General features: G+C 37.3%; 1 pseudogene; it reads right to left on the reverse strand.

Annotated features, from left to right (window-relative positions):
* Window positions 1–22,247: 22,247 nt before the first annotated feature.
* Window positions 22,248–22,477, reverse strand: LOC150007361 (short transmembrane mitochondrial protein 1 pseudogene; annotated as a pseudogene).
* Between the last annotated feature and the right edge of the window lie 31,183 nt (window positions 22,478–53,660).

Genomic DNA, 53,660 nt, shown 5'->3' on the forward strand with positions numbered 1-53,660 from the left:
CAGATCGAGAGCTAAAAATGCTTACCCATTTTCAACTTCTCAAGCAACATGTGAACAAAAACCATATTTACTTTAAATATCAAGCTGTGTATTCTAGTTGACAAAAAATATTAAGAGTAAATCATATAGACCAAATGCCTACTTTTCATTTGGTTAAAAATTTTATTTAAATACATTCTTATTTCCTAGAGGTGTAGACACTTTGATTAGAAATCCTATCCTCTGTTAAACTCTAAAATTAAGCTATTAGATTTAAACAGTTCACCAACCACTTACACAATATAAACACCACCTTCATGTGACATTGATGTAGAATAAAAGAACCTCAAACTGGAAGATATTGAATTTAAATCCTACCCCTTTATGCTTTGAAGAGCTTATAAGACAGCTTTCATTTAATGGTTAATGTAAATGTTAATTATATTTTAAAAAACATGACTTTAACTTCAATCCGTTTGCCCTAACTATAATCTCTGGATTCATTATAAATATGTCTAAAACAATTCCAACTGGCAATCCTCCTGATTTTTTAAAGAATACTATGATATTCTTTCTACATTCAGCTTTATTGTATGATTTTGATTTATAGTGTTATTTTTTGGAAAAAAACCATATCCTCCCAGTCTCATGCTATGTGATAATGATATTTGTGTGCAAAAAAAAAAAAACAAAAAAAAAACCAAGTCTCAAGTTTGTTTGGTGATGTTTGAAAATAGATGTATAGCTACCATCAAATGATAATATAAAAAATAATTTGTATGATAACTGATTCCTGTAACCACTAATCTCTTTATTTGTGAAAAGTAATATTGAATTTAGAAGGAAAGAAAAGACAGAAGTAGCAGCCCCAAATTTCAAAGTGAAGTATTTTAGAAAATTTTTCTTCTTAAAAATTTCAGAGAAAAAAATAAATTAAGTTGGAAAGAGGACTGTATAATTGGCTGTGAAAGTGGTCATCTGTTAAAAATAAGACAGACCTTCTTTGTCAGAGGAAAGAAATGATTGCATTTGGGCCAATAGTTTTGTAGGGAAATTCACAAGTATTTCAAGGACAGGACTGTGAAAGTGTTTGTATGCTGTCTCAGTTTAGAAAGTAACTGGGCTAAGTGAGGACTGAAGGATTCTAAGCTATCAGAGAATGTGATCTTTCTAATGATTCGGAAATGGAGTTTTGTACCAGAATTTAAAATCCTCTGTAAATTACCGATATTGAAGGAAGGGAGAAGCCTTGGTGCTGGGCACTGTTAGCAGCAGCATGTCATGGGGGAAATACAACAGGGTGAAACAGTAGAGCTTCCAAAGGCATAAAAGGAGAAACAGGAAGGTCAAGCCTTCCTGTGACCTTACTGTAGAGTGGTCTAGTCAGGGAAAGTTAGAGCTGAAAGTAACCCTGAGAATCTCTGCTCATATGACGTCATTTTCAGATATCAAAATTGAGATTTAAACTGAGAAATCTTGTTCCCAACCTTGGGGAAAAAATTTTATTATTTCACATCACCTAAATATGCCTCATTAGCTGTTATTCTTTCTAAAGGCACCTCATGTGACAGTTCCTGCTTTGTCACTGTGTTTTCTAACCTGTGGACTTCAGATGCCTGAGAAGCCATTGAATTACTCCAAGAACATGTGAATCAGTATCTATGTCAAGTATGTTAGTAATCTGAATAAAAATTTAATTAATAGTTATTGTGCTACATATGTATTACACTGTGCCAAACATATTGTATACACCATGTCATTTAATCCTCACAGAAATGCTGTGAGGTAGGTATAGTGATCACCCCCATTTTACAGGTGAGGACACAGCCTCAGAGAGGTGAAGTTGTTCAAGATCATGAAACTAGCACATGAAGAAACTAGTATTCAAATCCAATTCATTTAATCTCGGAGTCTATAGTCTTAACCATGACATAAGTATGCCTCCCACATATGTGTAATCAATTTTTTAAAATCAATGTTTATATGTGTTTTGATTAAAAAGTTATACATAGATTTAAAAGTATTATATAACTTACAGTAGATTTTTGTTAATTTGCCTTTTCATTATTTGTCTACACTGAAAGTACCTCAGCTGTTATATGCTTGGTACATGGTACATTGTTTTTTTAAAGAGCTTTTTCAAGAATCTTGCTCAAATCTTTTTAAAAAATATAATGGAGAAAAATGACTGGTCACTTGACGGACCATTACTCTTGTATCTGCTCTTTTAGCACTGTTCTGCGGTACCTCAAGCAGGGACCCGCCACTGACTCTGAGCTTGACTCAAAGAGCACTGAGACGCCTCTCAATGAAGACCTGGAGTTACATTAAAGCAAACCTGACACAAGTTGAAATAAGCAAAATAATGTGAAATTATTTTAATTGGCTGGCTATTCCATTCATTTGTTTATTCACCCATCTAACAAATTTTTATTGATTGCTAGGAGGTATTGAGTGAGGAACTAGAGATACAGCGTTCAAGCCAAAGAAAAAAAAAAAAAAAGGTCCTGGCCAGTTGCAGTTAATGTGACACCTGACTAGTTACTTTGTCTGTTAAAACTTACTTTCTTTGTTCTCTGTATTTATATTTTATATACCCTCACTCAAAAGAAATTTACTTAGCAAATGTGAAACTTAAGAAATATGGAAAAGTTAGAATTTAATTCTAAGGAATCATCAGGTCCTACCTTGCCTGCTCCCCAGGCTTCTGAAATTTCACTGGCCATAGGCCACTCTGCAGGGAGGTTAGGTACTGTAGCTGCTAGCTGCATTTTTTAATCCAGTTTGGCACCCTACTGTTTTAGTGTTCTGCTCAAGTGCAAAGGGGGATTGGATTATAGGGAAGGTTCTCAAAGAACCTTTACTTATGCTTTTGATTCTAAAGAAAAATTCTAACACATAGATATTTAGGAAATTCTATTTCAAATTTTTAGGTTAGAATCAGGAGCTAGGTTAGAAGGGAGGAATTTTAAAAGCTTTTGTCTATCTGGAAATAAGCCTTAAGATGACTTTGCTTCTATCTCCAGCTATATGGCCCACATCTAAAAAATTGGAATTGCCACTGACCCTAGGCATGAAGCCCATTGTGGGTAAACTGCCAAGTACAGCATGCTTGTAAAATCAGAGCTCTTTTTTGCTTTGTAGGATGTTTCTTTCCCAGGGTCTGCATTTCTATCCCTAACACTTTGGCAGTGCAGAAGCCCTGATACCTGCTTGCAGACTGGTGATGTCTGCTCAAGTCACCTGTCCTGGATTCTGTAATCAGGCTCTGTTTACCTGTTAGGATTCCTGGTTATGTGCTATTGATTCTTGGCTCATCTTATCTTTGCTCTATCCATTGATAACAATTTTTAATTCATTCAACAAATATTTATGTAGTGCCAGGCATTATTCTGACACCTGGAACTACAATAGTGAACAACAACAACAACAAAAAAAAAAAAACAGAACAAAAACCAACCCTGCCTTCAAGGAGCTATGCATTCTAATAGAAACCAAAACTGGTGAACTGGGCCTCCCACCCCATTCAACATGGCTGGATACTTTGTCCTACACCTGAAAATCCTATTTTCTGGTCCTAATTCTGCACAGTCTACTTTCCCATTGCAGTGAAGGGAACCCTCCTCTTACAAGATAAAGTGTATTATATGAAAAAAGACACATTACTGAGAGCAAGTACATAGGAATAGCATATGCCTAGAGATCAAAATGAGCTGAGGTTTGCCAAAATGTGGGGAACACTAAACACAACTTTTAAAGTTTGATTAAAAAAGAAGAACAAAGAGACAGCAGTCTCAAGGATGGAGTCAAGTCTGCAGTAAATTATTGTTGAAAGAGTACTTAGAAAAAAACATGTTTTGAGCTCGGTTTTACTTTTATCTTATTAAGGAAAGTAAGAACTGGGGAGGGGGAGAGGAGAGACACATCAGCAAGAGAAAGAGAAGCCCAAAGTAGAGAACCTTATTACTTTAAACAGTTTCCCAATTCTAATAAATGGCATCCTAATATACTGTGAAATATGTGCAAATTACATTGCTGATCTAATCTGTAATGAAGTAGTACTGATGGTCGCATAGACAGACATGGCTCACCTCTTTGCATAACCACACCAAAATTACAACTAAAATTTAGAACAACCATCACTCAGAATCATCAGAAATCGAGTTGAATGGAAGTCTGACAACTATGGAATTAAAGAAATCACATCCATCCAGACCAGTTGGAGGGGTGGAGATGCAGAATAGCTGGGCCCACATCCACGCATGTGTGGTGAATAAAAATTTTGGAGGGATATTTTGGGAGGGAGGAGTCCTAGCTCCATACCAGGCCCCACCATCCCAGGGTTCTAGTGCCAGGAAGATACATCTCCATAACTTCTGGCTGCAAAAACAAGTGGGGGTTGAGTCAGTGGAAGAAACTGCTAAAGCCCCAAGCAGCTTCTCTTGAAGAACCCACACACAGACTCACCTACAGACTCACTCCCTCTGAGCTCTAGCACCAGGGTGGTAGCTTGGAAGGCACCAGTGGTGTGCTTGGAGAGACAGTCTGGCATCAAGGCAAACAGAGGCCATTGTCCCTTTTCTGGGTCCTCTCCCACAGAGCCACAGAGCTGGCAAGCTGGTGTCATATATGAGACTCCATCAACTTGCCAAACACTGTTTGACCTTCTCTGGAGATCCCCAGAGACTCCACCCCACCCAACTTATGGGCCCACCCAAGCTGCTTTTCCATATGAATGGCTGGTCTTGGCTCATGCTTCACAACTTCCTAAATCCTCTCAAACAGACAACAGCTGGCCGCAGTGAACTCCAAGCCCAGCACAAGCAGCAGTCATCTCAGATTGCTTTATAGCTCAGTCAGGGTGCCCCCAGCAAAACACAGGTCAGGGCTGACCTTGGCCTGCACCACCCAGGAAACCCCAGGGCCAGCACACCCCATGGACAGCATCAGACCACACTGGAGCACCACCATCCTGCCTCTGCACAGATGATTCTCAACAGAGGGCGGTGATTGGTGGTAAGTGGTCACAGCTAATCCTTGAAGCTGACAGGCCTGGGTAAATCTCTTCCATTGATCTGCCAACAGCAACCAAGGCTCAACGGTAAGAAGAGGGTGTACTTGGCCAACACAAAGGGCATACCTCGAGTACTGAGTATGTGTGATAGGGGAGGCTGTGCCACTGGACCCTATAGGACACCTACTACATTAGACCATACTACCAAAACACGGAGTCAAAGCAGCTCTACCTAATACATAGAAACAAACACAGGGAAGCTGCCAAAATGAGGAGACAAAGAAACAGGGCCCAGATGAAAGAACATATCAAAACTCCCAAAAAAGAGCTAAACGAAATGAAGATAAGTAATCTCTCAGAAGCAGAGTTCAAAACACTAGTTATAAGGATGCTCAAGGAACTTAGTGAGGACCTCAGCAGCATAAAAAAGATCTAGTCAGAAATGGATACATTAATTGAAACAAAGAACAATTTGTAGGGAAACAACAGTAGAGAGGAAGCTGAAGCTGAGAATCAAATCAATGATTTGGAACATAAGGAAGAAAAAACAACCAATCAGAAATATAAGAAAAAAGAATCCAAAAAAATGAGAATAGTATAAGCAGCCTCTGAGACTTCAAGAGATCCAACATTTGCATCATAGTGGTGCCAGAAAGAGAAGAGAAAGAGCAAGAAATTGGAAATTTATTTGAAAAAATAATGAAAAAAACTTCTCTAATTTGGTGGAGCAAATAGATAGGCAAGTCCAGGGAGCACAGGAAGTCCCAAATAAGATGGATGAAAAGAGGCCCACTGCAAGACATCATAATTAAAACATCAAAAGTTAAAATAAAGAGAGAATCTTAAAAGCAGCAAGAGGAAAACAGTTAGTGACTTAACAGGGGAGTACCCATAAGACTGTCAGTGATTTCTCAAAAGAAAATTTTGCAGGCTAGAAGGGATTGGCAAGGCATATTCAATGTCATGAAAAGCAGGGACCTACAGCCAAGATGCTCTACCCAGCAAAGCTATAATTTAGAATCAAAGTGCAGATTAAGAGCTTCGCAGACAAGAAAAAGCTAAAGGAGTTCGTCATCAGCAAACCATTATTTTATGAAACATTAAAGGGACTTATTTAAGAAAACGGTTACCAGATGGGAGAGTAGTGAGGAAATGAGTGAAGAGGTACAAGGATTAAGAAGTACAAATTGGTAGTTACAGAATAGCCATGGGGATGTAAATACAGTACAGAAGATGGAGTAGCCAAAGATCTTAGATGCATGACCCATGGACATGAACAATGGTGTGGGTACTGACTGCAGGAGTCAGGGGTGCTGGGCAGAGGGGGGAAAAAGGGGGAAAAACTAGGACAACGGTAGTAGCATAATCAATAAAATATGATTTTAAAAAAGAGGAGAGGTTAGTGCCTGAACTTGGACGATGATGTTATGGGTTGAAAGGAGGAGCAGATTAGAGAAAAATAGGATGTGAAACAAGCATAACTTAGTTGATTTAATAATACAAGAGTATGACCGCGGGGAGGGAACGCAAAATAAAATAAATAAATAAATAAATAATGCAAGAGTATGACAAATTAAGAATAACTCATAGATTTTTGGTATGGTACCTAGATAAATGATGTTATCAGTAGCTGATAGGGGATAAATCAGAAGAAGAATCAGGTTTGGGCATGGGAAAGATGTTCAATTAAGTTCTGAATTGATAATCAATTACTGTTGTAACTGTGCTGCAGTTCAAATTCTTTCTCAATCCCAATTCCTAACTTTCACTTTCTTAAAGATGTTTTTCCTAAGAGCATGCCCTAAAAAAATCATGGCGTGCATATATCTACTTCAGAATCTATCCTGGGAACCTGACCTAAAACAAAAGCAAGCTGCAATTTGTTTGTGTTTAGTTAACATTTTTGTATCTGCATTTTTAAGTGAAATGGGTCCAGAATTCTTAAATATCAGGTTTTGGAATTAAAATTAATCTGGATTCATAGAATGAATTAGAAGATTTTTTCCCCTTTTTCCCCCATGGCCTGGCAATATATAAACAACATTGGAATCATCTGTTGCTTAAAGATTAAACCCATCTGGTCTTTGTGCCTTATTTCTTGATAGATTATTGATCACAACTCTGACATCTTCTATAGTGATTGGCAGTTTAAATAATTTGTGGTAAAATTGATTTAATTATACATAATTTTGATTAAAGTTGCAGTTTCCAAGAACCTATTGAAAAGGTTAAGTGAGGACTTTACTGTAATTATTTGGAGCTGAGTAGCTGCTACCTCCCTCAGAGCAGGACTGTAGTCTCTAGCCACCCGTTCACTCATTTGCATTTTCAGAAAAGCTCCCATAGATGCTTGAGTTGGCTATCCCTACTATAGACCAATGGATCATGTTCTAGGAAAGGGACAAGAAGGTGATAGAATGTAGAATCATACCATATACGGAGTGCTTTTAAATATCTGTGATAGCAGGAAAAACTCAGGAGGGTTTGTCACATTCTCGGAGCATTGTCATGTAGAAGAGGAACTGCACTTGGTTAGGCCCAAGATGAAGAACTAGGACTACAGGGCAGAGACTACTGAGAGACAGGTCTGAACTCCATATCCCAATTTTATATTAAGCAAAACTGTCTAAAGAGAAAGTTACACCTTTAGAGATGGTAACTGCTCAGTCACGGAGATGTGTTGGGCTACATTTCTGACATCTCTGTAGGGGATAATGGAGGCTTTGGATGGGTATAGGGGTGGGAATTGCAGCTGGGCTTGGAGGTGAGTGTCAAACCTGAATTTATTTGGCCAGGCGCCTTGGTGTCTGGAACCAAGAGGCATTTACTGAAAACTACTTCTTAATGAAATGTTGAACCACAACTAAAGGGTCAGTTTGAGTTCAAATTGCCAATCCAAAGGGAGTTAGGTAGGGTTAAATGGATTAGGGTTAGGGAGAGCAGCTGGAGCACATAGTGGTAGGAGAGTGATCTGGATCAGTTCCTGAGTATGAGGAAAGGAGAAAGAAAGAGAGGGAGTTGTATTAGTAAGATGAACTCTGGTCTTTCCATCCTGGTCACAGTCAGGCCTGGATAGCTAAAGGGCCAGTCAGCCCTGAGGTGGAATATGGGGGATACCCTAGTGTTACATGGGATGTGTCTTTTAATGTGCATTCATAGATTCTGATTTCAGTTTTGAAAATCACAACTGACAGCCAGAAATAATTTGCATAAATCCTTCTTATCCTGATTATGAATTTGTGTTTTGGAACAAAGATCATTTTATTATCTTCAGACATTTGTAATCTTTTTTAGTTGTATGAAGAATAAAGTTAGGAATGAATTTGGCATCTGCTAATAAACTCATTTCAAAATTATTGACCTCATGTGACATAGGGAATTTCTTTAAAATATTTTAAAAATATTCCCAGATTGTGAAATACATGTTCTTTGTTTTAAAAAAATAAAATACAAAAGATCACAAAGAAGAAAATTAAAACCACCTACAATTATATCACCTAGAGATACATACTACATAAATTGAATTTATTTTCTACCCTTTTCTTATGTGTTTGTGTTTTTAATAAGCATGGGATAATATTAAATGAACTGTTTCATAATATTTTTGCTTACAATATCTCTAATTTTTCTACATAATTAAATATGGGGTGCGTAGAATGGTGGATAAGGATATGTGTTGCTTTGAAGTTAGACTGCTTGAGTCTTGAGTCCACTATGTAACCTTTCTGTTTCAGTTTTTCCATCTCTAAAATGAAGAAAATAATAGGTTTATGCCATAAGGTACAATTTTTAAGATTAAGTGACATAATTCACTTAAAGTTCTTAGAAGAGTATTTGGAACAATTTTAATGACTGTAAATATATTTGTGTAGATATAATATATTGAAGCAATGTTATTCATCCTACAGCATTTATGTTGCTCCCAATTCTAGCTGTTATTGCAAGCTTGATTTTAACATACTAACAAAAATTGCCTCAAAGTCATATCAATAAATAATTACTAAGTCTATGTTGATAAGTACATAAAATTAAGAAATAGTAACATTCTACCAGGTTAGAGAGCCCGGTAATTCTGAACTCTGTATGGGAATATATTATTAAGAAACTAAGAATAATGCTTGGCCAGCATGAGAAGTTGCAAAACAAGTAATTTATCCAAAGACAATTGTTAGAAAAAAATTATTTTTCTAAAAGAGATGACACAAAGATCTTAAGCAGTTTCTATAACTGGTTTCAGTTATGTAACCTAATAGTAAATGGACAATTATGTAGAGAAATTAATAGACCAGTGCACCCAACAAAAGCAGAACATATATTCTTTTCAAGTTGCACACAGAACATTTACCAAGGTAGATCATATTCTGGGCAATAAAAATGTTTCAATAAATTTAGAAGTATTCAAGTCACACAAAGTATATTCTCTGACCACAATGGAATTGAATTAGAAATCAGAAATAGATGTGTGTAAAATCTACAGATATTGCCTGGCATCAATAATTTATAGGTTGAAGAAATTAAAAGAGATATGAGAAAGTTTTTGGAACTGATTGAAAACAATAACACATCAAAAGTTGTGGGATTTAAAGTAATACTTAAGGGGAAAATTTATAGAACTAAACATATATGTTAGGGAAATAAATATTTCAAATAAACATAAAGGATCTAGAATTGCCAAAATAAATTTTAAATAAAACAATGGTAGAAGCCTAATACTACCAAATTACACTCTAAAGCTATAGTAATCAAAGCTGTGGTATGACACCAAAATTTGATCCATAAAATTAAAAATTAATAAGTTAGACTTCATCAAAATTAAAAACTTCCGGTCTTCAAAAGACACCATTAAGAAAATAAAAATATAATCCAGCAGCTGGGAGAAAATATTTGTAAATCATATTCCTGATAAAGGACTTGTGACCAGAATATATATATGGAACTATCAAAACTCAGTAGTAAAGGGAAAAACCCAATAAAAAAAAAAAATAGATGAAAGATTTGAACAGGCATTTCACCAAAGAAGATAGGTGATGGCTAATAAGCACATGAAATAAACTTACACTTACCACACATAAAAGACAGACATGAACATGAATATTCTAGCAGCTTCATTTATAATGTCCAAAATATTCATCAACAGGTGATTGGATAAACAAATCATGGTCTGCACATACAATGAACTACTACTATTCAGCAATAAAAAGGAATGAACTTTTGATCCACCCATCAACATTGATAATCTCCAAATATGAGGGGGACCCCTCAAAATGGAATTTTCTTCTGGAGGGTGGACCCTTTGTAGTACAGACTTCCCTTGCTAAGTGAGTGGTCTAGGAATTCATCTGTATCAGTGTACCCGCTGGCATTGTGAGAGGCTGCATTCAGCTTCAGTGAATTTTTTTGAAGACTCTTTGAACGTGTTTGCCCATTTTATGATAGCTGATTTACAAGTGCACCTGCCCACACCGCACCAAGTGTTCAGCAGTTTTTGACCAGAAGGGCATGGCCCCCATTTCCTACCCTTCTTATTCACCTAATCTTGCCCCGAGTGACTTATTTTGTTTCCCTGGATGAAAAAAAAAAAAAGTCATCAGAGAGAAACATTTTGCCCATGTGGAAGAGGTGAAACAAAAAAATGGCAGAAGCAATAAAAGGTGTCAAAAAATACAAGCTCAAAATTGTTTTGAGCAGTGGAAAAAAAATGTTTCAATAAGAGTATTACATCAAAGGGAGAGTACTTTGAAGGTAACTGAAATTTAAACATATACAAATAAATACACATTTTTTAATAAATAAATTCCAGTTTTGGGGTCCCCTCCCCTTCATAATTATGTTGATTGAAAAACTCAGGGAAAAAGGAATACATACTGTATCATTCCCTTGACATGAAATTCTGAAAAATGCAAACTAATCTATAGTGGTAGAGAACAGACAAGTGGTTGCTTCAGAATGGAGAGAGGTGTAGAGGGAAGAATTAAGATTACAAAGGTGTGAGAGAGACCTTTTTTTATCCCCCCTTTACCCTCTTCTATGTACCCCCATCCTCCTTTCCCTCTGGTAATCAACATACTATTGTTTGTGTCCTGTGTCTATAGTTTTATTTTGCTTAATCCCTTAACCTTTTTCACCCAGCCCCCAACACTGCTCTTCTCTGACAGTTGTCAGTCTATTCTCTGTATCTATGAGTCTGTTTCTATTTTGTTTGTTAGTTTCTTTTGTTCATAAGATTTCATATATAAGTGAAATCATATATTTATCTTTCTCTGCGTGACTTATTTCACTTAGCATAATACTATCCAGATCCATCCATATTGTACCAAAAGGTAAGATTTTCTTCTTTTTTACAGCTGATTAGTATTCCATTGTGTAAATACACCACAACTTCTTTATCCACTGATGGGCATTTGAGCTGCTTCCAAATCTTGGCTATTGTAAATAATGCTGCAGTGAACATAGGGGTGCATATATTCTTTCAGATTAGTGTTTTGGATTTCTTCAGATATATTCCCAGAACTGGAATTGCTATGACCCAGTTCCATTTTTAATTTTTTGAGGTAACTCCATAATGTTTTTCACAGTGGCTACACCAGATTGCATTCCCCACAACAGTGTGTGAGTGTTCCCTTTTCTCTGCATCCACACCAGCACTTGTTGTTTGTTGATTTATTGAGACAGCCATTCTGAAGGCTGTGAGGTGATATCTCATTGTGGTTTTGACTTACATCTCTGATTAATCATCAGACATTGAGCATCTTTTCATATGTCTTTTGGCCATCTGTATGCCATCTTTGGAGAAGTGTCTACTCAGGTCCTTTGCACATTTTTATTTGAATGGTTTATTTTAATATCTTTTTGATGTTAAGTTTTATAAGTTTTTTACAAATTTTGGGTTTTAACCCCTTATCAGATGTATCTTCAGCAAATATGTTCTTCCAGTCTTTTCATTTTGTTGATGGTTCCTTTTGCTGTGCAAAACCTTTTTAGTTTAATGTGGTCTCATTCATTTATTTTTTCTTTTGTTTCCTTTTCCCATGGAGATACATCAGAAAAAATATTGCTATGAGAAATGTCCCATATTTTACTGCTTATGTTTTCTTCTAGGATTTCTATGGTTTTTTAAAATTTTATTTATTTAATTTTCAGAGATAGGGGAAAGGAGGGAGAAAAAGAGGGAGAGAAACATCAGTGTGTGGGTTGCCTCTCATGTGCCCGCAACTGGGGACCTGGCCTACAACCCAGGCTTGTGCCCTGTCTGGGAATCAAACCAGCGACCCATTGGTTGACAGGCCAGCACTCAATCCACTGAGCTACACCAGTCAGGGCTAGGATTTTTATGGTCTTCAATGTAACATTTAGTCTTTAATCCACTTTGAGTTTATTTTTGTGTATGGTGTAAGAAGGTAGTCTAGTTTCTTTCTTTCTTTCTTCTCCTCCTCCTCCTCCTCCTCCTCCTCCTCCTCCTCCTCCTCCTCCTCCTCCTCCTCCTTCTTCTTCTTCTTCTTCTCATGTATCTCTCCAATTTTTCCAACAGTTAATTGAGGACACCGTCTTTACCGTATTGTATGTTCATGCCTCCTTTGTCAAATATTGATTGACCATAAAGGTGTGGGTTTATACCTGGGTTCGGTATTCTGTTCCATTAATCTATATGTCTGCTTTTATTCCATTACATGCTGTTTTGATTACTATGGCATTGTAATATAGTTTGATATCAGGTAGCATCATTCCTCCAACTTTGCTCTTCTTTCTCAATATCACTGTGGCTATTCAAAGTATTCTGTGGTTCCATATAAATTTTTGGAATTTTGGTTCTAGTTCTGTGAAATATGCCATTGATGGCTTGATAGAAATTGCATTGAATCTATAGATTGCTTTGGGTACTATGGTTACTATGGGTACTTTGGGTATTATGGGCATATATGCTTTCACTTATTTGTATCTTCAATTTTTTTCTTCAGTGTTTTATAATTTTCTAAGTATGGGTCTTTTACATTATTGGTTAAATATATTTCTAGGTTTTTATTTTATTTTATTTTTTGGTGCAGTTGTAAATGGGACTTTTTTTGTTTCCCTTTCTGATAGTTCATGATTGGTGTATAGAGATGCAACTGATTACTGGGTATTTATTTTGTATCCTGCTGTTATACTGCATTCATTTATCAGTTCTCTCTATATATTATCATGTCATCTACAAATAATGATAGTTTTACTTCTTCCTTTCCAATTTAGATGCCGTTTATTTCTTCTTCTTGTCTGATTGCTGTGGCTAAGACTTCCAGTACTACGCTGAATAAGAGTGCAGAAAGGGGATATCTTTGTTTTGTTCATTGAGTATAGTTTCTGCTTATTGATTATAATGTTGATTGTGGGTTTGTCATAATGGCCTTTATTATGTTGAGGTATATTCCCTCTATTCCCACTTTGCTGAGAGTTTTTATCATAAATGGGTGCTGGATTTTATCAAATACTTTTTCTGCATCTATTAATATGATCATGTGGTTTTATTCTTCATTTTGTTGATGCAGTGTATCACATTTATGATTTGAAGATATTGTACCAACCTTGCATTGACAAAATAAATCCCACTTGATCATGGTGTATGATCTTTTAAATGTATTGCTAAATTCAGTTGCTAATTTTGTTGAGAATTTTACCATCTATGTTCATCAGGGAAATTGGAGTGCCATTTTCTTCCTTTGTAGTTTGTCTGGTTTCAGAATTCGGTTAATGCTGGCCTCATAAAATAAGCTTGGGAGTCTTCCCTTCTATTGAATTTTCTGAAATAGTTTGAGAAGGAGTGGTATTCCTCTTTGAATGCTTGGTAAAATTCACCTATGAAGCCATTCTGTCCAGAACTTTTTTTGGGGGGGGGGGGTTGTTTTTGTTTTTTTAATTTCTGCTTCAATTTCATTAGTTGTAATCTGTTCAGCTTTTCTTGATTCAATTTTGGAAGAGTGTATGTTTCTCCTAAGTTATCCATTTTGTCCCAATTGTGCAACTTGTTGGCATACAGTTTTTATAGTATTTTCTTATAACCCTTTGTATTTCTTCGGTGTCAGTTGTTACTTCTCTTTCATTTCTGATTTTATTTATTTAGGTCCTCTCTTTTTCTTTTCTTTATGAATCTGGTTAAAGGTTTGTCAATCTTGTTCATATTTTCAAAGAACCAGCTCTTGGTTCCATTGTACTTTTTTTAAGACTCTATTTTGCTTATTTCTGCTCTGATCTTTATTATTTTCTTTCTCTACTGACTTTTGACTTCATTATTGTTCCTTTTCTAGTTCCTTTAAATGTAAAGTTAGATTATTTGAAATGTCTCTTGTTTCCTGAGGTAGGCCTATAATGCTATGAATTTTTCTCTTTGGATTGCTTTCCCAGTGTCCCACAGATTTTGAGTTGTGGTCTCATTTTCATTTGTTTCAAGGTATCTTTTGATTGCTTCCTTGATCTAATTGTTAACCCATTCATTATTTAGTAACATGTTATTTAGCTTCCCATGTCTTTATGTGTTTTTCATGAAGGAAACTTTTGAAGGTAATGCATATATTCGTTATTCTGAATGTGTTGCTGATTTCACAGAAACATCAACCACAAATTGTACACTTCAAATACTTGCAGTTGATTGTGTGTTAATTATGCCTCAATAAAGTTGTTTTAAAAAGAACACACTCATGTATGCCTCCTTTTGAGCTCTGTGCTCAGGTTTCACACACATTTTGGACTGTCTGGGTTTGTTAAGTTAACTGTTTATTGTATATAAAATATCAAGATCCTTGAGCTTCCCTCATAGAAACATCTTCAGTGGCTACAGACAGCCTCCCAGCCACACCTGCTCTCTCATTGAGGACTGAGTCTGTTTGGCCAAGGCTTCTCCATTCTTTCTCCAGGTAATGTCAGAAAGTACAGAATATCACTGGACTGTGAGCCCCTTGGGCTGAAACCACTTGTCATTCAACTGTTTGATGATGAAAGCACATTACTTAGGGTCTGGTAAGTGTCAGGTGTGTATTTGCACACTTTAATGAATGCAGTGGAATCACAGTATCTTAGCTATGGCTATTGCACCTACTCAGATTTACTTTGGCTGGACATTTTATAAAGAGCCCCTTAACTCATTTAACTTTTGCTTTAGGATCCAAGGTGCATAGTCCCAGGCAGATAAATAATCTGCTCAAGTTCCTGACTGTTTTGCAAGCCCCTGACAAATGATATGGTCACATCTGCCAAATGAGCATGACTATTGAGAATCTTGGCCTGTTAGCCTGAGTCTCCACTTTCTATTACTGCGAACTCCTCATTCTCTAAGTTACAAACCTACAGTGAGGTTTGTTGTCTGGGTCTTTTGTGTCCATTCTTGTAACCCTGGCTTTTGCTTCCAGATGCCCACCATAATGTTTCTTGACTGCATCTATCAGCAACTCCCCTGAAAACAAACAAAACTGACTAAAGACAGCACAGGCTAAAATTACCTTCTCATGGTGCTCAACCCTGGGTGCACACTAGGATCTCCCTGGGAGATTTTTAAAGCGTGATGGGCACACCTCAAACCAATTAAATTATAATCCCTAAGGGTGAACCCTGGACATGAGTTTTTCTTTTTTCAAAGCTCCACAGAGAATTCTAATGTGCAGTTAGTTGAGAAGCAGTGCTAGGGTGATGGTATCATCTTTTTCTACAGAAAATATTTTCTTAACATCTGAAAAAAAACCTGACTGCCTTTGTTTTAGCCTCTGTATTTTCTTGAAAGGCCAAGTTCTCTCATTGGTTATGTACAGGTCATGATAGTTGGGGGAAGATTTAGCCTGTAATTAAGAATAAAATGAAACTTAATTTCTGTAGGAAATTACACTGTACAGTATAGTAAATTACACTTTTCATTGGGAAATTATGAAGTAAGAATTTGTCATTGAGTAGAATAATATAATGTTTAATTTTTTAAATTACATCATTAAAAGACAATTAGCTGAATAGGTAATAATTTGGCTAATTGCAGTGATTAAATGATTGCTTCCATAATGTAAATTACTTTCCGCTATAGTCAGTGATCTAAAATATTTTCTAAACATCTAGTGCTATTTTAAACAGTGGATGATTTTATGAGTAAATTGCCTATATTTGGTTGATGGACTCTCTGTGACCAATTTGTCAGCTGCACCAAGGAAGAGACCAGGAGACCAGTCATCCAGTGTTGCAAGGATCTGTCAAAATCTCCGGGTCTTAGCCAAGCAGGTTGGCATTCCAAGCATAATTCCAATGGGTGTGGGGAAAGGAGACCCTGCAGCTGCCCTGAGGCTCATTGTTGGTGTGCTAGATATTGTCTTTGTGTCTAAAAAAACTCTGAGTCTCAGTTTTTTCATCTGTGAGTAGGGGTAGAGGACAATAAAACCTGCCTTGCAAGATTGTTGCTACTATATGTATAGTGATAAGGCTCTTAGCGTAAGGCTCTGGCATATAATTAATGGTCAAGAAATGAGAGTATCACTTTTTAAATTATTTTCTTTGCACCAGAGCTTTCTTATACTACTCCTGGCCCTCTGTTCAGCTGGCTGTGTAGAGAGGCCTTATGGAGACATAGGGGCACCGCAGAGTTGGTTATACTGCTCATCTGGATGACAGTTCTTGATGCTGCAAGATGGAATGGTTGGTGGGGGTGAGGCTAGGTTTATTGGTCAGGATCTCTCCTCCATTGAGAAGGGCTTAGGATCTGGATCAAGCCTAAGTCTGTAGGAAGAGGTCGTCTTCACTTTCAACATTGAGGGAAAGCTTCACAGATACAAATCCAGAAAGTGATGCCTACAGATCTAACAGTGGGATTCAAACCAATTTAACGAAAATTCCTACAGAGATTTGCAGTCTACTTCCTGCTGACTGTTAGGAAAAAAAGTGTTATTCTTTTTCATATTATGCAACATTTTTTACTTTCTGACCTTGCATTTCTCTGACATTTCACACACTAATTGAAAATGAGCCAGATGCTGTGCATCCAAGAGGAGAAGAATGAAGTAACTTATCATCAAATTGCAGAATTTCGATCTGGAAAGGTTCACCTAGATTAGTGGTGCTTCTTAAAATGAGTTCTCAGTATCCTGAGTGAAGTGACTCAGGGGTTAACACAGCAGAAGTGCAGCGGGAGAGCCTGGAATCAAATGGATAGGGCTCCACATACAACCTCCTGTTTCCCCACTTCAGGTTAAGGGAGTCCACTTTGATCTGCTTTATATGTTGGGGTTTTTGAATACAATTCCACTTGCAAATAAGGATTCCAGTACTAAAAATAGTTGGAAAACTAGAGAAATAGTAACTTTTTCATTTTATAAATGGAGCCTAGAACTAGCATTGGTAATTAGTTCTGATCTTCAGTCCAGGAACATGGTCCCCTGTGTGTTGCCTCTTAAGAGGTAAGGGAAGGCATTTGCTCAAGACATACTTTCTAGGCCATGGTTGTGAACACATTGCAAGAGAAATGTTCTAGCAAAGTGAAAGGAAAGCAGAAAAATTTCAGCACCTTAATGGTGGAGTTTTCACCCTGAATATCAAAAGGACACAGAAAGGGCGTATTTTCTCTTCCATCCTCTCTTCCATTGGAAGCTTTCTATTGTATTATCAATTCAGTAACATAACTTGGAAACTGTACAAAGGTTCATATGTATATCATAATTAGAATGGTGAAAGGGCCCTTTAACACATTAGTTTCACAGACAATCCTCAGCATAATGTTATAGAGGGACTCAAAAGGTTGATTTTCTCATTACTGAGGCTTAGGACTCCTTATTTATGGCATTGCCACCGTGTGGTACTCAGCTGCACCATTAATGGGCAATCAATATCTGCCAAAAGGATACACCTTACTCAGGTGTAGTTAGTGGAATCCTGTGGTTCCCATCAACCATATTTCATGCCCTTGTTTTTCCTTTCTCTGTCTCGAACCTGGACTTTATAGTTATATTCTACCCTGCAGGGTAGTCTCACTTCAGAGTGTAACATGTCTCTAGGAATCTTGATTTTTGGCTCATCTATTTAGTCCAGCTAAGGTCTCTCTAATTTCAACCCCCCCCCCCCGCCATAAACTCAATCACTCCCACAAACCCACTTTCAATTAACATACAACTAAATGAGACAGTGTCTGCTTCTCTCCATTCCCAGTTCCAAGCAGATAGCTGTCCACAAGTTTCTCTTTAGTACAAATTCCTGTGCTGCTGAGAAGAAACCCTCTATATTTGTAGGATAAGTGAAAGGAATGAGTTTTGAATGAAAAGAACATAGGCAAAACATCTTACAAGTAGAAAAATGAAGTAGTCAATTTGGGCAATAAGTAAAACTCATTCATTGGTGAGTTTTGAGTGATCAGGACTGATAAAATGATCTCACTTCCTGTGCAGATACAGTCACAAAATCATTCCTAGGATGGAACTGCAGGTGGAAGCCAGAACACATAGTGATTATTCTCTTTAGTGCCAAATTACATTTGAGAAGCTTGCAGATCACTAATGTTTAACCACCATCTAGATTCTTCTCCCTTAATTCAATGCCACTTAACATGATTGCCTTCCGTCTTTATTTTATTTCTTTAAAAAAAAAAACACCTCACATTGCCAATTAGAATAATGTCAGCAAGAAGTATTCAATATAATATGCTTGGGTTGTTTTAACATTACAGCTTAACTAAATTGACCTTGGTCATCAGACCGGTCGAATAGAGACATATTACAGTACTCTGATTTAACAAAGGAGTGAACTAAAACATAAAAGTTAGGCATGTACCATCTAACTATCTCTCTGTAGTTAAATGTAATTGCAGTTTTTCAGCAAAGGATTTGTGGAGAAGTAAAATAAAAAAAAAGTCTTGGGACCTGGCTGCTGTGGCTCAGTGGATTGAGTGTCGGCCTGTGAGCCAAATGTCACTGGTTCGATTCCCAGTCAGGGCACATGACTAGGTTGCACGTCAGGTCCCCGGTTGGGGGCGCAAGTGAGAGGCAACCACACAGTGATGTTTCTATCCCTCTCTCGTTTCCTCCCTCTCTAATAAATAAATAAATAAATAAATATTTTAAAAAAAAAAAAAGTCTTGGGAAAGTAGCACTAAATGGATGGAAAATATGAAGTCAATTAAGTATCTCAATGTTAAAAAAAATCTGTTTCTTATAAAGAATTGGAAATAAGTGGAACTTCAAAATTATTTACATTTCTTCAGCAGTTTTCTCACTGCCAGTAGAAGAATATGTATGAAGAAGTATCTTTTGTCACATGAGCCATGTATCAATAATATAGAACTATAAGAGGGTCTAAAGAGGTCATTCAGACAAGTCTTCTGTTTCCAATTGGATGACTACCCCAAATGCTTAATGTCAGTGATTCCTGTCTACTTTTGCTAGCTCTTTATGTAAAAACATGTAAACACCAAACAAAAATAACAAAATTTGGTTTCCTTCTGGATTCTTAAAATTTCTAAACTTTAGTCCAATTATTACATATTTCAGACAGTTTTAGGTCTCTTGTTTTATTTCATGTGATATCAAACTAAGTAAAAGATCTGGCTATCAACAATTTACTAAAATTTTCCCCAAAATATTAATTTAGCTTTACATATATGAAAAATGGATTAATTTGAAGGGAGATCAGTTAGAATTGAAAGCACTGAAAAAGGAAAATTATAGGGGAAAAATCTTAGTGGGGCTCATTCAGCTGCCATCCAGAGGAAAAGGGATAATAATCGCCAGTACTCAGGTCACATGGCTCATCTCATGTCTATTTTGAGGTCTGTGTATAAGGCTGACTTAGCTTGCAGACTTTAAACTTGAAATTCAATTGACCTCTGATTCAATGAGTATCAAGAAAATTTCTGTTATCATTTGGATTTCCACAAAGCTCTGCCTACAAAGGGAAAATAAACTACTCTGGACAGATCATAAAACACTTGGTCAGAGTCCTTTCTAGAAACTTATTCTGGGAGAGAGCAGCCTCTAAAGTTTCTTTTTGTTTGAGGTTGCTGTGGCTTGCATATGGGAAACTGGTGAAACCAATTCTGCTGCCTAACTACAACTGGTGATCTTAAGGATCCACACCTGGGCCAGAACCAGGGAGCCAAATACTAAACTGCACCCCAGACATTCAGTGTCTTTCAGAGAGTGTGGCTCTAAGATGCCCGTAGGGTGGGTAAGCTTCCAGAATTGTTGGTGAATCCTATAAATGAGCCATACTCAGTTCCAGCAATTTTTGAAGCCAGATGTGCTTTTCAGTCTTAGAAGTGCTGAGTTTTCCCAGTGATTGAGATTCTCCATCAATAAAGCCACCAGATGGAATCTGCAAAGGTAAGTGTACAGATTAATTTCTGATACATGTTGTATGTCTGCAAGAGAATTAGATTTGGTACATTGTTTTTCATACTTACAATTTTATACTTTTTAAAAAATCTCCCTTATTATGGGCAGTGGAGGGAGTGTTTGCTAAGGGAATATTTACCATTAATAAAGGTGAATTGGTTGGGAATTTCTAAATGGAAACCTATAGTTTGACTGAAATACATGTTTTCTGTTTGGACATATGGCCACAGTTGGATGATTTTTCCCATTTCCCTAGCTTTTACTTATTTTTGTTTATATCCTTGTGGAGTTAACTATCTTCAGGGAATATTTGTGTGTTCAATGGAGAACAAGATAGATTAAATTAAAGTAAAAATTACCCAACACAGTTCTGTGTGAAATAGAACCTGATAGTGCAGGATGCTTGTTTCTGAAACAAATCTGGAACAAATAAACTGGCTATTTAGAGCCAGTATATTATAGTTTTTTTTTCCTTTCGTCTTACTCTACTGGGGGTTGACGTGGATGAAGAGGAAGGGAGGAAGCTACTAAAGAAAAAAAAGACAACATGCACATATTAATCAGAGTATGATATATTCACATATCTTCAATATTGATGTGTCAGAAATGACTGATGAATTCACATATGTATCAAATGCCTTTTGGCATCTAATAATTATGTGATCTTAATTTGTTAAGTTTGTTGATGCAAGGGATATGATGATAGATGTCTTGCTATCAAACCACATTTATAATGAGGAATATATCCTACTTATTTGTATTGTATTCTTTGAAACTCTTGTCACTTGAGTCTTGTGGATGCTGTGGTGTGCTGTTCAGATGCCACCACCACCAGCAGGAGCCACTTGTCTCCTCAGCTGTTTGGAATGTTGGGAATGCTGATGGCTCCAAGCTGCGTTCCTCTCAGTGCACAGTCTGCCTCCCAAGACAGGTTCAGAATTCTCTGTTTTAGGCTGAACCCACTGTTGGAACAGCATTGCAGTTCAACTTCTTTCTCTACCCCAATCTCGGCCTCTCCCTTCCTTAAAAGTGTTGTTCCTGAGAGCACTCTCTTGAAAACTTTTGACGTGCATATTTCTATTCAGAGTTTATCTTGGGGACCTGAACTAAGGAAGACAGAAGCAAGATGTCTTTTATTTGCTGATATTTTAGTTAAAATACTTGTATCTGAATTTTTATGTGAGATGGGTCTGGCATTTTTTTTTTTTTAAATCAAGCTTTGGAATTAAAATTAATCTGGCTTCATAAAATGAATTGGGAGGGTTTTTTCTCTCTTTTTCTCATGGCCTGGAAATGTTTAAACAACATTGGAATCATCTGTTACTTAAACATTGAACTTATCTGGTCTTTGTGTCTTTTTTCACTATAGATTCTGAATCATCACTCTGACATCTTCTATAGTGATTGGCAATTTATGTAATTCATGTTTTGTTAGAAAATCATTCACTTCTGTGTTTTCAAATTTGTAACCATAGAAGTGTAAGCAATAATCTTTTATAATTCTTTTAATCACATCGGTATCTGTGGTTTGTCTCCTTTTCATTTTTTTTTTTCACCAGAAACTGGCTTCTAGATTTTAATTTTAATGACCTTAAACAACATAATTTATTATCAAATGTTTAAACACCCATTATAATTGCTAAACTGTGAAATCGGCATTATTTATGTCTGATTAACTATATAAAACTCGTCGATTTTTCTTACGAGAAAGGCAGTAGAAATCCCAAAGAATAAGGGAGAGACCACTAATTAAAGGTCACGTTTACTAATCTAGCACCATAATTCCAGTCTCAGGGCCTCCCAAGTAACTGGAAGCAGGAAGGGAAGAGGTGAGGATGTTGAAAAGTCAGGATAGTTCTTAACTCGTGGCCCCATGTGCGCTCGAAGGCAACGCAGGGTGGAACGAGGCTGAGACAGGAGAGGAAGATGCAAGCTTTTGGTTTAGACGGAACAGGAGGCGGCCCTGGAGGAGAGCAGAGGCAGGATTTCCTGGGGGCAGGGCTGCAGCGCGCCTCACCAACTAGGGGGTTTCTTCCTGACATCCAAGTCCTTTTTAATTTCTTCAAGTTTTTTAGCCAGATTTGGTATGTCATAATTCTGAGCCAGATACATTCCAACCAGGTTGCCAAAAGTAAATTCAAGCAGGAATTGGAGCATGATGTCAGCGAAGAAGGAGCGAAGGGTGGTAGCAGCTAGGTGGGCCGTTCCTGTCCTGCCTCCCCTGGTACCAGGGGCGGAACCCGCCTCCTTTTCATTTTTAATCCTGTACATTTTCCAAGTGCCTTCTCGTGTTAGTGTTTGCCATGTGCTCTCTTTCTTTAATCAAGTTCACAGAGATTATCTGCTTTAAAACTTTTTTTTAACTTTTGAATTTATTTGTCGTTTCTGCTTTTCTTGGCTTGTTTTGTGTTCTAGTTTATTGATTCAGCTGTTAGTTTAAATAATCCTTCTTAGATTTTCGGGTAATGAGTACTAAGTTTTCTTTGTTTCCTCTTTTTTTTCTTTAATACTAAAGACCTTTATGACAAGTTCACCCTGAGTATAGCTTTTGCTGTTCCATGTCATTGCTTTCTCTATAGTGTATAATGTCACTTTTGTATAGTATCGCTTTTTTATTTCTTTAAGTATATTTTATTTATTATGTTGTTAGAGTTGTTCCAATTTTTCCCCTTTGCCCTCTTCCACCCTGTACCCACCTTCCCTCCTGCAATCCCTCCCACCTTAGTTCATGTCCATGGGTCGTTCATTTAAATTCTTTGACTTCACCCTTTCCTGTGCTATTCTTGACATCACCCTGTCTATTTTGTTCCTACCAATTATGCTTCTTAATCCTTGTACCTCTTCCCCCATTCTTCCCTTCCCCCTTCCAGCTGATAGCCCTCCAAATGATCTCCATACCTATGATTCTGTTTCTCTTCTTGTTGTTTGCTTAGCTTGTTTTTGTTTTTTAGATTCAGTTGTTGATAGTTGTGAGTTTGTTGTCATGTTAATGTTCATAGTGTTGATCTTCTTCTCTTTCATATATAAGTTCCTTTAATATGTCCTGTAATAATGGCTTGGTGATGATGAACTCCTTTAACTTTACCTTGTCTGGGAAGCACTTTATCTGCCCTTCCACTCTAAATGATAGCTTTGCTGGTAGAGTAACCTAGGTTGTAGGTCCATGCTTTTCATCACTTTCAAATACTTCTTACCAGCCCCTTCTTGTCTGCAAAGTTACTTTTGAGAAATCAGCTGACAGTCTTATGGGAACTCCTTTGTAGGTAACTCTCTGCTTTTCTCTTGCTGCTTTTTTTTCTCTTTTTGATTTATTTATTGTTTTTTTATTATAGTTGTCCCGCTTTTTCCCCCAGTGCTCCCCCCCACCCAGCCCACCGCTCCCCCAGTCAGTCCCCACCCTGTTGTCCATGTCCATGGGTTATTTATACTAGTTCCTTGACTAGATCCTTCCCCAATCCCCCTTCTCCCTCCCCCCCCAACCCCCCAGTAACTGTTAGTCTTCTCTTTGTTTATATACCTCTGGGTTAATTTTGCTCTTTTTGTTTGTGTTGTTCATTAGTTTCCTGTATTAGGCGATATCATATGTGTTTGTTTTGTGTTGCCTGGCTTATCTCGCTAAGCATAATTCTCTCTAGTTCCATCCATGTTGTGCAAATAGCAGGAGTTCCTTCTTTCTTTCCGCTGCATAGTATTCCATTGTGTAAAGGCACCAAAGTTTCTTGCTTCTTTTAAGATTCTCTCTTTATCTTTAACCTTTGGCATTTTAATTATGATGTGTCTTGGTGTGGTCCTCTTTGGGTCCAACTTGTTTGGGATTCTGTATGCTTCCTGGACTTGTATGTCTATTTACTTCACAAAATTACAGAAGTTTTCTTTCATTATTTTTTCAAATAAATTTTCAGTTTCTTGTTCTTCCTCTTCTCTGGCACCCCTATAATTCAGATGTTGGTACATTTAAAGTTGTCTCAGAAGTTTCTAAGCCTCTCCTTGTTTGCTTGTTTTTTGGCATTCCTGTTTCTTCTTTCTGTCTGGTTAAATGTTTATTTCTTCCTCTTTTTCCAAATCCTTATTTTGAATTCCTGCTTCCTTCCCTTCACTGTTGGTTCTCTGTATATTTTTCTTTATTCAACTTCATGTAAACTTCATTTCTTCCTTTATTTTTTTTGTAGTGCTCTATGAGTTTTCTGAGCATCCTTATCACCCATGTTTTGAACTCCTCATCTGATAAGTTGGCTGTCTCTGTTTTGCATAGTTCTTTTTCTGGAGTTTTCATCTGTTATTTCATTTGGGCCATATTTCTTTGTCTCCTCAATTTGGTAGCCTCACTGTGTTTGTTTCTTTGTATTAGGTAGACCTGTGCAGTATGGCCTGGGGATGGAATTGCTCGCTTACAGGGTATCCCTCCCAGTTTTTATCCACCACACGTGAATGTGGGGCCATCTGTTTTGCTGCTACCACATCTTGTCTGAGCCACACTGCCTTTTTGCCCTGTCTCCATGGCTCCATCCTCCTACCCATCTGGATGAATGTGGCTTCTTTAAATCTTGGTTGTTAGACTTCATACAGCTTGATTTTTCTGATGGTTCTAGTTGTTATTTGTTTTTCAGATCTGGTGGTAATTCTTCCTATGGCTGTGTGAGGAGGCAAAGTGTGTCTACCTATGTCTCTGTCTTGACCGGAAGTATTTTTTTACTTATGTGGATTACCTTTCCAAAAATTAAAACTTTATAATTTATATTTAAGTTTGTTGGGGTATGATCAAGAAAGGTAACTTGAAAAAATATTTTTTTCTTTATTTTTTTAAAATTTCAATTTGTTAAGCTTTTTTTTTTTTCTGAAATAAATTTTATTTATTTTTAGAGAGAGGGGAAGGGAAGGAGAGAGGGAGAAACATCAATGTGAGAGAGAAACATTGATCAGTTGCCTCTCATATGCACCCTGATGGGGACCAAACCTGCAACCCAGGCATGTGCCCTGACCAGGAATTGAACCAGCAAACTTCTGCTTTGTAGGATGATGCCCAACCAACTGAGCCACACCTGTCAGGACAAGTTTTTGTTTTTAGCCAAGTACATAATTAATTTTGTACATGTTTCATGAAGTTATAGGTATTCTTAAGTGCTTTTAACTTTTTAACTTATTTAAGAGGCTTTAAAAATTTTAACACATGAAACACTGTCAGCCTCAGCCCACTTTTACTGGGAATGTTTACAATATAGGGATTCTCAAATATGCTAAACTTTGAAAGGATTGTTTCTGAGAAGAAAACAAAATGTCCTTGCATTTTGTAATTATGGCATTGCTTCTGTGGAAAATAGTTGGTATCCATTTTAAATAAAACCTTCTGACCTTCCATTACCAAGCCAGGAAATAGACAATAGTAAATTAGAAATAAATTAGTGTATCTAAAGAGGAAAGTTCATTTTCAGAGAAAGCAGCCTAATGATCTTAATGAGTGTTTAATGTACATCAGAATCACCTGGAGGCTTCATTGCAACACAAACTTCTGGCTCCTACACTTACAAAAATACTTTTTGTACTTTTACTGAAATCTGTATTTCTAAGATGTTCTGAGGTGATGCTCAGGATTCTGAGAAGCACACTAAATTAGATACAATTTGATTTTGCTTATTTCCTAGAAACTACCAAAGTTTAGAAATAAATGTTCTCAATTTTAATTTGATATGAGTCAAATTAACCTACTGAAGTCATGGTGGTTCAGTATTATTCCTACTTTTATCTAGACTTTTATGAGCCAATAACAAACATTATAAAATATCATTAGTGCATAACTGAGAGTCAAATGATTAATAATATTTTTCTCATTTGATAGAGAGCAGGATATGTTTCCAAGAAAACTTGATAAAATTGATAAAATACAAAATTATTTTTAAATCACAAAGATCTGCCTTTGAATATGGCCCTGCCACTTAGTAAATGTTTACTGTCAAGTGAGTTGCTTTACTTGTGCTAACTTTGCTTTTCTAACTTGCAAAATACCTACCCTTCGACCTGATCATGAGGTTCTAATTTGATAATATCGAGAGTAATAAGTAATAGATACAACTTTAATAGTAACCTCCTTCCCTCCAACCCTCACCAGGATACAGGACCATTCACTCTGTAGTAAAGTAGTATAATTTATTACTTGAACAAGTTTTCTCTGCAGAGCTCCCATTTAATGGATGATACACTGTTTGCCATGTCAGTAGTTTTGGGTGAAATCCAGGTAATATATTTATCCAAATGAATATTGTCTTGGTGCCAACTATGGACCGAGTATATAAGTCTTTTTAATTCTAAGTTTTCTGTTTTACTCTCTGCCTTAGTGGTCCCAAATCCAGTGTTACCAGGTTGAGCAGGGGATGTATATGAGGCAAGCTTGGAGAAATCTAAATGCATAGACTATGAGCAGCAGAGGAGGCTAGTGCCACTCAGCTCCTGTGGATTTGAGATGAAGCTCTTGTAAATTTTCAAGAAAATTACAAGTCTAAATTTTTATGTGGAATCTCCTGTTTTTTTAAATGTTAGTTCATTAAAAAAAAGAAAAGAAAAGAAAACTGTTCAAGTTGAATAAGACATGTCTGTGGCCACCAGCTTGCCAATTCAGCTCCCTATGCTACTTACTTGGACAGAGATTCTCTCTTTGCTGCAGCAGATGCCTCTTGAGAAATCCAGGGACTATAGGTGTGCTTAAGATCAGCATATTCACTTATTCATGTAGATCTGTGTGCTCAGGACCCGTGCTCACTCAACTCAGACACTAAGATTTTAACTTAGTGTGGTTATCATAAACTAAATACAAGGAAGATACTTCAATACTACAAGGTTCTACAGGGTACCTGGAGCTAATTTAGTGGGATTTTCCCGACTCATTCTGGGGAAGAAGATGATATAATATATATTTCTGTTTATTTTGTGTGAAGCCAAATACTCAAATGCTGAGTGAATTAAAAAGAAGTCAAAATCAGCAATTCAATTATTTTTCTTATTAGAATATCCAGGAGTGAGCTTGTTAAGATGGATCTGCTTTGTTGTAGCTTGCTCTGCTGGCAATGTCTAAATGAATTAAATGAGTTAGAGTCAAAAAAATCTCGCAGACAGCTTTAATACCCTGTCAGAAAGAATAGCTAACTGAGCCGAACATCAGTAATTTTTTTTTCTTGGCTTATCTGTGTTCTTAGCTGCATATTTGTGGATTTACATCTTAATCTTAAAATTACACTCCTAATATATTCTTAAGACTGGGAATTTGGGCTTCCAGTCTTCTAAGTTAGTGATTTGCTAGTTCTTAACATAAAAATGCCATCTCTCCCCCAAAACTTGTAAGAGGCAATTTTGTTATCACTCAATTTTACCAGAACCCTGCCACAACCAGCAAATTCCCAGAATTTCATTTTAAGATTTTTCATTTCTGGTATACACAATAGAAAAGTATATATAATATGTCCCAGCATGATTCTCTGAGTCACATGTGGGGGGAATGTGGTTCTGTTGTGTGTCATGTAAAATTCTCTAAAATATCCTATGGCTGAGAAACTTATGTCAGAAAGCAGTCCAGAAAGGAGGTCATCCTTTTCTCTGCTGGGAAGGCCTTTGAGCTCTTGGGAATTTATTTTGCTACTATTCTCGTGAGTTCCTCTTTTGAGAACTGACTAGTGGATTAAGCTCCACTACTCAGGAAGTGGAGCTTTTTTCTGTTACAAAAAAAGATCCTCTTCTATCAGGATGGGTCTTTCCAAAATTAAAAGAAAATGTGGTCAGAAAGTGTCAGATGTTAAGAGGGTTGAAGACTGTTATGTTAAAGAAGTAGCAATAGCTGACTCAAGAATCTATGAAGACCTATATTGCTACAAAGAAAAGCAGAAATAGTGTCTCATTTTAAAGATACCTTTGCTCTTCAAATATAGCAAGTTGGGCATCATGAGCTCTGACACTGGTGGCTTATGAATTACACACATAAAATACAATTCCACATAGAGCAATAGCCATATGTAAATATAAAGGTTCAGACACTTAAGTTTCTGGGAAGTGTCATAGCCCTATAAATAGAGATCATTTATTGACTTCTCATGAGATTCATTAAGGTACCTATAACAGGTTTCCAGTTACTTGTCAAGGTTTTTTTCTCCACATGAGTGCTCAGCTCTCACTGAGTATTTTCTGGGTTGGTACAGTTCCTTAGTACCAGAGTTAGACTTCTATATTTTTGGTAAGCGTGTTCCTTTTTTCTACAAACAGGGATCTCCAGTCTTCCTTCATTGCAATTAAGTAGAACAGATTTAATCCTTGACCTACTTGTATCTGATTTTATTTTGACCATAAAATGTATAAAGAAAACCCACGAACCTACTAACCACCTTGAGAAATTCAGCATTATCGATTATAGTCCTTATAGCCCTCCCTTATTCTGTTCTTTTCTTCCCCAGAAGCAACCCGTGTTCTAAGGGGGAGAGAGGGAGAAAGAAAGGGAGAGAAAAATTGTTGTGCAAGAGCAACACTGATCAGTTGCCTCTGGCATGCCCTACAACTGGGGACCTGGCCTGCAACCCAGGCATGTGCCCTGACTGGGGATCAAACTGGCAACCGCAGGTGGATGCTCAGCCCACTGAGCAACACCAGCCAGGGCTGTTCTAGTTTTTAAATACACTAGTATATATAGTCCCTCTAAACATATAGTAGTTTATGTAAGTGATGTAAAAAAATCCTCCTAAGAAAAGCTTTTACATCTTTACATCATTAAATATCATCATTTCTTCCTCAAAAGTAAAGAGAACCTTCCCTGTAGGTTTAAAAATCCTTGGTGGGGATTTTCAAGGTGGATATAACCAGCAATGTCAGCTCTTGACCAGTTAGATACACATATGTACAAGTAGAAATATACAGGATATTTGTTACAGCACTGTTGTAGTAACAAAACTAATACTTAAGGTTAAATAAACTATAGTCCACACTATACAGTAATTAAAAGGAATGAACTAGATCTATTTACTGATCATAGGTAAAGCTATAAGACATTATTAAATAAAACAACTACAGAACAAATTTTTGATTATGATACCATTTATGTTTTAAAACTATATTTCTATGTCATTTTATGTAGCTTTATACATTTATAGAAAATGTTTTGCAAGCAAACATTGAAAGCTGATAACAGTGATTATCTTTAGGATAAGAGTGGGAGGTCAGGGAGGATTTGGTATTGCCGATATTGAATTTTTACAAGAAATGTATACGCTAATTGAGTAATTAAAGTCTAAATAGAATTTAAAGTATATATAAAATATACATAAAAAGGTCAGTGTAACATTTTCAGAGAGGGATAATAACACTGTTACCTGAAATAAGAGATTAAAACTATCCCAGCAAAGGATTAATTTAAATGGCCTCAAAGAGAATAAATAAACTGGGGAATGAACCCAATGTCTACGTGAATACCTAACCCAAACCCCTTAAATTTACAGAATGTGTGTAGGTATAGTCATATCAACACTAGCAAGCAAGAAAAGTCACCATCAACAGACCAGAAATTGTGAGATGCACCCAGAAGAAAGAAATCGATGTGTTTGGATGGCTAAGAGTTAAGGAAACCCAAATGTGTACATGAGAAAAACACTGAGAAGATAAGACAGGATCCACTGAAACTCTAACAGAATAAACAAATACCAAGAACTGGACAGAGCACTAAGCCAATAAAGAGGATAATAATTTGGTTAGAACAACAGCCCTAACAACTGAATTAGAAAAGCAGTGTTAACCTGGGGCTAATATCCTCAAGGAAAGTGATATAGCATGTGGGAGAGAGTTCCTGGGGAGGGTGCGGAGGTCTGAGACAGAAATGCAGCCAAACTAAAGGAATAAGGCAGCCCTGTCCAGGAAGAAGAAAACACTAAAGAATGTCACTGCCAGAGAAAGACCCTTCTTTTAGCAAGTGGGAGCTCCAGCTTGCCTGCCTGCTCCATGTCCAGGCACCAGTGGACTGGCTCTTCCCAATTATATGAGCCCTGCAATCAACTCTGCCATTCAAGGAGAGAAAACCACATCAGCTACTAGATAATCAACTGAGTTTCTCTTTCAAAGACATAAATGGATAACAAAACATCTTCAGATAATTGAGGAAAAGCAACTAAATGAAAAGGAGAACCAATAGAAACAAACAAGTGAATATACAAACTGACTCCAGAAAAAGCAGAGAAAATTAAAGGACACAGAACTTAAAAATAATAATTCTAAGTGATATTTTCATGGGGAGGGTTCAAAGAAAAATCAATAAAGGTTTGTTAGAAAAAAAAAAAGAACAATTAGAGAACATGAAAGAAGTTTAGAAGTTAAAAATATAATTACTGTTGAGGATGTTCACCAATATCTAGGTGGCAAATTGAGCCAGAGGAGACAACATGGAATCCAAGAGAGGAGTGAAGTGAGATCCCAGGAAAACAGCTATGCATCTTGCCAAAAGAGCATGAGCACAGAGCAGGTCAGGACGATAGACGGTTAGAAGGTAGATAGATCCTTGGGAGGAATGTCTTCAAAAAAATGGCAAAGGACTTGAGAAAAGATGGTATGATGGGAAAACTGGCTGGCTGACCTTCCAAACTACTGCACTTGAAGGTTCGTGGGGAAAAAGAAGTTGCTTAAATTTGCATAGAGGCCAAGGAGCATTTGGGGGAAAGTGGGAAGGAGACCCTGATTACTGAGGCACTCTAGTCTAAGGTCAGATGGCAGTAAGACTGCAGAGGACTAAGGAAATTTGGCAGAGAAAAGGCTGGGACTGGAGACTGGCACTCCACACCAGATCCTGGATTGTCATGGGAACCACTGTGTCACATCACACCTTGTATATAATGACCTAAGCATCTTAGATGAGGCAGTGTGGGCTTCCTCCATTTGTCCACAGTCAAACTCTATTGCTGTCACTAAAGGGTTGTGACCAAGAAACCCAGGCCTGTCATGGTGTGGCACAATTATAAACTGGAAGAGAGGCAAGAGGCTGTTTTTTCCTTCACCAGCTGGAGAAGCCACTCTCAGAAGAGCAGTAGGGTATAGGTGAGGGTCAGTCTAGGTGGTGTTGGATCTGAATTTATAAAATGTTGGGTTCCTTCTTAAATATTAAAATAATTCAAAATTCTGAATACAAGATTCCTAGAGCCTCTTCCCATATCCACAGAAATGGCTCCTGCAAGTTGAGGGTGACAGGACATGGGGTGCGGGGTGGGGGTGGGCAGGTGGCTGATGCTTCAACTTGTTTAGCTTCAGGTTAGGCAGGCCTCTGGGACTACTTCCCTCACTGTGCTGGGAGGCTGCCCTGAGTGGGAACTTCTGCTTTCTAGAATGACTCAGTGCAGCAGAAAAGGGGGCTTCTGGGAGATCAATGAGATGTTTTATTTTTCCCTCAGTGAAGGCTAGTAAGAAGAACAGATCCCTAGAACTCAGTAATGAGGGAAAATAGAAATTCATATAGTCATGAAGATGGGGATTGTGTTAGGCATATTATTTTGAATAACAGACATTTCCTGTGCTCTAAGCTGGTAAAGCAGGACTCACTTATTCATTATATTGCACATCTCAGTGTCTCTGAAGTTAATAATGTACTGTATAAGGAGCAGAAATCAGTTAAACTGTTATAATTGTAATCTGTCAATTAGCAAAAAAGTGTTTTCACCAAGTTATAAAAATACTACTCTTTGTAACATGTTAGGGCCCCTCCTATGATCCATCTGTTGCCTTTGTGCTGATGATGTGACATTTTCAACTGAGTGCAAGTCAGCCCCATCTACTATGCCCCTCTTTTCAAGACATTCTCTTCTTATTTTCCCATTTTCTAATTAGTATATCCAACAGCTAAAATTATAAAATTATGTTATCTTCCTAGCTTCATTTTCTGCTACCTCTTTGTCCTCCATATCCAGGAGTTATTAAGGCCCAAAGAATTTATATCCTAATGTCTTTTCTACTTGTTGCCTCCTTGTATCTCAGTGCTAGATTCTAGAATACTGCAATGGCTTCAAGTTCTTCAGCTGTGTCTTTCTGATCATTTCTGTCTAATGCTGCCAGAGAGAGCCTTTCTAAAGCACAGATGGGATCATGTCATTGTTAGCACCAAAACTTTTCAGGTTCCAACCTACTTTTTGGTATCATCTCCCACCTCTTCTGGCCTCACACTTCAGCCACGTGGGACTTTTGCTGTTTCCTGGCTGTGACATTCACTCTCATGCCTTCTTACTGTTTCCTCAGAGGATGAACTTCCCAAGTTCCAAATTAAATTTTAACTCTTACATGATGATTTTTCTAATCCTCCTAATATGAATTAATTATTTCTACTTTTATGACCACTTAGCTGTTTTAAAAGCATTTCTACCTCCTCAATTTAAGCACTTCTGTCCTTCTAATGTCTATAATATTGTGCTGTATACACATGTGTCTCCACCATTAGGCTGTGAGTAGGACTGTCTTATTCAGCATTATCCTCATTCCCTAACATGGAATCTGGCCTATCAGAGGCCCATGGGAATATAGCACTACTGTTGGCAGAGTTTGCCTTTTATTTAATATGTCCTCAAAGCCCATGGGAAAAAAATCTGAGTTGTAAATGGAATTCCAAGGCCACTTCTTTTCTTTCTACTTCTTGTATATGTTCTACATGCATAAACCATTAATCATGTCTTAATGCATTGCTTCCCTTCCTGGTACTCAACTCTATTTTGTTTTTACTCCTTTTCCAGAGGTCTTAACTTCTCATTCTAATAATATTTAGTTCCTAGGATTCTTCTCAAATTTTGTTTTTAATAAGAAAAAAACCTGGTTTTGGATAATAGCTTCCCTTTCATTATGTTTCATTTTGAATGGCCTCTATATTCCAGAGAAGCATTGGCAATTCAAATCCAGTGAAAATAAGAAATGATTTTTGATATAGCATAGAATCTGCTTACAAATGACTTAAAGAACTAAATAAGAAGTGAGCTATTTTCTAAGTTGTAAGTGATTTTTAAATTGCTCTTGAAAAATAGAAGAGTCTTGGCCATGAAACCAGATGACTTTGAAGGGATAATGGGTGAAGAATTTTTGTCATGTGGAGCAGCTATCATATGAGATTATAATTCAGCCATAGTTACCAGTGGTTGAAGGATATCTGTGTAATGAAATGTGGGTTGATAGCTTGAGTTCACTTCCAACAGAGAAACATCAGAATTTAAACAGGCCCCAAAAGGCCATAAAAAGCTCTGGTTTCTAAAGGGAAAACTATTGAATGGGGAAAACTGACTTTGTCCTGGGTTACCAACAGAATCGTTTTCTTTCCTTTTTTAAAATTAAATTTGTTGTGTGACATTGGTTCATTGGGTCATACAGCTGAAGGCTGGTTTAATTCCTCTTTCCTTCATAATGTAGCCATTGAATGTGGAGCTTATACAGTGCTGATCAGGACTTGAGTAAGCAATCAGAAAGGAACAGAGGAAATAAGATGTTCTGACCTAATACATAAATAAGTAAACATTTAAGAAACTGTTTTGTTTAGATGTTGTCATTATATGCAATTTTAATGATCAAAGGAATACTTCCTTAATTTTTTTGTCATAGGACTATATTGGTGGTATATAAATAACAAAGTGAAAGCATTGAAAAATCTTTCCTTCTCTTAATTGCTTTAGAAATAATAAAAATTCAGGGAATTGGGAACATTTTAATTTCACTCACGCAATCCAGTTTTAATTTTAATTAAACCAAAAAATATTTTAAAAAGCCTATTAAATGCAAAGTACTATATGTGATGCTGACAAGAATGCAAAGCTATTACAGGGCTTTTGTGAGAGAAAAAGGGAAAATGAGAAAAATTTATGTAGGGGCTGTTTGTGAACTATATAAGAATATTTAAATATCATTCATAATTATTATTAGCATTATTATTAAACAACCATCCTGTGTACCAGAACTCATAGTCTAATAGGGAATATAGATTTCTAAAAATTAATATTAAGAAAGCTAGAATGAGTTTATGACCACATTTTATAGAAATTACGAGGGAAAACAAAGTTAATTTAATTTTGAAAAATCTGGAAGGACTTCTTCAAAGAGGTAACATATAAACTACTTTTTAGAAATCACCATAAAGAAAAGATATGCTAATGCTCTTAGTGTTTCTTTTATTTCTTGTTTTCATATCATTTTGTCAATATTAGTGTTTAAATGTAGCCAATAAAGAGTCACAGATAATTATTTTCTAAGTTAATTCTTTTAAAGATTTTATCTGTTTTTAGAGAGAGGGGAAGGGAGGGAGAAAGAGAAATATCAATGTGTAGTTGGCTCTTTCATGCCCCCAACCAGGGACCTTGCCCACAACCCAGGCATATGCCCTGACTGGGAATCGAACCAGCAACCTTCCGGTTCATAGGCCGGCACTCAATCCACTGACCCACACCAGCCAGGGCTCTAAGTTACTTTTTATAACTCTGCCAAGTTGTTTATCTTTGAAATATTCCTTTCCAAACAAGAAAGCCAGAATTTTAAGAATGTGTACTTGTGTTCATTCTGAAAATATTTCTAGACAGATATACATATGTGTATGCACAGCTGAATGTGTGTCTCTATCTGTCTATCCATCTATTTATCTCTTTGCAAAGCTGATCTCTCCACTAGAGAAGTATTTCAACCTATATGGGACATTATTCTTAAATGCTAGGTTCTCCCTTTGGTCTATCAAAGGCTGAGAAGATAGAAGCATCTGCCTATGATAATAGTTAATGTTTATTAAGTGCTCATTATTTTTAATCACTCTCTAGTTTATCTAATTCATATTAATAGCTTATAAGGTAAGTATAGTAATTATCACTTCCTTTTTATAAAGTAATTTGGCTGGGATTTGAACCCAAGATAAATGGCTCTAGTGCCTATGTTCTCCATCAAAACGCTATATTTCCTCCCTGCAAGTGGTGATTATTCTTAGATTTCTATTTTTCCTAGTGCTTTAATAATTGTCTAGATGTTGCTTAGCTACTTTGGGAAACTCAGTTTTCTGTCTTGTTCATTACTATACTATTTCAAAACAAAATAGATGCTTTCTGTGAAAGTAAATTTTCATAAAGTAAATCAAGTTTTGGAGTATCATAAAATCAGTGGCGTTTTCCTAGGGGAAAATAATCTCTCAGGAACTAATGATATAAGAAATGTTAAGGGGTCTTCTTTAAGAAGAAGAGGCAAAAAGTAAAATATGAATAATAAATGGCCATAAAAAAGTAATGATAAAGTTTTACAAAGAAGGAGGTTAAGATGGTAGCTAGCCCAGGTTCATTTGGAACCAACACATCATTTTTTAGTTACTGTCTTGAGATGGTGGCATACTTTTTCTTTGAAGTAGCTGTAGACTTGAGAATGTCTCCTGTCTCCACTTGCCCCCTCATCATTCCTACTGGGTCCTGGTTAATATACCATAAATATCCAAACATCACTGTACCCCTGATTACCTCCAGTTTTACAGTTCTCAGAATTTTTGTGCCTCTTCTTGGCATTTCTCAGGCATCTGTAATGTCTAATTCAATTGGACTGTTACCACACCTGTCAGCTATAATTGCTACTACATTCATTCATGTAGCAGATTTTTATTGATAACTGTGGTGGATTGAATAATTGTGCTCAATTCTGTTCCACTATGTTCAGTATGTAGCTCCCATCATTGGAATTGTTTGAAAGCCCCAGATGCTAAAATTTAGCCATGCCTTCCATATTTCAGGGAGTACAAAAGAGAAAGAGAGGAAAGAAAGCAAAAGAGGATGGGAAACAAATCTTCACTGGATTTTGCTAGTATCACATTTATTAGAATTTATTATCATAACTGGTGCAAAAGAGTCTTAAAATTTTAATCTATAAATACAATATGCATCGCTGTCCTGAATTAAATCAGTATTTTGCTATTACGCAAAAGGAAGAAAATAGATGTTGGAGAAAGCAAGTAACAATCTCTGCTCACCAAGCTCTCAGAAATTGAAGAGAAAATCAAGCTTCTATTATAGTTCTTGAACTTCCCAGGTTCACCCTTAATTTATCATAGAAGAGATGAATTTACCAATGCATCCCTTGAAGTGTCTGCTATAGGCAATGTAGGTCTCTATGGCTCTCAAAGGCTATTACAGTGTGCTGTAATTTTATTATTTCTTCACAATTCATGTTGTTTTCAAAATTCAGTCACCTCTCAAAGTCCTGTGAACTCTATGAGCACACAAGAGTTATTGAGTATTTACTCTGTTCCAGGCACTATACCAGAGAGTGGGGATAAAATGATAAATTCTTTTTGCCATCAAGTGAGCAGTCTTACAAAGGAGACAGTTTCAATCATGCTGTAGTAGTATTCTACAGCTTGTGCATTTCACAGTGAATATGAAATATATTCTGCCCAAAGGAGAATATTGTGGCAGGACAGTAAGAAGCTAGAGAAATTCCTTGACAAGTGGAATAAGGGAAACTGAGACAAAATAATTAAACAAAGCCAAACACTTTGAAAAATTTACAGCCAGCTAATGAATCACAAGGTTTTATCTTCCCTAACCACAAACACTTAGGAGCAAATGATGTATACACTCCAGACTATCCTGGGGCAGACTGTCCTCAGTTTGGTTCATATTCAATAAGGTTCTTTAAAAATAAAAATAACCAGGAAAATAACCCTGATCCCTCTATACAGACATTTTGGTTAATCAGCATATTGAAGAACGCACCTGAAAATCTAATGAATATTCTGTTAGGACCCTCCCCTGAGACTTTCTCTGGGAGTCCCTGGGCCAAAGAAAGATAAAAAGCCTCAAGACAAAGATCCAAGGATCACTGCTGGTAGAGCACACCCATACCTTGTTTCTCTCCTGTCTTCCTTCTAAGCTCTATGGGTCTCCATGGTGCTTGCAACCAGGGAAGCAGTGAACAGCGGGCAGCTGCAGCTAATCCCGGGCTCACCCACTGCACCTGTCTCCAAGGCTCCCTTTTTCTCTGACTTCTCCTGTTGCTTCTTCTACCCTAAGCCCTTCCTTTGTTTCACTGTCCCACTTTTAATAAACTTACTCTCAAAATCACCTGCACTCATGTTGTGAAATCTTTCCTACATGAAGTCAAGAACCCACACATTACCTGCGAGTGGATGCAAACCTGCTCCAGGCCCAGACCCCATCTTGTAAAAATATAATCAACTCTACTGTAGGGGGTTAAGAACAGGAGATATGGCAACTGGGTGTTGAGAATAAAAAGAGAGGAATTTAGAAATGAGGGAGTAATGGAGGCATTTTAAACAATGTAAACATGAACATATATTTGTTCTTATGTTTATGTGACATACTAGACCTTCTAGAGTGAAGATCTAGATAAATTTTGATAATACCCACCACCCAACAGAATATAGGTCAGTGTTTATCAAGTGCTTTTTTTCTCCAGTAAATAGGAGTGATCTAGTCTAGAGAATAGAGAGAATGGTCAAGAAATACGTCAGTGCTTCTCAAACTTTGGTTGGCATGAGAATCACTTGGGTACTTGTTCCTAGGTACCACCCTCAGAGTTTCTGCTTCAGTAGATCTCAATTGGGGGCCAGAAATCTAATTTTTCATATCCTCTACAGCTAATTCCCAATCCCATTGTGACTCAAATGTAGGTGGTCTACCGAGCAGAGATGTAGGTGGAAAAGAATTTGTGGGTACTTATATTCTGGTTCTTATCTACCACCTGCAGCTCACTGAATGTACCTTGAGGTACACCCCCTGTCAGCCATCAAAAAACTTTTTAATCAACCTTAACCTGTGCTACTCATACCTGTAAGTTAACTTTCAGCAAATATGCTGAGGAAAATAAATCTGCCCTCTGAGGCTTAACAGGTCTTCTTGATTCTTAAGTATTAGCATATTTTTCAAGTACTATGAAGCTGAAAATTGCTTAAAAATCTCCAGGATTAGTCATTTCTCTTTTAAGAAAAAGTTTCCAGTGGCACAATTTTTACCTTGAAAGATGACATTTTCCACCTAAGGCATTTTTTTTCTTCTATATTTTGTAATCATATATGAGAATTTATGCCAACTACTTTTTTAGCCATTGCATGAAACATTTCTAAACTGAGTTGAAAATAATTCCAACATGCCTTTAACATTCACTTACTCTAATTTAACTTCATTTGTCTCTCCCTTACTTACTCTTTATTTTCTGCAGCATTCCAACTGTTAACATTAAATCTAATTTTTGGATGTCAGCCCATGTCAAAGCAAGCTTTAATCCTTTTAATGATAACCTATCACCAGTTCAAGGCTGCTTTATATCATCAGATATAACTATGTTTCCAACCCTGCAGGCATGGAGTGTTATTATGTATATGCACACACCCTAGAGCTTCTCTATAAATATACTTGGTTTAGACTGGATTTTTTATATGGGGTGTGTAAGGACTGAACTCCATCCTAAGTGATTTGGTTGCAAAAATAGAAATAGACCTTGTTAGAAGGTGGTAAACCTACAAAAGTATCGGAAAGAACGTTGGCTATCATCTAGCACTACATCTTTATTTTTTTTATCTAAGAGAGATTAAAATATCATGATCAAAAGCATATGATTAATGACAGAGGTGTCGAAGCCAGAACCAGACAGGAAACCTTAAGATCCATAGTCTAACACTTGTTAATCGAGTTGTTTGTTAGTTACTTTCTTCTGTCTTTGAATGAAATGCAATTAAAGAAACCACTCTACTGTTTTGTTCCTTCCATTTAGACAATTTTTGACATTTGGGGGAGTGTAAAGAGTAACTGTGTCTTGGAAGTGTGGTATAATAGATTTGCATCTAATGCTTTTCAAACAGATACACCTCAAATTTAGAAAGCTGGTCAGTGAAACAGGTCATTGTCATTGACTAATCCTATGTATAGCAACTGGTAGTGTGAGAAACACTCACAATAAAAACCAGGACACAGGACTTGAGCAGCAAAGCAAGGCGTTTATTCACGAGTCTGCAGAGTCGGGCACACCATCAGCCAGGAGAATGTACACATGAAGTAGACAAAGAAAACTGGTTTTATAGTAATGCAATTAGCTCCCCCTCCCCTCTTTTTCTCCCCCGTTCTCCATTACTGGTTAATCCGGGTTCACAATCTGACCCAATTAACTACTTAACTCAGGGTGTGATTAAGTAAGGGTAATCTAGTTACAGGTTTATTTCCAACTTATTTGCAAAGTTATCCAGCTACATCTTCCCATTTCTCTGTGTTTGGTGACAACAACCTTCCTCCTTTTGATCCCAGAGATATGTGTGAGGAGCTGTGGAATGCCATTTCCTTGCCCCTTTTCCATGATTCATCTGCTAATTATCTCCTACTGGTTTGAGAGTCACTGGCTTGCTTCTTTATCCCTAACAATTCCCCCTGTCTCTTTTGGAAAATTGACTACTCAAACCTCTAATTTGTTCCTTCAAAACTCATGAGGATTTCTTGATTCTCAGCCTTCAGGAGGAGGAGATTATTTTGTTGGTAAATTACTGGAATCTGTTTAGTTAGTGCAGTCTCAGTTAATCTCTGAACTAAACCTCTGATGCAGGGAATAATACAGCAGCCTAAAGCAGTAAGGATGCCTGCTATTACTATGAGGGAGGGGAGACAAGAACTGACATGATCATTCCTTTCCAATTGCCAAACCAATTTTCTAACCATCCTGTTATAGGATTGTTGATGCCCGAGTTTTCTGCTAGTTCATGTGCCAGGGTGGTCACTCCTGTAGAGCCTTAGTGATAGTCCCATAAGGAACTGTATTATTGGGGATAAAAGTGCAACACTGTCCCCCGAGCATTACACATACACCTCCTTTTTCTGCTAGCATCATTTGCAGTGACATCCTATTCTCCCAGGTCATTCAACTGTTAGCATCTAACTGTTGAGCTATTTCTTCTATAACATCCCTGGTGTAATTAATAAACCTCTGCTGATTATAATAAATATAGTTTACCCAATCAACACTCTTATTAATTGTTGACCACCAGAAGAGGACTGACTCCAACCCTGCCACTATTTGATTCCTAGTCTTAAATTCTTCTGGAACTCCTTTAGGGACCCCAGTGGAATCAATATAGATGTGAGGGTTGAATGAGCCATCAGGGGCTGTTGACCTCTTTTTCATCACCATTTTATAGTCAAAACCCCTCCCATCTCCTTAGGGCCTAGGAAGAATCAAAGCCATTTGTATAACTAAGATATTAGCTACCAGCCAGAGCTATACAAAGGAATCTTGAAGGCTGGCCTCTTCCCCCACCCTCCAACTGCAGGCTCTGGGGAATTTGGGGGACCTTACTCTGTAACAATTCCCCTTCTCAGACTTAAGACCCTTTATAATCTTAAAAAGAACAATGGGCTAAGGTCTTGTGCTCCTCTAGCTGCTTCAAGCTGGACATGGCTGTCATCCTACCTACCCTTGGGTCTAGAAATCCCTAAGAGAGTGGGAGTTAGGAAGAGAGGATGGCCTTCCCACATGGGGAAGGATTTTGTAAAGTCCAGGTCAGTTTGCTGTCCCCAGGCAGTGGCATGCTCAGTTTCCAAAGGCTGGCACTGCTGAACAAACTGGCATCCTTGTTATTTTCTGGGGGCAACAGATTTGGCAACAGGGTTAAAAGTCATAATTAAAACTATAACCACTAGATGAAAACAGGCAGGGATTAATGTTTAATGTCCTCCATTAGGAAAACAAATTTGGCTTCTTTGTCAGAAGGTGTGCAAGGTATGTCACACCTGTTCAAAGCCCTTTTGCGTACTAAACTTAATTTGGGCTGAGGGGAATATTTTAGGATTTCCCCCTTCTCAGACCTCTGGGCCCTTTCTATCCAAGCTACCAGACAGAAAAAGAGAAACCAGTTTTAAAGTGAAGCCCACAGACTGCCCCACACTTTGCCAACCCAACCACTTAGTTCAGCCAAACCACTGAGTCTCAGGAGGTGGTGATGCAGATGGGCTTCTTAAGTGAGCTCCATATGTACAGACAATTACTCAGGTAATGATATTATAGGCTTATGCCCTATGCAAACAGAAGAAGAATATACATAATTCATACAGCATAACCCACAAACCTCTGAATCTGTAAGACTGTAGAGACATCCAGCCACAGAGCCTTTGCTGGAATGATGTTTAACTGTGGCAATTTGACAGGTCCTCCTTGCCTATAAATTGAACATTTTTGATGATTTTACAAACCTAGTTTTAACTTTAAATGAAAACAAACTTTTAAAGACAATTAGCTAGACTAATTTATAGTCTACCACTGAGCATTGTGATTTTCCTCAAATTATGATTTTTCTCCTTAAGATTACCCTCCTTGTTATTAAAGGGACTTAATTAAGTCCAGTTTTAAGTTATCCTGTTCATTTGCATAAACACAACAAGAGCAGCAATCGATTACATATAATCTTTTAATTCTGCCTTGCTGGAACTCACACAAAGAACCTTCAGGCTGACCATCAGTCTGCCCTCTGGGCACAGAAGCTGAGCCACACACCTGCCATCTGGCCTTGCTTGTAAAACCATGCTTTTTACAAGTCCTTCAGGTTTTCCATTGTGCCTTAAGGTTCCTCCTAGCCATCTATCAGGAGAGCAACCTTCGTTCCTTCCCTAGAAAGTTTTCCATGAACCGCACAACTAACCAGGGTATCAGGCTTTTTCCTCCTTGGCTTTAATTAGCCTTGAAAGTCAACTCCCATTCCTCAGGGTTTTCTGGCAACAACCAGAGCTTAGGAATGCCTCTTTCAGGCGTGACATCCCAGTCAAAGCCTCAGCAGACAAAAACCACCATTAGCAACTGGTCTTATTAGTTTTATGCAAAGGAACCTTATGTCATTTCTTACCTTTTTAGAATGCCAAATACTGGAGGGTTCAGGTAGGGAGAAAAATATAAAAGCATGAAGGAAAATCCTTGTCCTTCAAAACTGCATTTCCATGCATTATACTTCCATTACTAAAACCATAACATTTCTTTTCAAAACCTTTATAAACTTCTAACAAACCTTTCCATTTTCATGCCTTACACTTTCCCTGGTTCTCTTTCTTTCATATGAAGTTTTAACTTTCCCTGGAAAACCTCAATTTTTCCTTTCAGAGAATAAACAGAGCAATAGTTCAAAATACAGATAACTAGGCCCTCTCTCTCCAGTATGTCCACTGGTCTCCTAGAGAGATGTGCCATTGGCAGAGACATGTTCACTTGCCCAGACTGGAACACTTATCAGCCCTGGGTCTCAAAAGGAATTCTACCCGACCGGTTTACAGATGACCTTTCCTAGGTCCCACTGGTCAAAAACATATACGAAGAATTCCACAACAGAACAGACCAAAATACACTTTTATAAAATCAGAACACAAGCAGCTGAGGTTTCCTTTTCCCAGGTTAAAACTCCTATAACTGTTTCCTTTTTATCATTACAACTTTCCACAGACCTTCAGCAACATTCAAAAACTTTAAAAATACCCTTTACTTCTTTAGATTTAACCATAGCATGCTTCCGATCCTTGTTCTTTTACACACTGTGAAGGACTATACTCAAATTCAGTATTTGGCAGCTAGATTTGCAGAGATATCCTGCAGTTTTTTGAAGTTCCTGCTTTTCCTCCTCTCTTCTAATGTATACTTTCTGAGCTTTCCTGGAGAGTTTTTCAATTGTTCTATCTGGCCCATTCATCTACTTTCTGCAATTTCTTACAAGTATCTGGCTAGCTTCTACTACAACAGTGACTTTTAGGAGTCCCTGACCTACAGCATTCTCTGGATTTAGACTAGAATACTTCCTTATCTGATCCCTGAGCTTCTGTAGGAATGCTGATGGAGCTGTATCTCAAATGCCTTGGAGACATTCTGTGCTTGGGGAATGGACACCTTGATTCCCCTGACGATGAGGCTCCTAAGGTCTGTCATCTGAGCCCTATCCTCTGGCCTATTATCCCATTCAGGGTCTATACTGGGAAACTTTTGTTCAGCTGGAACAATTCCCTGACCAGGAGGATGTTCCCTTTCCTATATTCTCATAGTAGCCCGTCTGATCATTTGCCTCTCTTCCACACTGAAGATGTCTAGTATAGACATTAATTCCATCCACATGTATATATTGGGTCCAAGGAACTTACATAATTGTTCTGCCAATCCAAAGGGTTCCTCTACCAAGCGCTTCATATCGTGCTTGAAGTTTCTAACTTCAGTGCTTGTTAAAGGAGCGTCTGACATATCCAATTTGTCCTGAGCCCATGGAGACCTCCCAAAGGGGAAACATTGGCTGCTCTGAAGGAATGGGAAAGTTCTTCAGGTCTTGTTTACATTGTTCTAATTTTTTTCTTAATCTAGAGTAAGTTCCCACCAATGCTGTGGGTGTCGTGGGCACGGCCACCAGTTGGGCACCTGTTAGGTGTCCCTGGCCTGATTTTTCTGTACTGTCTGTTTGCGGTGTCTGTGGCCAGTTGGCCACCAGCTGGCCAGGCCCATAAGGTGACAGGAGACAGGACAGAGGGTCCCAGGCTTTATCTTCTTTTTCTTTTACAGGGAAGAGAACTGTAGACCTGCTGGTAGCTCTTAACCAGCAGAGAGCATATCCTTTCTCTTCCTTAGAAGCTGATGCCTGATCACTCACATATAAGATCAGGGCTTGACAAAACAAAGTTTCATCAGATCCAAATTGGGGCCAGAAAACAGATTGCCCCTTATTGGGTTCCTTTGGCCAAAGGAGATAGAAATATTTTACCATTTTTTGTTCTTTTCTTATTCTGTGTCTGGGAATCTTCTTCCCCAATGCTCTAACATTTTTTTAAATTATTTAGTTTACCTAGGCTTAGAATTTTTATTTCCCATCCTCAGTCGATTCCTGTGGCTGTGGCTGAATCTGGTTGTGTCCTCAACCCCCCATATGGGAAGTTTCTCACTCACACGCTGTATACTCAACCCTCCATACTAGAAGTTTTTTGTATATAGACCTTGAATACTTAACCCCCCTTACTGGAGATTTCTTGTATATGGAAATACCATAAGCTCACCCCCACCCCATACTGGAGATTTCTCACTCACAGCCCTTAGCCACACACACACATTCAATCTCTGAGGATGCCCAACCACCAAAGCAGTAATTAACCCAATCTTCTTACCTCGGCCCATGCACGAGGTTGCCTGGTTGCCGCGTGTTAGATTTTGCCTCCCCCCTGCGTCAGTTCTACTGCTGTCCCAACAAGAAGTCTCAGGTCCATTTCCAGATACTGTGAGGTGGGTGGACCCTGGGTCAAGTGGGCCACACAAAAGCAGGTAGGATGCGTCTTCCCACCTCAACTCAGAGCCCATTCCTGCACACAGGTGGAGGATCCTGGACAAGCCCCCAAATTGTGAGAAACGCTCACAACAAAACACCAGGACACAGGACATGAGCAGCAAAGTGAAGCGTTTATTCAGGAGTCTGCAGAGTCGGGCGCACCACCAGCCAGGAGAATGTACGCATGAAGTAGACAAAGAAAACTGGTTTATAGTAATGCAATTAGGTTCCCCTCCTCTTTCCTTCTCCCCCATTTCTCCATTACTGGTTAATCCAGATTCACAAGCTAACCTGATTAACTACTTAACTCAGGGTGTGATAAAGTAAGGGTAATCTAGTTATAGATCTATCTCCAACTTATTTGCAAAGTTATCCAGCTACATCTTCCCATTTCTCTGTGTTTGGTGACAACAATCTTTCTCCTTTTGATCCCAGAGATATGTGTGAAAAGCTGTGGAATGTCATTTCCTCGCCCCTTTTTCATGATTCATCTGTTAATTATCTCCTACTGGGTTGAGAGTCACTGGCTTGCTTCTTTATCCCTAACAGTAATAAAGTACAAGTGATGTTTAAAAATTATTATACTGGGGCATTTAGCTTTGTAACACTAATACACTGATGAAGAATTCTCTGTTAATGAGGAAGATCACCAAATGAAAATAGATATCATTGCCATTTTATTTTATGGCTCTTGGTGCAACATATTATAATTTTAGAAAGATTGTATCTTAATTAAATGAAAGAAATGATAAATATACTTTTAAATGAGGGTGGATAGACATAAGTAAAATACACAATTAAAAAGCCAATAATTGATGAAAAATAAAAACATAAAAAATTATTTTATTCATATCATGTACTTTAGCATGGAGGTTCAAAGAGTATGTCACAATAGTTTTCCTAGAGGAGCTCATGGCCTGCATTGGGAGGTGGGGGGAATCACCAAAAATGTTCAGTATAAATGCTCCAAGAAATTTAAGTTCAAAGGTCTTTGAAACCTTAAGGGGAGAGTAATTAATTTTGTTTTGGAAGTTGGAAAAGGCTTCAAAGAGGGTCGTCGTCGTCGTCGGCAGCCGTCCGTCTCGAGAGACGGTGGTGTAGCTTCTTAAGAGTCTATCTGCACCGCCGAGAATGGCTGCGCAGTCTGACTCGGGAGTGACACGGTATCTGTCTCCTCCCGTGTTGAATCGACATCTTGCGATGACGCTGGAGTGTCCTCTCCAGTGAAGCTGAAGCTACAGAGCCTGGGCAGGGTGATATGGAGGGTCTGCTGTTGCCCATGCAGCAGACCACCCCTCTCTTCGCAGCTGAAGGGTCCAAGGGAAAGACGGAGTCAATACAGCTTGGCTTCAGGTGTGCCGCAGGAGTTGCCGGTGTTGACTACAATGTCAAACCGCCTTAGGGACTCCGGCTCCGGATTTTCTGTCGGGGTTTACTCCCTTAGCCTTTCCCCTGAAGAGGTATGCCGCAAGGCAGCGGAGGTTTTTTGGAGTCAGAGTTTTCCTTCTCTGATGTGCCCTGACTGGAAGATCGAACCAGCGACACTTAGCTCGCAGGCCAACGCTCAATCCACTGAGCCAAACCAGCCAGGTATACAAAGAGGGTATAATGTTTGAAACAAGTGCAAGTTCAATTTAAAAGTGATTTTTAAAAGTATAAATACAGCAGCAAGGCATTTTTTTTTCTTTTCTGAACATTAAAAAGTATCTTTTGTTAGGCGAGTTTAAAATAATTATTTCTATGAAATAAACTTTTCACTTTTTATTTTGCCAACTTCAATAATAATGCCTTATTTTTATTTACTGTTTTGTCAGTCTTTCTGTTAAGCCTTTTTTATGCAGTTCATGATGATTTTCCTATGTCATTACTTGAAAACATCTGTCTACATTTTCCTCTAAAAGAGTTACTTTATATTCTTTTATATAATTCATATTTTCTTTGTTCTCCTTTCCCATTTATTTTATTCTCCTTTTCATAATATTTCAGTACTCAGGTAGCAAGCACTGGTAACAATAATGTATTTTGATATATTTTTCTTTTGTCTTCTTGTACACCTTTATTTACAAAGATAAAGATGCAAATTATAAATGCTATTATTTTCACTCACAAGAGTAGAAAAAATGGGGCTAAGGTATTTTCCAAAGGCACAGGGACACCTTGTGTTACATGCAGACACAAGATCCTAACCTCCTAGATCAGTGGTCTTTAGATCAATTATTTTAATATTTACAATGCTGCCGAGGATGTGTTATGGGACTCTCTCTGACAAGTTCTGAGAAATAGGTTCACAATTTGAGATCCTGAGAAGGAAGGAGTTAAAGGGAAGAAAATTGTGGGGGGTTAGATTGCTCTCAAAGGATTTGGAGCCTAGGCAGAGGATCTGAAGATGAAAGGAAAGATTTGATTCTGTGCTGAATTACAAGATTTAAGGAAATTAGAGTGTAATTTTGTTCAGCCATAGACAAGGATCCACAGCCTAGATTAGTAAAGTTCTCATAACTGTTATCTTTTAAAATAATCATTTAAAAGGTATTTCTAAAACTGGATCAGTTGTGGGCTATTTCCTTTAAATGCATGTGTAAGATGAAAAACTTGAAAAAGAACAGCAGTAGCAAAGAGTATATATTAAACATCAATTGCAAAGGGTGAAAACTAAAAGGCAAGTCATTGCATTATATTCATATTTTCTTCAGTCTCAGAAAGAAGGGAAGTACAATTTGGTATATTGGCCAAGTCAATTAGTATGATTGCTGTCCACTGGTTAGAGCTGTGACTCTTTAATACAGTTCCTCATGTTGTGGTGACCCCGAACCATAAAATTATTTTTGCTGCTACTTCATAACTGTAATGTTGCTACTGTTATGAATCGTAATGTAAATATCTGATATGCAGGATGTACTTTCATTGTTACAAATTGAACATAATTAAAGCATAGTGATTAATCACAAAAACAATATGTATTTTCCGATGGTCTTAGGTGACCCCTGTGAAAGGGTCATTCAACCCCAAAGGGGTCGCAACCAACAGGTTGAGAACCGCTGGGTTAGAGTTTCTAGGAACAATGTGCCCTGCTGCAAACAAAAGAAAACATGTTTTTTTCCTCAGTTACCAAGTAAATACCCCATTTATTTGATTTCCAAGTGAATACCTCTTTCCTACAGAGATATGCTCATCTGGTTAAAAATGGTGAATTGAATACTTACACTTGCCTCTGTGTCCTTCCAGAACCTCTCTCAAAGAGTAGTAGATTTGGGGGAAGGGTGTGGAATGCAGAGGGGAGAGAGAGGAGTGTAAACGCTCCAACACAAAGAGAGCAAGAAAGGAGAAGATAGTGGAACATGAAAGGCAGCTGACTGTGGTAATTGATTTAACAGAGGCAAGAAAGACGAATGATAAACCATCATCAGGAAAATCCAGAAACACATAATTTGCATTTCACAATCTGTAGATTCAGGAATTCATGACCCTGGTAATTCTGGATGTGAGAAACAGTTGGGGCTAAAAAGAAAAGATTGGTTGACAGTCTACTGAAGAAGTTTCCATTTACCTCTACTCCCTTCTGGAAGCTCACTTAGATGACAGCTTGAGTTTCTGTTAGATTTATTTTAAAGAATAAAGCACAAATGACCAAAACAAAAAGAAAATAAACAAAAAAATAAATGTTTTTGAACATACTTTCTCTTAGCATCTTTTCCTGGGTATTTTTATATTTTTATCTCTTATAAATAATGTATTCTTTAATTTTCATTTTCTAGCTGTTTGTTGCTGGTATACAAACATGCCACTGATTTTTGTAATTGGTAACTTTGCTATCTATGATTAATTATAAATATTTGGGTAGATTCCTTTGTGTTTTCCATTTTATACACAATCATATTATCTCTGAATAACAGTTTGCTTCCCAATTCTTATGGCTTTTTTTCTTTTTCTTTTAAAAATCTTACTGCACTATGATATTTAGTCAAATGTTGAATAGAAATAGTTATATAGGGAACAGCTATAATGGTTTACTATTGATTGTGTTTGCTGTAAGTTTTCTATACACACTGTTGTTCAGATTAAAGAAATTCCTTTTTATATTTTGTCCACTGATAATTTGCATTTAAATAATTATTAAGTGTTATCAAATGATTATTCTGCATCTATTAAAATCATTATATAATTTTTCTATTTTATGTTAATGTGATATGTTACTTAATACATTTTCTAATGTTAAATCAATTTGTATTACTAAAATATATCCCCTTTTAATGCATTGCTGAATTCAATTTTCACTTCTTTAGAAAGTTTTTTCTCCTGTGTTAAGATTGGCCTGTTTTTTTCCACCCTTATTTTACTCTTTACTTTTGATAACATAAGAAATTAAGTAAACTGAATTGGAAAGCCTTCCCTTTTATGTTGTTAATTGGAAATTTAGGTTTGGAGTTACCGGTCTTTTAAAAATATTTTGTTTAATTCCCCTGTGAAATCATCTGGTCCCGCTATTTAAGGGGAAAATTTGAACTACTGATAACTGTTCTAATTTTTATTTTTTTGATCAATTTTGAGTCATTTGATAAGTTTTTCAAGTATTTCGATCAATTCACCTAATTTTTCAATTGTGTTGACATTAAAGTTATTTATATTTCATTAGCATTTTGATCTCTGTTGCTTTTTTAGTTATGCTCTTATCATTCCTAATATATTTTGTTGTGTCTTTTGCTTCCTTAACCAATCCTGCTGAGGTCTGTCAATTTCATTAATTTTTTTTCAGAGAACCACTTTTAGTTTTGGTAAATCTATTATATCTTTGTTTTTTACTTCATATTTTTCTGCTCTTGTCTTTATGGTTTTATCCTTTTATATTTTCTTGGTTTATTTTACTCTTCTTTTTTCTAATGTCTTAAGATAAATATTTATGGAACTGACTTTGAGTTTTGCTTTTTTTCCTAATATTAATATGTTTGGCTTTAAATTTCCCTCAGGACTTTTGGCTACATTCCAGGAGTTTTGAAATGTATTTTTATTAATGTACAGCTGCTTCTGCAGATGTTATGTATGATGACTTTTGTTCATGGTTGCTTGTTTCCTCACATGTTAATTATTTTTGTTGTGATTTCATAATCCTTGGGTTTCTATCTGTAGGAATTCTTTGAGCCCTGCCTTTAAAGTGCATGTTTTCATAACAGTAGTACCTGAGGCATTATCAACCTATGATTCCTTTAAACTAAATGTATAGTTTACCTTTTTTTTTCCAAGTAATATAAATTAGAATGGTAAACCAATGTGAATATGGCTTGGGGTTAAGAAATCTCAAGGGAGACTTTTTCTTTCCTGCTCCATCTAGAGAGAAGGTTGAGACATATATCTTTCCTTCTGTGGGTCACATTTATTTTCTGATTCACCCACTGTAGATACTGCTCTTTAAGTGATACTGGTTTCACCCTGGTCTGGCCGCTGCTTTTGGCTTCTCTTTCCCAAACACATAGCCATTAAAACCCAGCTGAGGCCATTGTAATTGGTAATACCCACAGGGATGATGCCTAATCCTCACGGAATCATACTTCCTCATTGTTTGTCTCCTCTATTTCTGTTTCTTAACTTCCAGCTCATCTGTGCTCTGAGATAGATTTTTTAAAAAAACATTTAACTTTTTTAAATCCTGAAGGGATTTCTCTGCGCACATGTAGTCTGTCGTACTTCTATAAACAGAAGACCCACTTTATGATACTTCCTGTTGTAACTACAGAAAGCCCAGATCAGTTTACATTAAGGAGCTATAACTAGTAACTCCAGAAATATGGTGATTTTCTGTTTAGTTTGACTCACCAGATGAATTATATCATCAAAACCATCAATTATTTCTGTCTCTTCTCTCTGCTTTTCATAATGTCATCTTAAATCAAAATCCCTCTATCTCCCTGACACAGTCACAGAATGGTTGCCAGCTACTTGCAGAGCTACATACTTCATCATCCACATTGTGGTGGAGAATCAGTCCCTTCCCTAACTGTAAAGTGAGTTTCCTGAACTTTTCCCAATGGGCAACCACTACACCAAATCCTATAACCAGAGAAATAAAATGCTTTGATTGACTTAGTACTTGAAACATACCTGTTCCTTGTTTAATGACTAATTCCTTTATGAATCCCCTGATCCTAAAACTCATTAAATGGAAACATATTTATGTTAATTTTAAAAGAAGAATTATGATGCACTACAGCTCAACTCAGGATACCTGATGATTTTATGTAGCAATTAAAAAGGCAAACAAGTTTACATAGCTTTTAAAAATCCAATAACAAAAGTAAAAATGCAAGTTTATTCATAAATTAGGATATAATAAGGGTTTATTCTTTTCTGTACCATTTTTTAATTAGTTGTTCAACCTTTTGAAACTCTTGACCTTGCACTTCAACTGCACTTAAAAGTAAGTTTCAACATTGAAAAGTACTCTTAGGATAAAATAAGAGCTGAGCAAAAGAATTCTCTAAAACATATGGAAATAGTACATGTTCACAAAAAAGAGTTGTTGAAGCTGCAAACCCTTTATTCTTCTCATTTGGCATATATAAGCAAAATCAATTATTTGGGGTTTATCTAAACATTGCATACAATTCAAATTAGATCCATATGCTATTGTCTGACTACAAAAATGTATTGAGTAAATCGATGAGCATGTCTTTGCCTGTATCCATAATCTCAAAAATATTACTTGTTATTTTTATTTTTAAAATATATTTTATTATCTTTTATTATTCTGTTATTTGCTTCATCTGTTTTAGGGTAAAAAGGAAAAGATTCATGTAAGAAAAAGGGTGTTTGAATATGGTATGACTTTTCAAGACTTACAGTAAAAAGCAGAACATTGAATGGGAATAGGTCTGTACTGTGGCCAAGGAGATAGTGTTTACTCTGATTGACTAAGACTAATCAGGGCTTGTCCTTGGCCACCAACCTCATGGCCACTACACAAAGTAGGAGGAATAGGATGAATATCAATGAGACAATCACAATGACTTCTTTAGCCAGCTTTATTACATTTTCCCCTAAATCAACTTCAATCTACACTGAGATCCCACTCACATCAATGATGGGGCATTTAACATCTGTAATCATTGGGATTCCCTTTCTCTCTGTTCTATCATGCAGTCAACAAACCAAACCAAACCAAACCAAAACAAAACAAAACAGTAGAAGTGCTGGTTAGTAATGGTAGTTGCCAGTATTGACGCTGTTCCTTCTCCTTAATGATGTTATCAAGTATTATCTTCCAATATTCATCAAGCATTCAGATCTGGGTAGACTTAGGGGTGGACCCATCAGGCATTCACTCCGCCAACCCCCGGCCTGGCCTTTGCTCCCCAGGCCACCACAGACAATGCGCCGCATCCTTGTCTCACTCCTGCACTCTCTTCTGCTCTTTTTCTGACTCCTCTTGTTTACTGTCCTAAAATTTTTTGTCACATTCTTTCTAAAAAACAAAAACAAAAAATAAACTTTATTATGATAGGACTTGCATACTATACTATTCACCCATTTAAAGTGTATAGTTCAATGATTTTTAGTATATTCACGGAGTTGCCCAGTGATCACCATAATCAATTTTAGAATGTTTTTATCATTCCCAAAAGAAATCCCCTACCCATTGTCAGTCATTCCTCATGTTTCTTCAGCTCTTCCAATTTCTGAAGCCCTAGGCAATTATTGATCCACTGTCTGTAAGTGTACATTTTCCAATTTTGGACATTTCATATAAATAGAGACATAAAATATGTTGTCTTTTACATCTGGCTTCTTTAACTTATCAGGATTTGCATTTCACTCAAGGTATATGTTTATAACACAATAGTAGGTGGATGTCTTTTTATGTTTGACTGATATATGGATATACTACATTTTGCTTATTATTTCACTAGTGGATAGACATTTGAGTTGTTTCTAGTTTGAGGCTATTATTAATAGTGCTGATAAAAATTTTGCAAAAATGCCTTTGTGTGGAAAAACATTTTCATTTTTGTTGGATAAATTCCTAGGAGAATTAGTAAGTTATATGCTAAGTTTATGTTTAACTTTAAAGAAACTGCTATATGGCTTTCCAAAGTAGGTTTACTATTATATACTCTGGTCAACACACCCTGGCTGGTTTGGCTCAGTGGATTGAGCGTCGGCCTGCGAGCTAAGTGTCGCTGGTTCGATCTTCCAGTCAGGGCACATCAGAGAAGGAAAACTCTGACTCCAAAAAACCTCCGCTGCCTTGCGGCATACCTCTTCAGGGGAAAGGCTAAGGGAGTAAACCCCGACAGAAAATCCGGAGCCGGAGTCCCTAAGGCGGTTTGACGTTGTAGTCAACACCGGCAACTCCTGCGGCGCACCTGAAGCCAAGCTGCATTGACTCCGTCTTTCCCTTGGATCCTTCAGCTGCGAAGAGAGGGGGGGTCTGCTGCATGGGCAACAGCAGACCCTCCATATCACCCTGCCCAGGCTCTGTAGCTTCAGCTTCACTGGAGAGGACACCACAGCGTCATCGCAAGATGTCGATTCAACACGGGAGGAGACAGATACCGTGTCACTCCCGAGTTGGACTGCACAACCATTCTCGGCGGTGCAGATAGACTCTTAAGAAGCTACACCATCGTCTCTCGAGACGACAGCTGCCGCCGCCGACGACTCTGATCAACAAAGGTATAAAGGATCCAGTTTCTCCACATTCTCACCAATACTTATTATGTATCTTTTTTTTTTTAATTATAGCCCTCCTAATGAGTGTGTCATGGTATACATTAAATTTTTAAAATGTAATTAGTCAACTATATTTAAAATTTGAGACAAAAATATAGGCATCTGGCCTTTCTTTGAAATACTGGTCTCAGTACTGTAATGTGGCAATTGGCTGTGGAGTCACTATTCTCTTTAGACTGGCATGCTCTCTCCAATTTATTGGAGCCACATCTTATTTTATAAGCCTGACATTGAGGGTAAGTGTCAGTTCTCATCTTTCATGATAGATGTGTTTCTGGAGGTGAGAAATGTCCTATGTCTCCCTGTCTCTAGTCAAAGTGGAAAAACGAGGTACAGACTGATAGGGTAATATTACTGAAGAAAAGTA

This window comes from Furipterus horrens, unplaced genomic scaffold (genome assembly GCF_987537825.1).
Source record: "Furipterus horrens unplaced genomic scaffold, mFurHor1.1.pri manual_scaffold_6, whole genome shotgun sequence".
Taxonomy (NCBI): domain Eukaryota; kingdom Metazoa; phylum Chordata; class Mammalia; order Chiroptera; family Furipteridae; genus Furipterus; species Furipterus horrens.